Source organism: Cydia strobilella, chromosome 19 (assembly GCF_947568885.1).
Source record: "Cydia strobilella chromosome 19, ilCydStro3.1, whole genome shotgun sequence".
NCBI classification, from domain to species: domain Eukaryota; kingdom Metazoa; phylum Arthropoda; class Insecta; order Lepidoptera; family Tortricidae; genus Cydia; species Cydia strobilella.
In genome coordinates, this window is record NC_086059.1 from 3,257,902 (window position 1) to 3,318,849 (window position 60,948).

Sequence of the window (60,948 nt, forward strand, 5' to 3'; positions counted from 1 at the left end):
TCCAGCAACATTCCAGAGAGCGATGGATAACATCCTCAAAGGAATTCAGGGAACCCATTGTCTGATTTATCTAGACGACATAATCATATTTTCTGCGACATTCCCAGAACACTTGATTAGATTAAAGAAAGTTTTCGAAACACTTAGAAAAGCAAACTTAAAAGTACAGCTAGACAAGTCAGAATTCCTTAGAAAGGAAGTTCTTTATTTAGGTCATAACATAACGAAAGAAGGACTTAAGCCTAATGAAGACAAAATAACCGCCGTTCTAAACTATCCTCTCCCTAAATCAACTAAAGAAATAAAAAGTTTTCTTGGATTAGTAGGATATTATAGAAAGTTTATCCCAGATTTTGCTAAAATAACCAAACCTATGACACAAATGCTAAAAAAGGGACAAAAAGTCGAGGCGACTGAAGAGTTCATAAACGCTTTTGAAACGTGTAAAACACTCTTAACAAACGCCCCAATTTTACAATATCCAGATTTCAATAAAGCATTTATTCTTACTACAGATGCATCAAATTATGCCTTAGGCGCAGTTCTTTCACAAGGAACCATAGGCAGTGATAAGCCAATAGCTTACGCTAGCCGAACATTAAATTCAGCTGAACAAAGATATAGTACTATTGAAAAAGAGCTATTAGCAGTTCTTTGGGGAGTTAGACATTTCCGACCATATCTTTATGGAAAGAAATTCCAAATTTATACAGACCATAGACCTCTAGCATGGTTATATTCTCTGAAAGAACCAAATAGTAAATTAACTAGATGGAGATTAAGACTCCAGGAATACGATTTTGAAATAATATACAAACAAGGGAAACAAAACACGAATGCTGATGCCTTATCCAGAATACAATTAAATGTTTTAAATGTTAATGACAACCCGAATTCTGACTATCAGAATATTCCCACGACTTCAGCCCCAGACTCTACATTAGATAATTCAAGTCATATCAGTATACCAGATAATATTTCTGAAACAACTATGACAGCATCTGAGGACGAAAGTGAGCCTGAATATGAAGAAATATTGAATAATTCAGAAAAAGACTATATTATTCCAGTACTTCACGAAGCAGTTGATATTAAACCAAATCAAATCTTAATGACTCATTGGTATCGAGATGAAATAAAAATTATTAGTAAACCAAAAGTTTTAGACGTGTTTCTACCATTAGAGCCTAAAACCATCGAAACTTTTATTAAAACACATTTAGATCCAAATAGAAAGTATTTTGTATATTTTAATTCTCCACAAATAAGGAAATCTTTTAATGAAACAGTTGCAAAATTATTCATTAAAAATTCCGTACCATTTATTGAATGTACAAAAAGATTAACTATTTTACAAGATGAGACCGAACAAAAGGATATAATACTTAAGTACCATGAAGGTAAAACCTGTCATCGGGGTATAAATGAAACCTATAACAAACTGAAAAGACAGTATTATTTTCCTAAGATGAAGGAAATAATTGCTGGTGTTATTAATAGCTGTGACGTCTGTAAAAGAATGAAATACGATAGAAAACCCTTAAAGCCTTTAATACAACTTACTCAAACTCAACAAAAACCCTTTGAGGAATTGTTCATAGATCTTTTCAAAATTGATGGAAATCTCTATTTAACACTTATTGATGCTTTTAGTAAAATGGGTCAAGCCATTCTCATCTCTAACAGATCCACTCCAGAAGTTATTAAATCACTAATTAAATACTTTTCACATTACGGTCTACCGCAAAAGATAAGTTGTGACCCAGGATCTGAATTTAATAATGCCTTAGTAAAAGAATTATTAAATTTGTATAAAATTAATTTGCATATTGGAACACCAAATAATCCACAGTCAATGGGATTAATTGAGAGATTCCACAGTACGATAATAGAAACTTACCGATTAGCGAAATATGAACATAAAAATACGGATGCAACAGATGTTATGACATACGCAATTATGGCATATAATAACAGCTTACACTCAATGACTGGTTTTACACCATTTGAAGTTGTTTTCGGACACACAGATTCTCGTAGTGTGTTTGACATTAACTTTAATTATAATTATATGCAACAACTTATAAAAGATCATTACAAAAGAACGAAAATCTTATATCAAATAATTACAGAAAAGATGCTTGAATCAAAAGAATTAACTAGGAAAAGGTTAGAACCAATAGCCTCCAGCACACAAAACGTGTCTAAGGGAGATGAAGTTTATACGAAAATGGTTAATAAACGATTAGCAAAAGATAAACCTAAGTATGAAAAAGCGTTAATAACCGGAACTCCGGTACATAATATAGCTCCTATAGAAATAAGAGGACGGGAAACCACCGTACCGATTAGGAACATTAAAAGACCTAATAAAATAAGCAAAGTTTTAAGACTTATAATGAACAAACAGCAGGACGAAGACCCTTAAATCATTAACCAATATAAATAGTTCCCTACACCCATATTTGGCATTCGCAAGAGAATACTATTCAATGTGATATTTTTAAAATGACCTGACATTGAGTCATAAAAATAATTAATGCTAGCAAGTATCAAATCAAGAAATGATACTATGTCATAAAAATGACTACTGAAGTTGCGCAACGAAACGAATCGAATCGAATAAAGTAACATAAATTTATATGACAAATTATGTTAACTAATACAAGTATAATGTCAATTAACATTTTTAATATACAATAAATGTTTATATAAAATTTCTTCATGTATGAATGATATACAGTGAAGTAATTGACATTACAAAAAGAATTCATCTGCATTCTCGCGGCTAAACGCGGCAGTTGATCTTCAAATTAATTATTCGATGACGAGAATTTAAGTCCAAGGACGGTTATATAATCACAAAAGTGATAAAAAAGAGTCGTATCGCATTCTCGTGACATAGCACGGCATACGTTACTCTAAAAGACATAAAAATGTCAAGACAACGCGCAATATTATAATAAGGGCCCAATCATATAATTTACGTAACATAATTTAGTAATATGATAAGTTTAATAAATTTAATCATGTTTAATCAATTAGAAATAATAATTTTCGTGTATAAACTTAGAATAGCATACTTATGTTATCCTTTCCCTTCCCCTTATCCCACAAGAGTGAGACAAGAAGAAATAAGATATGAATAAAAAACACAAAGAAAGAAGAAAAAGATCGCAACGCTTGGTAACTGGTTGTACTAACTAATGTCTAAAGACAGTCACATTGGTATGTGCACGAGTTACGTAGTGTAAGAGTCTAATCAACGCACTTCAGGAAGACGTTTTGTAGTGAAAGTGTAGTGAAATGAAAAACCATAAGCAAAGTGAAATTTCAAAGTGTCACGCCGGGAATAGGGCAATAAAAGACTTTTAAAGGATAATTTAAGATTTAATTGTAATTATTGTATAATTATAAAACTAATGTGTGTAACCATTGTACTAACATAGTTATATTCTATAAAAACTAATTTTTATAAAAAATATTTTTCATTATATAAAAAAGTATTTTTTTATCTTAAGGAGGGAGGAGTTAAGGAACCACCACGCATATAGTAACGAACCCTAAAATCTGCAATGCCAACATTGTATTAACAAATATTATTTAAATGCGTTCTACATAACTTGACTAATCCTCGGTCAAGAACAATTCTATTCATTTTGTCACGTTCAGGTAATAAAATCAATATTTTACGACTTCAAGTGAACTTGAGAGTGTTACTAATACGCGTGGCATTTCCTTACGACACATTGTAAAAATCATATAAAAGGAGTGCTGCGACGCTCCAACATCATTCCGGGTCAGCTCTTCTCACAGTACAGTACTAATCTTGAGACTTGTAATACAGTCAATATAATCTTTGAAATTAAACTACGCCGTTTTAATCATCAACTCCGAAGAGACATCTCCCTCGATCCAGCTCAGCGTGTCCATTCTAATCGAAAGGACGTCACGACGACTTTTCTAGGTACCTCTGTATATTTAGTTATTTAAATATATGTGTTTTTTTTTTTTCAAGTAATGTAAGGTACCTATATATCCATGTTGTTTTGTAATTAAATAAATGGTTATAAGAATTATTTACGTATTTTATTAATCATAATGCATCAGTTACATAAATATTAAGTGATGTCAGATTAGGACTGTCAATCTTCTCTTCTTTAAATGTTACAGATATGGATGGTATAGAAAGGATGCCAATCTCTTATGGCAGAATTGTTGCAAAAGTGACCGCTTTCAGCTTTAAATAATAGTTCCAAATCTCTCCGGTGGCGCTAGTTAGGCTCTGGGACATGAGTATAACATGAACTATATAAGGCAACAAATAACCCGACCAAATTACGTAGGTTGTTTTTGGTAGTATTTCGGTGTATGGTGGCGCCGCCTATATAATTACTGTTTTTTGATGGACACTTTTCATACATAGAGATTTGGCTCCTTTATATAGTCTCCATGGTTACAGAGTTAAAACAAGTTTTTTTTAATTACCTAAAACACTAAGGGGGTGAAAATGGGGTTGAAATTAACGACTTTTGCGTGGACAAAGTCGCAGGTGCAGGCTAGTCTCATATATGTAGTATACAAACAGCATATATTATGTCTTACATTTAAGTGTAGTTTTTTTTTACTTAAAATAAATAAATAAAAAAATAAAAATAAAAAAGCCTTTTATTTCGAGTCCAAGTTAATTACATTAAATAAGTCAGTTTCGTTACAGTAAAGCATTTATAAATATAATTTTATGTATTTTTAGTATGTCAATTTAAATAAGTCAATTTTTCACATATAACTTATTTTCACATATTTTTTATATAAGTAATTTGATATTATACTCTTATAACAAAAATTTAGTTTGCGGACAAGAACCCCTCATCGGGTGAAGGCCTCCTCCAAGGACTTCCATCTATCCCTATTTGCAGCTACATGTCTCCAGTTTGTCCCGACTGTTTTATTTATGTCATCAGTCGAGCGGCTATTTGGTTTCCCGGAGCGTCGTTTGCCTGCAGGTCCTTTCCAGGTGGTAGCTAGCAAGGTCCAGCGCGAGTCAGACAGTCTGGCAACATGTCCTGCCCATCTCCATTTCCATTTTTACTTATGGGTCTGCAATTAAAATCACAATTTCAAAACATTTATACCTAAACCGCTAACGAGTAATATTACACAAATATTCCACATTTCTTTATTTCAATAGTTTTCTTATTATTCCCTTTTTCAGGCCCAGTATCATGCGACAGTGCTATCTTATTTACTCCGATACAAATAGACAGAGTGCGCGTTTTAGATACCTATTGACAGCCTCTTAACATCCTGAAGACTTTCAAAATTTGCCAGCATAAATTGAACTCTGTCAAATTGCCAAAAAGTCTAAAGTTCAATGGGGCTATGTACTATGTGTAGGTCGTCAGGAGGTTAAGGCACAGATTATATAATAGTTGGTTAAGTTAAGGCCTTTACTCACCTTGCAACAAATCCATGTGATTTTGGATGCATTGCCGGCTAAGTAGGGTCAACGATTTCAATTGATCGGTCAAGAGCCGCAATGTATCAAAATTAAGCCGATAGTACCTACATTAGGAAATCTAATATATAATATGATATAAATACTTTAAAATTCTAGCACTTAAGATACTTAATTACCTCACAATTTCATAAAAAAATGAGTTTGTCTACATCATTTGAGCATCTCTTTTACGTCTCAAGAGCTTTTTTTCCGCGAAAAATATTTTTATTTTTTATGTTAGAAAGCGTAAGTAACATATTATCTGTCGATTATTATCTTTCTTATGTTTTTGGATCTGAGTTACGTAAGGAAGGATGAAATAATACTCGAAATAAGTAGGTACACATGTTTTATGTAGGTATAGGTACATAAGTAATGTAATTTTAAAAGGTACTTCATAATTATTCGGTTAGGACTTAAAATAAAATTTATAAATTTATCTTTTTGTCAAAGGAAACAAACAGCATATACAGCTTAAAAAATTAAGTTAATACAACAACCAGAACAGTCCACTTATAGGTAGGTAACACAATTATTGCTCTGAGAGAAACGACATGCACGTATGTAAATTAAAAAGGCAATTACAAACTAAAACGAAGATTATACAATTAATGACAAAATTTATGAACAAGTTAATGACAACATTCAAGAAAGAGAAAGAAGAAGCATTTTAGACAGATTTACTACATTAAAAGTTAGTGCTCATTGTTTAGTAATAGTTTTTATTTTATTATTATTATTTGTTTGCTTGTTTGTTGCTTTCATTGCATATACAAATTTACGGGGATTTACATTTTTTATTTTATATAGAAGTACTACATGCTCTTACTAAATACTCTTATTGTTTGCATATATTTTAAGACTAAACGGTATAGAAAACAAATAAGTGGTGGTAGGAGAGGTTGGACATTTAAACGACAATAGGGAATATTACGCAAAACTCTGCGTAGAGGACGTCACTAGCACAGTCACAGGGCCTGCCGCGAAACACGCAAATCGAAAGTTCGGTTTCTGCCTCTCTATCACTCTTGCATATTCGATCGATAGAAAGGCAGATAATGAAATTTCGATTCTCGCGTTTCGCGTTAGGCCACCTGTAAACAAACCGCCTTGATGCATCAATGACATAGTGAAACCTTGTCAAAAAACTGTTGAAGGCATAGTATTTATAAGTTACTCTGTGATTTAGTATGTGCACTAGTGCTGCACTCTGGCGGCAGAACATTGCAGTAATATTCCCTATTTGTTTACAAAATATTGGAAGTCAACAAGATTATTCAAAATCTTATATAAGAACGTGATATCCTTTTTTTCTCTACGCATCTGAAGACCTATCTTATACTTGAAATGTATAGGCTGATATTTCCGCGAGAAAGTAATTATGGAACATTTATCAATATTCAGGAATCGTTTATTATTTTCGCAATATATATTTAGTCTTTTAGTCTTTTTTTTAGTCTGTTTAAATCTTCCTGTAACTTGAGACAATCGTCTTCAGATTTAATAACTAAAAAATGTAGTATCATCCACATATAGTAATATATTTGAATGTCAAAAACAGTTGATAACATCATTAATATAAATGTTAAATAATAAAGATCCCAAATGGGACCCCTGTGGGACGCCCGACTTAATGGGGATGAAACTGGATATAAAGCCTTTAACAGTTACACCCTGAGTCCTATCTCTCAAATAAGATGTGAGGCATCTGAGTATTCGCCATGAATGCCGAAGTGTTCCAACTTTTTAAGCAATATGCAATGAGAGATTTTGTCAAATGCCTTAGAATAATCAGTACTACAGTCGACTTGATAATCCATGGCAGTCAAAATGTAATCCAGAAATTCACACAAATTTGTTTCAGTGGATCGTTTGTTAATAAAACCATGCTGTTGAGTCATCAATAAAGATCTCACCGTTGGGTATAGAGTATCATAAATGTGTCGTTTTCAATCAAAAGGTACCACATTGTCGCTTGCCATAAGGACACGTTATTCGTATAAGGAAACAATCCAATTTAATTTCGTCCTTATGGTAAGCGACAATGTGGTACCTTTTGCATGAAAACGTCACAAATAATCTTTTCAAATAATTTGGGTATAACTGATAGTTTTGATAACCCACGATAATTTATTCTCGTTTATCACCCTTTTTAAAAATAGGAACTACACTTGATTTTTTCCAGATCTTGGGTAACACTCCTGATTTCAAGGAACTATTAAACAATAGAGTTATCGGTAACGCTAAAGAACTACTGCTACGCTTGAGAAATACTGGGTGAATACTGTCGGGCCCACTACACTACGTTTAACGTTTTCTGATGGAAAAATAAAATAATACATCAAATACTTCAAGCTGTTTGAAATTGTATTATGATCACCAGGTACGTTGCGACGCCACCGAGAATCTGAAAAATAAGGAAAAGGCTTATAACGGACGGCAACCTTTTTGACTTGGGACTTATAGGTAGTTGGCAGTTATAATTAATGAGACTCACAAAGAAAAAACAGAACTTTGCTTCGAAAGCCCTTTTTTCTGATTATGATGATTAAGGTATATTAGGGGAAGTTTGAAAGTAGCACCAGTAACGGAGAAGATAAGAAGTAGTAGGTTAGCGTGGTATGGGCATGTGATGAGGAGGGATGAATGCCATATAGGCAAAAGAATGTTAGGGATGAATGTTGATGGACGGAGAGCGTATGGTAGACCCAAAAAGCGATGGATGGATTGTGTAAAAGAGGATATGAGAAAGAAAGGAGTGAGTGCTGAGGTGACGAAAGATAGAGGAGAATGGAAGAGAAAAACATGTTGTGCCGACCCCACATAATGTGGGATAAGGGTAGGAAGAAGAAGATGATGATTAAGGTAGACTGAGAGAAATATACCGCTGCTGTGAACTTTCGATCCAAGGTGTAGACTTCGAGGGTGGAGAACTGGGTGTTGCTCATAATCAGCTGATCTGCGAACTGGTCCAGCTCCTTGGAAAGCTGCTTGCTTTTCGGGGCCGGGTGCACAATCAGCTGGCTCAGTAATAGCGCAGTGGTTTCCCTCTAATTAGGACAGAAATAAGTTTTTGGCTAAAATTTCGTTTTTTGTACGAGCTTTTATCGCTGAATATGCTTTTCTTTCAACAGGCAACTGAGGCAACTAAAATACTCATTGAGAAAATTCTAACAACCCCAAATACAATTAGGTTGCATTTTTTTATCACAGAGTTCCTATGGCCACCTCCTCTCCATCATCAGATCAGCTCGATGGTACCATAACATTACATTGTCTCTCGACTTTCATATGTATGCAAATTTTCAGCTTTAGGAGCCATGTAAGGGCCGATTCTACGTTTAAAATACCAACTTGTTTTGTTATTGTTATGATTCGAACTTAACACGGCTCGTAATGCCGTAAAGCTCCACCGATCATATCATATCAATATCAAAACCATAATATATTTAAAAACCTGCATTCTAATTTAATAATCTGGTGTTCCACGGGTACGTAACTTATGGCGGTCGTCGCTTACGTCTCGTAGCACCGCATAGTGTTAAATAAAATAAATAAAAAAGTTTTATTTCTCGGAGTAATTATACAAACAAAATTAATTAAAAATAGCAAAATATTTAAATTATATTTCAAGCATCACAATAATATTTAAATGTCCAATTATAAAAATTAATAATTAAAATTATTAATTATTAATAGATAGATAGATAGCGCCAACCGCTATTAGGTACCTTTGCCCGTGGCACGATACATATGTTATATGGTTTTGAACTGGTTTTGATACGACCTTGCCTTGGTGATTAGCGCGCGGCGCGTCTCACCACTTAATTTTGCATGGGCCAATCAACGTGAGTAATCTTCAAAGTCGTATTAATCGTATCGTATCAAAACCGTAACAAATTGTTAAATTTGAATCGGGCTCCTGGTCTTAACCTGGACAGAAGGGAATCACCTGCGTATGCGTCCAGTGGCAGGGCTCTATGGTTAGTACCAACACCACTAAGTGAATGAGCATCCAGTTTATTGACAACGTCATTCCTTGAACCTCTAAATGGATAAAAAAAAATAACATTCTTAAAATAAAACTATTTAAACGGATTACAGCGTATAATATAATATCTGTTGTTTAAAAAAGTAAAAGTTGTTTTATAAAAACAAAATAACCTGTTGCATTCGTTTATTGTGTTATTATTTCCTATTTTAGGTTAGGTCAACAGGAGCACTACCTATATGTATATGTTGACTTTACATACATGAGTTTTATGTTTCCCGCCACCCAAAAGTTGTCTAGAAGAGATCGCTTTTTAACGATAAGACCATCTGTTGTAACCTTGTTATATCAGAACGGGCAATGTGAAAAACGCTCTTAGGTAAAGTCTGGTGAGTAGTAGACACAAATGTAGCGTAATGGAAGTCTAGTCTGGCTCTGAGGGCGTCCGCTTGCTGGCGCGGGTGCACAGAGCGGGCGCACGTGCGGGGTTGCCATTATACGTAGGTAAAATCCGACGCACGCGTCCGCGTCACTTAGCGTTGCTCATACTATTTTTCATAAACCCGCTTGCCCGCTCCGCCCCAGCTAGCGGACGCCATAAAAAGAGGACAAAAGTCCTTACGGTTTAGATAGAGCATGTAGTACGGAGTGATCACGAGCCTCAAGAACGAGGACATGAGAATGGCCATCAGAAACAAGCCGTTGGTGTCGCTCATCTGTCTCATAATGTCGCTCATGCGCTCGTACGAGAGAGCGAGACGCTGAACCAATGAATCTGCTTTCATCACACTCCCATCGCCAGGCAGTGTTGATAATTCCGATCCTGAAAAATTGGTTTAATAACCTAAATAACCTCTTGTGAGCCGCGTATGAGTAAAGAAAAGACGCTTGGCACACAATGAGTTATTATAACGATTAAGAAGCCATACCAAACAATGAAACTGTCGCAATCACAACCTGTACCACGCGACCAAAACGTCGTAAGCGCCGTAAAATTTAATGGCGCATCCCATCGCCATCCCGCCGCGCCATAAGCCATCTGACACCACTACCCTCTCTACACGCTGGCCCATCGTGTAGAGGAGCCATAATACTCGGCCTAAAGACTGTTAAGCAGCGTAGCTAGTATAAGCCGCCGAAGAAAGCCATTCGATTACCGTGTCGTAGTCTGATCAGATGTTGATTCAGAACAGTGGCGCCCTCGTGCACCGCTAGCACCGTGCCCGCCCACTTCACCACCGCTAGCATGCCCTGCAAATCCGTGATGTAACGTACTCCGAAACATAGGTTTATCGTCCCTGAAAAATGACTCCTATTAACTTAAGATGAAAGTGGACGGTCGCGCGTTCGCTTTTTCATACAAAAGTATTCCTCATTATCCTCCCTGGGTAAATATTATGACATAATTTGATGTATATATACGAGTATCAATCAACCACATACACAACTACGAAATAAATGCTTCCCTAACAGTTTTATACGTCATTATGAACTCAGCAACGTCATTTGACGCCATAATTACGTCATTATTAAGTCATTATGACGTCGCGACGTCACATTGTTACAGGGATTGTGGCTTGTCTGATTTCTGATCCAGTATAACGTATATGCTAGAAATTCAATATTATACTGACACATTACGTCTCCTGTCGAAGTTACTTGCATATAATACATAACGAAGTCCAGCAACATAATGGCCGCCATCCACAGGAGCATGATGACCATCGCAATATTTTTGATTCGTTCCATCATAGCGGATGGAGCAGTCACCTTGAGATCGAAATAGATCTGAAAACATTACTTATTAAGTTTTACATACAAACAACAGCTGTATGACTAGTAACGTTACATTTAGTACCATGCCGGTACATTACATTTGAAATATTATAACATGAGTTCGCACGCAATGTTGCCTCAACCGTTAATATTATACAACCCCACAACCTTCCATTGGTAAGTTAAAACAAGTTTGGTGGATATAACTAGTATCGCTACATTTAGTACCATATGTACTTACATTACATTTGAAATATTATAACATGAGTTCGCACGCAATGTTGCCTCAACCGTTAATATTATACAACCCCACAACCTTCCATTGGTAAGTTTAATAAATAAAAATAATAATAAAATTCTTTATTTCGGACAAATGCATCCATAGAGTGTTAGTACTACAAGCAGAATCTTAATCTAGTGTTAGTATTTAATACAATAGGTACCTACTTATATTATGAATTGAACAACACTTTTAATTTGCTCGGTCCAGTGCTTGAGGATCGGACAATCAAACCTATCGGCAATTTCTCTTAGAATGCTGTTGGGACTACATCTCACACGACTTAGTAATGAGACTATATTTTTACGTAATATAGTCTCAAAACTATCCGTGCGAGCTGCCACAAACATGCCCGATGCAGAGCACCTGCTGGGCAGTCCCATCAGCATTCTAAAAGAATTGTTGTACTGTACGCGCAAGGCGTTGTATGCTCGTTTCGTGTACCGGACCCACAGGCTGCTCGTGTACAAGGATTGACAGTATGATTTAAACAGTGTGATTTTTACATCATGTGAGCAACGAGCAAACCTGCGGGTAATCATATTACTCCGAACCGCCAACGCCCTGCGCTCCCTTTCTAAGTCTAGATCATCCCTTAGGTCGCTCGTGAGAACGTGTCCCAGGTATTTAACCTTGTCCACAACTTGCAATGGGCTAGAGTTCAACAAAATAGGTGGTACATAGTATGGCTTGATTTTACCCGCCTTAAATATCATCACCTCACTCTTTTTGGTGTTGTACTCTAGTCCATGGGTCAAGGCGTAGGCTTCGCAGTGGGCAAGCAGCTGCTCCAGTGCACTGACAGACGGGCTCAGTAGCACCATGTCATCGGCATAACTTAGGCTGTTGACACAAGTGCCACCAACATAGCACCCAGCATGCATGCCACTCAGCCCGACTATCAGCTCGTTGATGTATAGGTTGAAGAGCTTCGGTGAGGTGATACCGCCCTGTCTTACCCCACATTCAAGCCTATACTCACTGGATAAACTGCTCGCCCACCTGACCTGGTTTATCTGATTGCTGTACCAGTGCCTAAACAGTCCCACACACTCCCTCGGTATACCTGTCTCACTTAGTTTTTGCCAAAGCAGATCATAATTGACTCGATCAAATGCCTTGGACAAATCGAGGAAACAGGCGTATACGGGGGTTTTCCTATCTGTATAATACCTGACCGTGTGCTTAAGACATAGAACTGCACTATCCGTGGACAGCCCCGCCCTAAAACCGAATTGGCCGTCATGTATATTTAGGTAGTTGTCTAGCATATTGTCAAGCACACGGTCAAGTATCTTAGCTGTAGTGGTGGCGAGCGAGATAGGCCGATAGTTGCCCTTATCAGATAGGTCACCCGTTTTATTTTTAACCACTGGTACAACAATTGTCCTCATGAGCTCCGCTGGAAGGTACGAGTGACCAATACATAAATTTAGGAACAACGAAAGTACTCGAGGTAGGTGCACTCCTGCTTATTTAAAGTGCTCTATGCTAAGGCCATCGTGGCCAGGCGACTCACCCCTTTGCATATTACTGATAACCATTTTAATTTGTTTGGAGGTGAAATAGGTAGAACGCCTGCCCCCGATGGCCCTCTCATTTGCTTTTAGCTGGGAGACAGATTTTACATCTAGCAGCGATTTGACATTGAAATGCTCTCTAAATATGTTAGCAATCTCCCCACAGTCCGACTTACCCTCCACACTGACCGGCAAGCCCGGCCTCACATTCATTTTCTTAGTCCCATTCCAAAATTCTTTGAACTTTTTATTTTGGTGGGAGGTAGCTAGCTTGTCCATTAGGATCTGCTCCTGCCTGCTCTGACACCACTTAAGTTTAGACTTGAACACTTTCTTGGTATGATTCATCAGATCATAAACCCTACCCCGACGTGGTTTACCAGCTAACTCCCACAACTTGAATTGAAGCCGGGCCTCCTTGTGAGCTACTGCAACATATTTGTTCCATCCTGCTAGACAGCGACCCCTGGCTCGCTTACCACATTTAGCTGTCACCTTCGCAGCGTTAGATAAGGTGTTAATGACCTTGATGTACAAGTCATCGATAACTTTACAGTGATTACGGTTATCACACATGCCTCCACAACAGTCCCTAAGCGAGTCAGGAAAGTCAATGCCCTTCAATTCACTATTACAGATCCTGCTATATTCATCAATTTGATCTATTTGCCTTTCACCCCATATTACACCACTATTTACATAATTACCACAAATATTAATTACAGGTTCCAATATATTAATATTACATTCAATAAGCATAGGGAAATGATCGGACCAGAACACATCGTACATAACCGTAACGTTGCGTATAGTATTCCATGCACATTTCGTTACGATGCAATGGTCCAACCATCTCCTACACCCATGTATATCACTAACATATGTATACGTATCAGAGCTCACTCCCAATTTATCGATGTCCGCACATATCCATTGTTGCTCAGAGCAGAACTCCATCATCTCACTATAGAAAGGCTCATTAACATGAGCGTTAAAGTCCCCTAGTATAAACACCGCTTGCACGTCATTATTATCTGCAATAGTCGAGGAAAGCGCACCTAAACACTCTGTGTACAACGGCATATTATCATAGGAGTCTGTCGGCATGTAGATACATCCCACCAAAAAAGATACGTCACCTGTTAAGACTTTCACGAATGTTATTCTGTCACTATCACACTCAACTATAGTTACCGCATTGAACGCACTTTTCCTCCAAAGGATACCCACTCCACCGTGAGGGCGTCCTTTCAATAGTCCACCAGACACGTCAACCGCCGATTTACCCGTCCAGCCGAAGTCCTTATCAATCGTACTAAGGAAAGGCAGGTCAAAGGGAAGAAGCCATGTTTCTTGCAACGCCACGATATCCGCACTATTACACAAAGCCCTTATTCCATCTATAGACCTTTTTGCCGACCTACAATTAAAAGTTATTAATTTGCACGTATCAATCATTTTTCGATGTTATGAAGTTCGCTCGATTTAAATTCCGTATCCTCCATTTTCCCTCTAAACATAACAAAGCGTCTAAAAGTTATACCACTGGGCCACAAGTTGTCATTTAGGTATTCACCCAATTTTGATTTACTAACATAAATTTTATAGGAGTAATAGCCCTTATCACGCTTCATGGCAATTCTTTGTAGCGTTACTCGATCTTGAATTTTTTCAAATATATACTCAGATATATCTTTTTCCGTTACCGCTTGGTCTACATTCGAAATAAACATTGGCACCTTAACATCTGCCGCTTTAAACTTCGTATTCAACGATGTTTTAGCACTCCCAGTTTTACCTATAAACTGGTTTCGATGTCGTCTATACTGAACAAGTTTCCATTCCTCATCCATTTCTTTATCCTTCCATTCACCGTTTTTCGGTATACATTGGGCATAAGACAGTTTATTGTTCGTTTGTTTCGTAACAATTGATTTATGTAGCAAATTATTCTTATCTAAGGTTGACTCATCCGACTGCATAGTTTGCTTTATATTCTCCTCTCCGCCCGCATAGGTAACCGGTTCTGCTATCGTCGTTCGCTCCTGCGGCGCATGCGTCGACTCGCTGCTATGCAGGAGCGAGACAGGTAGACACGGCTCAGGTACCTGAGCAGGTGCGCGCATCGGGTCAACGGTCGCGGGCGGTTTAACGACCTCGCTCTTAGCATTCGCAGATAACGTCAAACTATTCGTATTTAAAGTTGAACTTTTAACGGTAGAATCATAAATAGTCATACCGATTGGTCCACTATCTAACAAAAACGCACCTCTTCTACGGTTAACATTTAAATACGATTCATGATGACTCGTACAGGATTCCATATGTTCCTTATCTTTACAACTCTGGGCATCTTTTCTTAGCAAATCAAGCTGATTTTGTGTCACATACGTATCCTTTATTTCCCGTATCTAACCCTGCAAGTTCACGATGTCTTTCAGCAGCCGTGTGACATCTATATTTTCAAAGTTGACCGGAGGTAGCTTGTGTAATTCCTTAGCTACAAATATGGGCAGTTCGTCTGTTTTTGTATTTTTGATGCACCGAATAATATCTTCAATGTCCCGCTCCAGCTTGTCTTTCCTTCTTGTTATATACTTTTCATTTCCTTTTAAACAGTCATACAATAATTTTTTTGCCAGCTCCACATCCTCAGCCGAAAACCCCGTAGCACATATTCTTACTAAACTGATATCATCCATAACATTAATCTTATTTTGCACGAATGCTAGCACCTCGTTGATAACAATATTGCACGATGCACATTTCACGATATTAGACAGCGACATATTCGCAGCGCAAGGTTACCCTCGCACACGCGCACACCTCTCAGCGCTTGCGCGACGACTGTAAAACAAGTTTGGTGGATATAACTAGTATCGCTACATTTAGTACCATGTAGTTACATTACATTTGAAATATTATAACATGAGTTCGCACGCAATGTTGCCTCAACCGTTAATATTATACAACCCCACAACCTTCCGTTGGTAAGTTAAAACAAGTTTGGTGGATATAACTAGTATCGCTACATTTAGTACCATGTACTTACATTACATTTGAAATATTATAACATGAGTTCGCACGCAATGTTGCCTCAACCGTTAATATTATATAATAATAATAATAATAAGCCGATCCTCGTGTGTCCGACATGCGGTTGCCGGATGCTACTGCCATGACTGATTTCTGGCGTAGCATCTGGTCAGTGCCTGTTGAACACACGGAGGGCCGTTGGATAGACGTTGTCGAACGTGAGTGCGAGAACATCGAACCTATGGGTGCTATTACCATCAGCCCCGACGATGTAAGTTGTGCCATCCGTACGGCCCAGAACTGGAAAAGTCCTGGACCGGACGGATTGCACAACTTCTGGCTAAAATGGTTTCGATGCTCGCACGAACGGTTGGCAGCGCAGTTCCAACAAGCCCTAGAGCTCGGTTCCCTCCCACCTTCCCTAACAACTGGTGTGACCTTCCTGCTCTACAAGTCCGGTAGTACCACGGAAGCGAAGAACTACAGACCCATCACGTGCTTGCCTACACTCTACAAGCTCCTTACATCCATTTTGAGAGCAAAAATCAACGCGCACATTGTCGCTAACAACATTTTGGCGTCCGCTCAAAATGGATGTAGGGTTGGGTCCCGTGGTACTAAAGAGCTCCTCCTCATAGACATGACCATATGCCAGCAAGTTCGGCGGAACAGGGGGGGCCTCTCGGCCGCCTGGATTGACTATAAGAAGGCCTATGATTCGGTGCCTCACTCATGGCTGAGAAGGGTATTGGAGCTGTATAAACTTGATGCAGCTTTAATATCCTTCCTAAGTGCGTGTATGAGGCAGTGGATCACAGTCCTTCGTCAACCAGGAGGTGGAGATGACCGCCCTGGCCCGCAGGACTTTATAAGGATCGAGCGAGGAATATTTCAGGGTGACAGTCTGAGTCCCCTGTGGTTCTGCCTAGCTCTGAATCCCCTCAGCACCCTGCTGAAGGATTCAGGGTTAGGTTGCCAGCTTCGGAGAGAGGGTGAAGTCATTTCTCACCTTCTGTACATGGATGACCTCAAGCTATTTGCGCCAAATAACCAAGACTTGATGGTGCTATTGAAAACCACAGAAGTTTTCAGTACCGCCATCAGAATGGAGTTTGGTGTCGATAAGTGTGCGGTTATGCATGTACAGCTGGGGGAGGTTGTAAATTCAACAAATTTACAACTTTCTGAGACAATGTCTTTCAGATCTATCTCTGAATCAGAAACCTATAAATACCTTGGTATGTCACAGTCGTTGGGTATTGAGGGCGAGGGTATTAGACGGTCGGTGAAGGAGCGCTTTTTCAGTCGGCTCACAAAAGTCCTTAACAGTCTTTTGTCAGGAGGCAATAAAGTGCGCGCCTTCAACGCCTGGGTAATGCCCATACTCATATACTCCTTTGGCATACTAAGGTGGACTCAGACCGAGCTGGACGCCCTGGATCGGAGGGTCCGTCTACTACTCACCACACACCGTATGCTACACCCACGCTCGTCAGTTATGAGATTGTACATCTCACGGAAGTGTGGAGGTCGAGGCTTCCTTAACGCCAAAGATCTCCACAACCGCGAGGTGTGCAATCTCAGGAATTATTTCCTTAACAACGAGTGTGGGATGCATCGTGATGTGGTGGCAGTGGACAGGCACTTCACGCCGCTCTCCTTGGCAAACGAGAACTGGCACAAACCTGTGGTACAAAGTGCTGCGGGCCGCAAGGCGGTATGGGAGAGTAAGGTGCTACACGGGCGGTTCTACAAGGCCCTCACGGGACCCGATGTAGACCTGCTCGCGTCGGTGAACTGGTTACGATTCGGGGACCTCTTCGGAGAAACCGAGGGTTTTGCCTGTGCAATTGCGGACGAAGTTATGATGACGAACAACTATCGGAAATATATCCTGAAGGACGGTACGGTCGACATTTGTCGGGCATGCCGCCGTCCCGGAGAGTCACTCAGGCATATCATTTCCGGTTGTTCTCATCTTGCTAACGGCGAGTACTTGCACAGACATAATCTCGTAGCCAGGATTATTCACCAGCAGCTTGCTCTTCTATACGGCCTTGTGGACTGCGAAGTACCGTACTACAAGTATTTACCTGTGCCAGTTCTCGAGAATGGTCGTGCCACGCTCTATTGGGATCGATCTATCATCACTGACAGGACTATTGTAGCCAATAAGCCTGACATTGTGATAATAGATCGATCGCAGCGCCGGGCCGTGCTCGTCGACATCACCATCCCCCATGATGAGAATCTCGTGAAAGCCGAGAAGGACAAGTCCAGTAAGTACCTAGACTTGGCTCACGAGATAACCGCCATGTGGGATGTTGATTCGACGATCATTGTCCCGATAGTCGTTTCAGCGAACGGTCTCATAGCGAAGAGTCTCGACCAACACCTTGAGAGACTCTCGCTAGGTGGTTGGATCAAGGGTCAGATGCAGAAGGCGGTTATCTTGGACACGGCGCGGATAGTCCGCCGGTTCCTCTCTCTGCGGCCCTGACCACCGGCAGCTTGGGCCTTGCCCCGCTGCCGGCGGTACCCTAGGTTAGGTTTTTTATAATGTGTTTATATATTTTTTGTAATGTTTTATAAGTGTTTTTGTATTTTACTTTTATATCCATATTATAAAAACCTAGCCTAAGATGAAAGATAAATAAAGAGAATAATAATAATAATATAGCCTTTTATTCAGATCCACTTAACCTAGTAACATTAGACTGATTTTAACAAAAGATAAACATAAAAACTTATTCTAGTATTTGCTGCTTGCTTATTTTTTGTAGATCTGTTTGCCAATCGGCAAAGGCCTCCTCCAACCTTTTCCATTCCGATCTTTCCCGAGCGACTCTGTTCCACGTCGCTCCTGCCACCTGTCTAATATCATCATCCCATCTTTTTCGTGGTCTACCACTCTTCCTTTTGCTGTTCCTGGGGTACCATCCTGTCACTTTCTTACTCCATTTATCATGACCTCTAATCATGTGCCCTGCCCATTTCCATTTGAGTCTCCTCATTTTCCGTGTTACATCTATGGTTTTTGTTTTATTTCTGATGACATGGTTTCTCAGTCTGTCTGATTTCTTGACATTTATCATACTCCTTTCCATAGCGTATTGACAGGATGCGAGTTTTCTGGTCATTTTCTGATTTAAATTCCATGATTGGCAGCCATATATAAGGACGGGTAGTACACACGTGTTAAATAGTTGACTTTTTATGTTTATGTGCAGTTTTTTGTCTTTCATAGCTTCTTTTAAGCTCCAGTATCTTTTCCAGCCGTTCGTAACTCTTCTCTCTACTTCTTTGCGCATAGGTTCTTCTAGTGTTATGAGCTGTCCCAGATATATATATTCATCAGTGTACTTGATTTCGGTGTTTTCTAACTGTATCGTGACTTTGTTTCCATTTGTCATCATTTTAGTCTTTTCGGGATTTAGCTTTAAACCCACTTTTCCGCTTTCCAACGTAAGATCTTTTATCATTCGATTTATGTCGTCAGGTGATTCGGCGAATATCACAATGTCGTCAGCAAATCTTAAATGCGTCAGCGATACACCGTCCACATTAATCCCGAGATTTTCCCAATTTAATCGTCTGAAAATTGATTCTAGTACCGCCGAGAATAGTTTTGGAGATAGGGGGTCTCCTTGTCTGACGCCTTTTCCTATTTTGAATGGATCGCCTTTCTTTTCTAATTAGATTCTAGCTGTACTATTCCTATATACGTTCCTGATTAGTCGAATGTATTTATGTTCAATCCCTTGATCTCCTAATGCTTCCCAGATGTTCTTATGTAGTAGAGAATCGAATGCTTTGCTGTAGTCAATGAATGCAATATAGTATGTGAGCTGGTATTCGTGGTACTTCTCTAGAATTTGACGTACTACATGGATGTGGTCAATAACCGAGTAGTCTTTCCGAAATCCAGCCTGCTCGATGGGTTGATGTTCATCTAGTGTTCTTTCAATCCGTTTTAAAATGATCTTCTCTTTAATATTATACAACCCCCCAACCTTCCATTGGTAAGTTAAAACAAGTTTGGTGGATATAACTAGTATCGCTACATTTAGTACCATGTACTTACATTACATTTGAAATATTATAACATGAGTTCACACGCAATGTTGCCTCAACCGTTAATATTATACAACCCCACAACCTTCCATTGGTAAGTTAAAACAAGTTTGGTGGATATAACTAGTATCGCTACATTTAGTCCCATGTACTTACATTACATTTGAAATATTATAACATGAGTACGCACGCAATGTTGCCTCAACCGTTAATATTATACAACCCCACAACCTTCCATTGGTAAGTTAAAACAAGTTTGGTGGATATAACTAGTATCGCTACATTTAGTACCATGTACTTACATTACATTTGAAATATTATAACATGAGTTCGCACGCAATGTTGCCTCAACCGTTAATATTATACAACCCCACAACCTTCCATTGGTAAGTTAAAACAAGTTTGGTGGATATAACTAGTATCGCTACATTTAGTACCATGTACTTCTCGTACATTACATTTGAAATATTATAACATGAGTTCGCACGCAATGTTGCCTCAACCGTTAATATTATACAACCCCACAACCTTCCATTGGTAAGTTAAAACAAGTTTGGTGGATATAACTAGTATCGCTACATTTAGTACCATGTACTTACATTACATTTGAAATATTATAACATGAGTTTACACGCAATGTTACATTAGTAAGTTATCGTACGTTGAAAGTGGCTAAGTAACGTTACGTTTAGTACCATGCAGGTACAATACATTTGAAATATTATAGTGCAAGTTACACAAAAGTTTCTCACGTAATATCTCTTCAAAGTACAGATAGTAACCTGACAGAATCGTTCAAAATGTACATTCTATAAATATACCGTATGAACATTGCACAAAACATTCATACGTAATGTTTCTACAAAGTACATACAGTAACTTGACAGAACCTTTCAAAATGTTCATTCTAGCAACGTGTAATATGAAACTTGTACAAAACTTTCACACGTAATGTCTATACAAGGTGCCAATATTACCTTTACAGAACCTTTAAAAATATTTATTCCAGCAATACAATAATTGAAACTTGCACAAAACTTTCTTACGTAATGTCTCTACAAAGTACCAAAGTTACAATAATACAATTCTGCAAACGTTGTACTTGGAACTTGTGGGAAACTTACATTGGTAAGTATCAACATCTTACATATGAGCTAAATGGGCAAATTACAAATGACATGTAAAGCGTGGCCGTTAGAGCTTTGCCATAACCTCTCCGGTAGCTTGCCACAACATTGCAAGCTTGAATTTGTAACTTACAACCTCCCAAATGTTAATTTCGGACATGTTGTAGAAATTTTCGTTTGCTCAGTGGGAGCCGTACGAATAAAATAATCTTCAATGTATTTTCAATGTGTCTATATATACATTATGTATGGCACACGCGATGGAGTCCGTCCGGAGCCGTCTGCGTTCGCGAGGAGGCGATCGGCTTGCGGCTGTACAAATCCCAGGTAGCATTTATACGTCATTATGACGTCAACGCAGTCATTTTGACGTAATAATGCCGTAATTATGACGTCGCTGACGTCACTGCTACCTGGGATGAAATGCGCTTGCTTATGGATGGAAATGCTTATGGATTCCTGACCTTTTCCACCTGATCCAGAACGCGCTTCAGGGTCTCCATCTGCGCCTGACCTCTATAGACGGCCAGGCTGGCTATGACCAGAGTCAGCACTGAGTTGGACACCCACACAGTCGACTGCACCACAGTATTACCGGCGTGTATACGACGCTCGCCAGGGACTTGGTATAATTCTAGAATCATACTCGTCAGTGACATGATATCTGAAATAAAATTCATAGACGTATTTTAAGTCCCCGGCAAGCTCGGCCAAATTTGCACCTTCACATACAAACGTAGTTCCGCTCTCATTTAAAAACTACGCTTTGCACATACAATGACAATATCTAGGTCTGAAATTAGTTTATATAGCTCCAGCTTATAAAACAAACGAAATAGATCAAAAACAAGTTTTGGATGAAAAACTTAAATTCGCAGTATTTTTTTTACTATGGTATCTGAAGCTACATAAACTAATTACAGACATTACCTTATCCAGGGGCGTATATACTCGTAGCTAGAGGATATGGCGCCCGGGGCAGTCACCAAATTTGCGCCCCCTGACGACTGACAAAAGTTTCCCTGCTGCTGCCTTTTGCCCATTTTGGCGCCCCCTCTTGGATGGATTTGCCCCCCAGCCCCCCCCCCCCCCCCCCCTAGCTACGCCACTGACCTTATCCTATTGTAAGTACAAAGTTTCAGAGCAATCTAGCTAGTCGTTTTAAAATGAGAGCTTAACTACGTTTGTATGGAGAACCGAGCTTGCCGGAGACCCTTAATTGAGATCTGTTTTTCTGGACCTACATCTACAGTGGCGCCAACTTGTGAGCACAAAAACGGTAGCCCTCATTGAACAATACTCACTAAAAGCTGTCATAGCAACGACCTGTATAGCTGCTAGCGTTTTTGACACATAAAAGCGCCATCCAGCGCGCGCGCGTCTTGCGCTGAGCGGCGCCACTCCTGTGTAGCGACACAGGTGGAGAATCAGCGCCAACGTGCCCTCTGCGTACATACCGTCGCTTTCTGTATCCACTGTAGAGGAAACAGTTGATTAAAAAGTGCAAGATGCTCTCAAAATATCGCTACGTGCTTTCCCTAAGTCGTCATTTAGGTACCGGATTCGATCATACATCGGTATGGCTCGGTTAGTTAGGTCAATTTATCCTTTTTAGGGTTCCGTACCCAAAGGGTAAAAACGGAACCCTATTACTAAGACTCCACTAACCGTCTGTCTGTCCATCTATCTGTCCGTCTGTCTGTCTGTCACCAGGCTATATCTCATGAACCGTCTATTTGTTTATTTATTTGTTTATTTGTTTATTAGGATCACCAACAGAAGATACAATTTACATACTAGTATTAACTTACAAAAAGGGCACATTTTTTATTGATCCCCCACTTACAGGCAATCACAGCATGCATTATTATATTAATTTAAACATTAAGTCAACAGTAACACCTAGAAAAAGACTTAGTATACATTACAAAAATCTAGAATAAGTATATAATACTAATTAACAAGACACCTAATAGTTAATATTAACAATAACTAAGGTAAGTTAGCCGAGCTAGCTGAGGTTGTCAACAGACAATAATTTGTTTTTAAATAAGACCGTGATAGCTAAACAGTTGAAATTTTCACAGATGATGTATTTATGTTGTCGCTATAACAACAAATACTAAAATAAGAATAAAATCAATATTTAAGTGGGGCTCCCATACAACAAACGTGATTTTTTTGCCGTTTTTTGCGTAATGGTACGGAACCTTTCGTGCGCGAGTCCGACTCGCACTTGGCCGGTTTTTTGTTATAATTGATTATTTAATCCTATCTAACGACTATAACGCCCCTCCAAATCAGGGATTTAATTGTAGCAAGAGAGATTGTTGAAGGTAATTAAACGAATTAATTATCCTCAACAGTTGTAATTCACTGTGGCGCCGACCTTGTGGGTGTGGGACATAAGTATTGCTTATTTGACAGTTGGTTAGCTGCTAAATAGTATGAAGATTTTGCCCCACGATAGTTCATATTTTCTCCGTGTCGTGGGCTGACGCCGCTTGTATTTCCTCCTTCAAGGACTTTGTACTTTGCCAATAATGAAAATTACAGTTTTTCAGTAACCTACGAGTTACCTTTACCTACTAAGATCAGTCGCAGAGATATGTAGACAGCCATAACAAAATTTCTAGAGTCCGTTGTTAACTACTGAAGCATTAAACATTTAAAAAAGAAGTTTCTCAAATCTTACCGTAATTATTTTGTCGAGAATATTTATTATTAGGTTTCTGTAGTATTGACGCAGTCAAACGTGTTCCCATGATGAAAATCGATCCTTGGAACTACGCTTATTTGAATTACGAGTAAAATAATTTGAACAACTATTTGCCTTACAACTTTTTCTTTAAATAGCTATCCACCGAGTCTTTTCTAATGAACCCAAACTACTAAGACTCCACTGTCCGTCTGTCATCTGTCCGTCTGTCTGTCTGCCCGTCTGTCCATCACCAGGCTGTATTTGCTACCTGGGATCTGATGAACCGTGATAGCTAAACAGTTGAAAATTACACAGATGATGTATTTCTGTTGCCGCTACAACAACAAATACTAAAAAGTACCCTCGGTGGGCGATTCCGACTCCACTTGTCCGGTTTTTAGCTATGTAAATAGTTGGTAGTAGGTATACGTCTTGAATTTAAATGCGAAATAGACCACTTGCAAAACTTACAATCGATGAAGCAGACTGCCTAGGTACGGATTTAAATTAAACCCAACAACCTGCTATACTAGCTATAGGTAATTTAAGTTACTTAACTAGAGACTGATGACCCAAAAGTCAAACTCATTGTTAAGCTTAGCGGGGCTTGGGCTATATTTAAGAATACCGCTGTATTTTATTAAATAAATAAAATAAGATTTCTTCAGAATTAGCGGAGTAGAGCGATATTCAGATATAAATATCTGTCATCGTTTTGATATTAATATGACATGATTGCTTATTTTTGAGCACTATAATTACTGACTGAGTCGCATAATGCAAGTGATTTCAAGATCATAATAACAATACCAATATCAAATCCAGACACGACTCAAAAATTGTTTAATTTAAATGTCAACCGAACTGTTTTACTTTCGTTTAGGTAGTACCTACTTGTTAATTATTATTACCGAAAAAAACAAAACATCAATAATGTGATGGGGGCATACATACATACATAATAATGAGTTCTTTTCAAGTACCTACGTGAAACCTAGATAAATGATACGATGGTTAACCAAAGTAGGTATATTGTTGGACGCAGTGGCGGATTTGCAGTCCTGGCCGTTACTACTAACTAGCCGCCCCTTTCTCAGCACTCATCTTGCTTGCTGCCGCTCCTAACGTCTCAATTGCCGCCCGAGGCCCGGGCCCATACTTGGCCTTAGGGCAAATCCGCCACTTTAAAGGTTGGACGCATTTTAAAGAGAGCTACCGGAACTGGTTGAACACCCGGTGCATTATTATGGCTCACCTTTAAATTTTATGGTCGATGAAAGAAGCCTCCTGGCGCGTGGCAACAAGCACGCCACTTCGGTCCAGTAGCCTTAGCACAGGAGCGCCGCTACAGTATTTCGCCCACGAGATAGACTGCCTACCCGTCCTGGGTGCCTAGACAAGGTGACAATTGTTTACGCTCCGCAGCGAACAAACGTTTTGAGATGGATAAGGGGGCTCCCTAAATTCCAAGTGCCATAACAAGTGCCTAGGGGCCATAGGACTCTAAATCCGGGCCATAGGTCTCTAAATAGGTCTCATACTAAACTTTAACAAATGCGGTGCTCTTCTTATCTCGCAGAACTTTCAGTTTGCGCCCGGTCTGAAAGTTCAAGTCTCTTACTCCCATTTTTCTCTTACAAATTCCCACTCTCTTTAATTACATTATGCTTCAATTACTTTACATTATAGCGTTAATCTTCTATACGTCTTTTATATACCTAGGTAATGACAATTCCGGAAATAAACGAAATTCCTAAAGTCCGTTTACCGCGGGTCTACTGACAACTAGACATAATGACTTTTTAAACGCATTGTACTTTGCCTATGTCATGTAAATCATGTTACGAATGTCTTCATTTGGAATAGTGTTCATTTAACTTTCATAACACAAAAAAAAACATTATAGGCCAACTCGAGGTCTTTTAACTCAAGCTGTAACGCCCGTCTGTCATTAGGGGTCATCCATTAATTATGTGACACATTTTATTCCTATATAACCTGTTTGTTGTTCAAAATAAAATTGTCAAATATATGACGTCACATCCGAGGGGAGCAGGTTGCCTAGTCACAAAGTCACAAGGAAGGGTAAAAAAAAATGAAATAAGTGTGACGTAATTTTGGGTGAGCCCTTTTTGAGGCGTGAAATTGTGTGACATTAAATGACGTCACGTTACAATTGCCATCTCTTTCTGCAGATGATTATCTGCGTCATTAGTACACTATAAAGATAACCAATTAGGATGCATTTAGGTTTAGGATTTCTTATCTTAGTTTGCAAATGCCGACCGACACCAAGACAATGAACGGCAATAAACTTTACCTGAGCTAACCTTTTTTTCAACACCCACATTTTTAAGTTCCATGCTGGTTATCACTTTTTCACTTCACTGCAAGACGTTTTAACGATTTTTGCCCTTAAGTTGCCCTTGGTTCACCTCGAATGTACCTAGTACCTACCGTTATTATAAATAAATAAATGTATATTTCTGTCCCTCTTAACAGAAAGTGCGAAAGCATAGAAGGTAAAAAAACTTAAAGCTTCTTAACGTTGCTGTGTGCTTGGTCTTTACGAAGTAATATATATGTCTATGGTTAGAAATCAAACTCACATACACATGTAATAATGTGTTCACATGGTCAAAAGGCACGAGCACGATACAGTTATGTGAATCGAATAGCAAAGTTAGATCATAGATTAGCTCCACAATATTAGAGCAGATATTGCACTTTCATCACCATCGAAGATACGATTTTATTCGTGCCGTGCGTTGTGTAAGTCAATATACTCACAAATCCAAACCAGATTTACATTGTAGATACAGGTGTAACTAGGAACAGGCGGTCTTATCGCTGTAGGCCGAGCACATGATTGACGCGACAGTATCTCGCCGCGAGATAGACTATCCGACTTAGTGGATAGTCTACAACGGCGTGACGAACCTGCATGACGCCAATATGCCCGCGACGCTGAAATAAACCCTTAGGTAAAATATGCCTCTTTCGATAAGTAACGGAGAGGCAAGTTTTAAGAGTTCCCTGCCTTCTTTTCATCATTTTCCATCTTCACCAATTAGATGATGGCAGTCCTCAGCTGTGCGTTTCTCCTTCCCGTCTCGCACAGCTAAACTGTGGAATGAACTGTCGCCTGCGGTATTTCCGTACCGATACGACCGGCAACACAGATACAATACAAGTCATACAAGCCTTCTGATGTCACTCATCTGCTCGTATGTCTCCTGTTATAAAAAAAAGTTGGGGTTTGTTCAGTAGCAAGCTTATTATACTACTCTTTGAGCAAGCTCCAGCTCTTCCCTAGCATGAGTAGCAAGCATTGATGAAACATTCGAGAATAAGGCGATACACACACCGCGGCAGCCAATGACATAAGTATATATATATCTGTTTTGCTTACACTTTGGACTTTTTGTAAATATTTTTAAGTCTTGTGCTGCTGATGTTACCAAAATTTGCATGCCAAATGGCTGAATATTGTTACTCACTATTTATAAGGACATCTTTGTAGATACATATTCTTGCAAATAAATTATTCTTATTCTTAACTACTTACTGTTCAATAAAGATAAAGTATGTATTTTTATAGAGTACCTAGCGTATCCATTACTGTTTTATGTAATCTGTATCTGGCTGCACTGCTGGCAAAGTTTTAATATATATAATGTTCATCCCCAGCGAGCACAATCAACTGTAGCTTATGCTATGCTCTGCTCGCTTCACACGGAAATACTTAACTAAAATAGTGCACAGTTGTTTAGATTTTTTAGTTGGCTTTTGAACGGGTAACGAGAATTTCATTACGGAATCCTACGTAGACGAAGTTGCGAATAGAAGTTAGTTAGGTTATAATGCTTACGTATATCTATATATATATACGTATAAAGTTATAACCTAGTTGGTCAAACCAAATCATGAATCTAGTATAACTGGATCGGTCATGAGGGGTGGGGGGAAATGACCGAACGGGATAGTCTTATGTATCTTTCAGTAGCAGAAGCAGAGAAAGCGCTGTTATTGTTTGTCCTTGTCACAGTCTCACATTTTTTATTATTTCCCACCGTAAATTTGTATGGTTTATGGTGGGCTACAAATCTACTCGACCAATCATATTGTCGCAATGCGTATGTTTTGTCCCTCACGGGCGCACGCGTATAGCTAATCTATGTAATGCTAGGTCTATGAACCAAATTGTCAGTAAATGAGAACAAAAAAAAACTATACTCATCCTTCTCTTTTGGGTGCTAGTACTAGTGTAAGACAAAGATAGTATGATTCTCTCTGTCTGTTTGAAATGAGACAGTCCTTTGACAAACAATCAATTAATACTGTTTCAAAGCTCGCTCCAGACTACGCGGCTTCGCACCGCGATTCGCGCACGAGTGTGGAGGATGCTTCACGATGGCAACACTGTCAGCTGTCTGAGCTGTCACATGCCTGTCACTGTGTCACTGTCAATTTTCATAACATAACCTCTAGACTAGCGCTCACCGACCAAAGCGCGAATGTTTACTATTTTAATAAAAAGTTTAGTATTATAAATTACCTGAACACCCAGTACCATTCCAATACACCTTACTATGTCTGCCGAAGAACGTTATGCCGATAATTCTATCATAAATTTCCTCAAAACAAACGTTCCCAAATCGGACCAAGCCAACATTGAAGCAGAGCTGAAAAAGGATTTTCTTTTAGCTAAAAAGAAGAGTAAAAAGCCCCAAAAGAAAGTTAAAACTAAGAAGATTCGTACTTTAACGAGACGTGAGAAAAAATGTTTAGGTTTCTACGATATACCAAGACGCAGTGTTAAATACGAAGATGTGCTTCCTATGCACAATATGTGGAGTGACTATGTGAGTCAAATGCTAGAACTGGGCAAGCCATTGCCGGACTGTACAAGTAAAAGTTGGGAGCAGTTTACACAAACCCTGTACCGGTCAGATTTCCATGGCAGCTTACTTCACGTAGTCCGCTCTAGATGCCCGAACTACGTCGGCAAGAGCGGCATATGTATTATGGACACGAGGAACACGTTTAAAATAGTGTCGAAAGATAATGTGGTGACTACAGTGCCTAAATTTTGTTCAGTGTTTGAAATGCACATAAGGAATGTGGCAGTGACTTTGTTTGGGAAGCATTTGTGTGTGCGGCCAGCAGAAAGGTCATCTAAGAAAGTAAAGACTCAATTACATCCTGATCTAATATAGGCTCTTAACGTTATGATGCTCAGTGTCATAAATGCTATAGACTTAAGCAACAAGTATTTTGATGTTTCGAAAAGGTTACATTAACAAAGAAGATTGTGAAAATAAGTATGCAAGTCCCATTTTTTTATTAAAGGATAAGCTGTTAACCATGTTTTTCTAATTTATAAAAAAATGATTGTTAGACCAAGATACGTCTGCAACAATTTTGATAGCACACGCAGTGCAAGTGTATTCAAACATCTATGAAATTATGACGTATAAATAACACTTGCACTGCATATGCTATCAAAATCGTTGCAGACTTATCTTGGTCTAACTCTAGTGACGAAACTTGCTGCCGCAAAGTATAACTGCACATGTAACTATTTTTGTATGGTGTCAAATCAACCCATGCCGTAGTGAACATGTTTAATATAAGGAATAAAATTGCAAGTACAATGTAAAAAAATAAAAAATAAAATTTATATTTTATTTATTTTATTACATGCATTGGGCTCCTAAAAGCAAACCAACTTACAAACAGTATATCACTGATATTAGCTTATAAATTAATGTTATGTCCCATTTATGTGTATACATAATTTATGTAAAAAAAATTTTTTTATGATACAGGAGGCAAACGAGCAGACAAATCGCCTAATGGTAAGCGATTACCGTCGCCCATAGACACCTGCAACACCAGAGGGGCTGTGAGACGTTGCCAGTGCTGCACGGTATGATGGGGTATATATGTAACTACATTCAAGCAGATTAACCTTCTCGATGCCATGTCAAACACAAACTCGAACGCCACGCCACCGAAATGTCAAAACTGAATTTGAACTTTATGCGAATGCACGTAGGTCTATGTTACTCTGTGTCTGTGACAGATTAATCAGTCTTTGGCGTTAGACCTACGCTGCCGATATATCCGTCATTGGCGTCCAAAGGTTAATAAGAAGTTACAGTAACAATACAAATGTCATGTTACAAGTTTTTATACCTACATAATACCTGATGGTGTGTTCCTATACTTAGGTATGTAATTTCTACATGATCAGTTAACATAATAAACTGACCAGTTGGCCACCATATATAGACAAGGCCAGCTGCATGGGCTATTTCGAGGTACAATGCTGGTTATTTTGTTTCCCAACTGACCATGTAAACTTTACTGGCCTTTTAAAATTCCTAATTATTAATACTAACATTATTTGGCTCTTAGGGTACTGTTAAGCATTACAATACAATACAAAACTTAATCCTGTGCCTTTGTAAATTTCTTAGGCCCAGGTTTCTGTCCTGGATGTTTCTTCCAATGCGGCTTTGGCCCCGGGCCTCTCGTCTCCGGGTCCTGCGAAGCCTCCCGGCCCCTGGAAACAGAGGACTCCCTACTACTCGGAGCCTGACCAACATTCTGTTTATTATCATTATTCAACCTCTTGATAACAAAGCGGAAGGAAAATATCTTGTCCTTTATGAAATGGGTTAGCATGTCAAGAGGCATGATAGCACAGTTGGCGTGTCGGAACACCTCATCGGCTTTCATGCTGTCGTTGAAGCAGTGCTCGGTGAAGACAACTTTGCGTTGCTGATCGCGTTGGCTGATTACGTGTATTTCGTAGAGGTGTTGTTGGGCGACTTTCTTTTGTCCGATATGCTGGATCGCCCAGTAGGCCATGCGCTGGATAGTGTCCACCTTTAATAAAGAAAATGTATGTCAAAAGATAGTCACTAATAAGGCGAAATAAGGGCATGTTATACTGGGTCCTGCTTCAGTCTGGCATTTGAATCAGCTTCGATCTTGCTCTTACGGCACAGTCAGATTTTTGACTTATACAAGGGGTTTCCTTAAGTTATTTTGTCATGGAGCAAAAGGACTATACTTTAAAGACATACAGACAAGTATTCTTGTTAATTATGTATTGCGCATTTCCAAAGTCCGTCACGTTTAAAGTGGTTAGATATAATTCGTATATAACGACAGATATTATGTAGGTACAATTTTATATTTTTTTTTGTCTGACCATAGTACCCCCCCTCCCAGGGCAACCCCATCTAGAATAGAATAGAATAGAAAACGTTTATTGTAAAAATCTACATACAGCACCATACAAATTTAAAAAGAAGAAGATCTTATACACTAACACGTAAAATTACAAGTAGCTTATACTAACATGCAATAATTACAATATTGATGCTGCTATAGAGGCTACAAATGGACACCACTCAGCATATGCTCTAACATATAGGTATATGCTACAGCGCTGGTCTTCCGTGGAGCCCAGGGCAAGAAGATAGCTCAGAACAGTAAATGCAGTAACTAACAATTAGGACAAATTAGAAACAATATACAAGGAAAAATTTGAAAGTGGATGTGGAAGTGAGTGGTTTGGGAATATGTAAAAATATATATAAAGAGGTGTAAGTCAAGCATGTATTTAGTTTAATATATAGTGGAGCATATATGCCTTAAGGCATTAGATCTGCCATTGTACCATCATGTATTGAGCAAAAAATATTAAATAAACATATATATATAATCGAATAAATAAATAATGATTAAATTTATAAAATACAATAACTAATAAATATTTGTGAGTTAGTACTTGGTAGTTAGTTGTAAATAGGTTTTTAGAGAAGGCATCGATCGACGATTTAAACTAACAGAAAAATATCCGTTATATTCAATATCACTCACGCAAATAAGTAAGACACCTATGGAATAATCTAGCTAAGACGCATGGAACGCGAGGAACACGGCAGTTGCAAGCTGAAAAGATATCGTTTAAATTTAAGTTTAAAAGTGAATAATGTTTTAGAGTTACGTATTGGAGGGGGTATGTTGTTCCAGCATTTCGTAGCAGAGTAGCGAAAACTGCCACGAAACGCTGCTGAACTGCCGTGTCTCGGACAGATTAGTCGAATAGCATCTCTCATAGGGCGGGTGGAGTACGACAACTTGTTAAAAAGGTATTGGGGCTGTTGAAAATTTACTACACCGAAAAGTAAGGTCGCAAAATGCAACGATCGACGTGCTTCCATTTTCAACATCTTACCAGTGTTAAGATAAGGGGTGACATGAGTACGTGGAGGTATGGGGAAACAGAAACGGGCACAGGCATTCTGGATGCGTTGAAGGAGTGCCTTTGAACGAGCCAGTAAGCAACCGTTGATCACAGTATCGACATAGTTGAGTTTAGATAATATACCTTAGACTATTGTCAAACAACAAAACAACCGTTTATATGGCCGATTGCCAATCTCAGTAGAATTCAGCCAACCTTGAGGGTGATGATGAAGAGAAAGTTTTGCTGCGCGGCGAGAAACACGTGCCGCGCGCACTCCTTCAAGTCTAGCTGGTCCACCTGCAACCTCCAACCCGCCTCGCGGTCCACTTCGGCCACGCAGTGGGCCGGGTGCTTCTCTTTGAAATGCTCCATCATCCTCCTTAGATCACCTGTTTATGATATAATTTTGCTTAACTTATGTTGGTATGTGAAATAAGTCTAAATTTAAAATACCGATTATAATTATAACAGCGTCATCTGAGTGAGTCGCCTTTACATAAAACCGTTACTAGATCGGTCGATCCGTTTGGGAAATATTTGGTAAAATTCGCTTCTTTAGTACCTAATACCGTCTCCGTTTCATCAGAAGTTATAGATATCAGTTAATTTTCATACACATAAAAAGTAAAATGCAAAGCACGAATGGACGAACAGGGGGGGAGGCTTTTACCCAGCAGTGGGACACAAGTGGCTCACAATAATAATAATAATAAGCCCCCAGGGCAGCTTGTGGCGAGGTGCCGTTGGGGAGTAACGACCCCACGGACCCGAGTGCTCCAGAGAGTTGATCAGGGTCTCCATCTCCGGCGTGTCTTCGTCGGTCGGAGTGGACCCCTAGGGGACCTGCAGGACTCTCGGCTCTGGATTGCCTTAATTGGCCGTCCAGAGAGGAGTCGTTAGAGCTATATGCTCCATGGAAGTGAAAGATGCATAAGACGCGAGTTGGCACAGTGGCTGTTAAAGCGGCGCACACCTCTCGACACCCCTGAGCCGCTCACACCGTGTTGCTCCTATCCGTCTTTACGACGGCAGTTTCAGGGGCCCATCTAGTCAGCGGCGAGTCACCGCCTGCCTCGATAACGTGTAATAGTACACAGACTACAGAGGCCGGGAAGGAAGGGGTTGCCGTGCCGGCCGAATAGAATAGTTATGAGGCCGACAACCCGTTTTCACGCCGATGTATGTATAGTGCTTTTCTCAAACGATTAATATAGGGTCCTGGATTTTCCCCAGGCTACCATCCCCCCACACAGTCCAACCGCTCTAATGGCCCTAGTGCCATAGAGCCCAAGTCAGGTTAAAAAAAAATGGTTTTTTTTATTGGCGTATTGGCAGAATGTCATAAACGAACCAAAAAGCAAATATTGCTTATAGTTTTTTTTTAATGGCTGAATGCCATGATGCTGTGCCACAATTATATGTGAAATAGAGATTTAAAAAAAGCCACTTCCCGGCCTAGGCCTGCAACTTTGTATGAAATTTCATTACAGACCTCTCGTCTAGCCGCGCCTGAAACGTGATACTTCCCAGCCTAATATAAAGAACTTAATATCAATATTACATAGCATGTTTGAGAAAAACATTATTATTACAGGTGTTCACCTCTTTACAATAGCCCAATCTTTTGACTAGCCAAACTTCAACACCATAACCGGCCCTCTTCTCCTGCACTTTATTTACAATACGCCAGCTGGGACCAATTCACGGGTATCTATTTGAATACCCGTAAATAGGTTCTAGCTGGTGTCTTTTTTTTTCTAAAAGTTTGTCTAAAAGGGCTAAAATTTGTCTGCGCTGTTGGCTTCGGCCCCACGCATGCCTCCCAAAGGTCCGGGATCCCATGGTGCCGAGATATGGCAAGGACAAAAAATATGTGCCAACTACAAGCCCCACAACAATGATGAGTGACATACATATTTAGTAGCCTCTACTTTGCTCTAATTAAACTTAAATAATGTATATTATGCGGTGCAGCGTATGATACCATTCCAGGAGCACCTGCCAAAGACCGCGTGCGGGCACTCTCGCGGACGGTACAGGCACTCCTTGAGATGGTCGGCCATCGCCGCGCCGGGCAGCGAAAATACGCAGCCCGCACTCTGGTTGGGGCATGGCGACTTGGCCTGCAATAAAAAATACATACAATCAAACTAGTGGCTCTGTGAGCTGTAAACCTCGCGACTCCTAATCTAATTTCTACCTCCATTTTTGCCCAAGATAAAGTGAAGTCAATAAAACATTAAGATTGTTTTTGCACAAATAAACTTTGGTGGCAGAATATTAAAATGTACGGGCTTTAAAACGACTAGCTAGATTGCTCTGAAACTTTGTACTTACAATAGGTTAGGTATATCTATGTCTGTAATTAGTTTATGTAGCTTCAGATACCATAGTTAAAAAAATACAGCAAATTAAAGTTTTTCATACAAAACTTGTTTTTGCTCTATTTCGTTTGGTTTATAAACTAGAGTGGAGCTATATAAACAAATTACAGACCTAGATATACCTCATGTCATTGTATGTGCAAAGTTTCATTACAAAATTTCTCATCCTATACTTTTACAAAAACTAGAGTCAGTCGGAGTGCATGGCGATCTCCTGCGCTGGGTTACCTCGTATCTGCGGGACCGAACTCAGGCTGTAGCTGTTAAGGGTTTCTGTTCTAGTTTTGTCCCTGTCAGCTCCGGCGTCCCTCAAGGATCTCATTTGGGGCCCCTGTTCTTTAATGTTTTTATTAACGACGTTACTTCCCATCTAAAATCTTCAACCTGCCTTTTATACGCCGACGATAAAAAGATACTGAAACTTGTTAAGAGCATAAGTGATTGTCAAGCTTTACAGGAAGACTTAACCCGATTGCATATATATTGTCAATTAAATCATTTGCACTTAAATATAAATAAGTGTAACATAATAACGTTCAGTAGAAAAAAACAATTTATTAACTACGACTACCTTATAAACAACGTGTCATTATGTAGAGTTTCTACCATTAAAGATTTAGGTATTTATTTGGATAGCAAATTATTATTCAGCGACCACACCGACAACTTAATAAATAGAGCCTTTAGGTTACTTGGGTTCATCTTGAGAACTTGTAAAGAATTCAAAGAAGCTATCACCTTGCTGACACTCTTCAACTCGCTAGTTAGACCAATTCTGGAATATGGATCAACAGTATGGAACCCTAGCTATAAATGTTATATTCATAGTATTGAAAGAATTCAAAAGAAGCTCATCAAACATTTAAAATATAAAAACCTTGTGTCAACTCAACCGCTTAACCTGAATAAACTGGTGTCTCTTGAAAGCCGGCGCACATTAAAAGATCAAATATTTTTGTATAAAGTATTAAGAAATTTAATTGACTCCCCTTATTTGTTAAGTAGACTTAGCTTTAAAACTCCCCGCTTGAACACACGGCGTAGCGATAAATTATTTTGTATTCCCTTTACTAAAAAGAAATACAAATCAAACTCCTTTCTGATAAGAGCTTGCAGATTTAATAATGATATTTTCTCAAAAATTGATATATTTAATGACTCCTTGTCTAAATTTAAACGTCAAGTACTTTTGGTTTTAAATAAACAAACGAATTAAAGACACTGTAACTTTACACTTAATTGCAAATGTAATGTATAAAAATAGTTTTATCTTCATTAATTTAGCCCCTGTCCTAATTCGACCCTCGTTGTTAATCTTTAAGTTTAGTTATCCTGTATTTTGTTTTTCTTTAATGAGCTATTAAGTGGTGGCAACTGTCCTGGTTTATGAATTATGTATAAGACACTAGTTATAAGAAACATGTACCGTTTGTGCCCAAATAAACATTAAAACATTAAAACATCCAACACATAGTTTTAAAATGAGAGCGGAACTACATTTGTGTGGGAAGGTGCTATTCGGTGGAGAAAAATATTTCCGGTGTATTTTCGACAGAACCACTATTATTGTTATTGGTTACCTTGTTAATGAGTTCCTCAAGGGAGCGGTTCCTCATCTGGGTCATGGGTTGTCGGCAGATGGGGCATGATGGAGAGGAGAGAGCTAGTGTGCAGGAGTTACACAGACTGTGCCCCGACTGGCACAGGAAAACCGGTATGGTCATGGTCTCCAAGCATATTGGGCATTCTGGGATCTCCACTGCTACTGATCTGGAGAAAATAAATTGCCAATGAAAGGGCTTAAAAGGTCTCTTGAGAATAAAATGGAGTTGTGGAAAAAAGAGTGGACTGGAAAAAAATGCTTTTAGTTCTAACAAAATATCATATAACAAAGAATTTGAGCTCAAACAAGAGTGATTCATCAATAAGAGCTAATGGCTAAAAATAAATATACAATTAACTAAACTGGAATTTAATGATCACTTACTTTTTTCCTTTGGAAGCCATTTAAGAATCTGTAATATGTACAAAGCGTAATTAGTGTCTTATCTTAACAAAGAAATTAGTATATGAAATAATAAATAATGTATCACAAATAGAACTGCCTCTCGTCCAGGATTTGTCCCCGGTTGGACCCCGTCCAGGGAGCGTCCAGCACATTCAAGCATAAACACTTATTGTGTCAGGGGAAAAACATGTTAAATACTAGACCGTAACTAACCAATAATTAAATGCTTAGCGTGAGAAAGTAGAAGCTGCCATTTAGGTAGTCAAAAACAAAGTACATACCTACCAAAACATCCTAATCAAACTATTTACAATCACTAATCAGTCCACAAGCGGCTTACACGAGTACTACGACGTAATCGAAATGCTTTTTAGAAGTAAATCATAACGCCTTAACTTTATTAAAGTTGGCCAACTAAATTGTAACTTCTAAACATACCTAGCCGACTTGGCTGCTACACCAGATTGCTTTTATAAACCACTTATTTCACAAAGGAATGTTATGAACAATCAACAAACTTTACAGTGCTGAATCGCTGGATCAAGTGACTTATAATCGTTTCGTTATCGCTTAGCTCACCGCTATTGATTATGTAGGTACTTATAGTTAGTTGCACTAGGTACTTGTTAGGTACTTGTTTCATTTTCAACTGACGTATAAAATTACAGTTACAACTTTAGGAATGCAGTAAAAGTGACCTATCACTGCATTTAAGGGTGATTGTTATAGATTCAAGAGACGTAAGAAAAACTGATGAGGGTATTCCCAGAAAATGTTAGGTTGGTAGCATTGTGTGGAAACCATAGACAAACTAGAGTATCAAGTCAAACTATTTAAGGCACAAGTTTTGACGGCATTATAGTTGGCTGTAGAAATGATTGTATACTCTGGCACAGCCACTTTGTCAGTACAAAAAGGCGGCAAATTAAAAAAAAAAAAAAGAGTTGATCACCCATAGAAATTTTGAATTTCCCGCCTGTTTTACTGACAAGTTGGGTGTGCTCCAGTGTTTAAAAGTAACCGTGATTCGTCGTGGTTTTGGTTTGCCTAGTGTGGTTGCGTCACTTTCAGATGTCATATAACGGACAGAACTAGGTTTCAGATGTCATATAAAGGAGAGTTGACACGAAAAAAGCGTTAGGAAGGAATTACATAATAAAATTGGAAAAATGTAGACCGTAGTCATTTTTGGGCACATTTCATAGAGATACAATTTACCAGATTAATTATTCGAAATGAAGGATAATAATTAATATATGCTAATTGTAGGGAGTTTCATTTTTTTTAAATAAAACCAATTATGTGACAAACTATTAATTTGCTTAGAAATGGTTAATAAAAATGTAAATACAAATTCAAGTTGTGTTGCATTATAATTAATATTACGATTGAAGCATACTACGGCTACGCAGTCGGCAATGACTTCAATGAGACTTCCCTAGGGTTTGCAATCCGGATGTCCGGATATCCGAATTATCCGGATATCCGCCGAATATAGAATCCAGATCCAACGTCTCATAGGATCTGGATAATTCGGATATTTTGGATCTCACGGATCAGTTAAATATTGGTCATGGAACTCATGGACCTATAGCACAAACAATTTTCGAATAAAATTAATGAATGATTTCGTACATTTTGTCATATTTTTTTATATTGTACATTTATTTTATTTAAATTCAAATACTTCAAGCTACGTACATCACGCGATAACGTCATATAATAAATACAAATATTGCTTAAACGAAACAGTAGTACTAGTAACACTTAAAACTCGCTACCTGAATACCATCTGACTGGAATAAGGGTAAGTATTAGTATGTTTTAAAGTAATAGGGTATTACACTGTATTTAAAATAAATTATTTCACACCATGCATGAAATAAAGCACCAGATAATTATTAGAGAAACATAGATAGCAGTTGTTTTTAAACACAATTTCTATTTAATCAATTGGATTGAAGTATAAAAAGTAGGTTAGTTGACCGTGACGTCACGATGTAATTTTTCATATAAATTCCAAGCAATTCGTTTTGACAGTTCTAAAAAAGAAACTGATTTGACTAGGTAGTAGAATACCCTATTGTTATAAGGTTTTCGCCCAGTCGCCCGTAGGCCGTCTACCTGGAACGTCATTAGTGCTTGTGCGTGTCGTGTTGTTATCATTTTTGTGTTATCGTGTCGGTTTCCCATCTTCTTTTCAAATAAATAACACTTGCTTGATGTGCTACATAATAGTATTGTAATTTTTTTCTATAAAGACTGATTTAAATTATTTAATTGTTAATTTGCGAATAAATGTTTAATTTTTGTCGTCTAGTTTGTTGTTTAGTTTGTGTTTGTGTTGTTTATTAATTATATAACAATTCAAGTCTTGGAGACCCTTTACATCTCTGGATAATTTGATGATCGTTTTTATTATTATATACTTTTTATCTCTGACACCTAGAGACTTTTACATCTCTAAACAATTTTAGTACTTCTGTTATTTGTATAGTTTTTATTAGTTTTTTTTCTTGTGTAATTTAACATTTATATTTATGTAATTGTTTTTGTAATTTTGGATTAATTTTATTGTTTGTAAAAATTGACATGTAAAAGTGCCCCTGTGGCCTATTTGCTGAATAAATGTTTGATGTTTGTCATACTTTTCTACCCCGATTTCAGTACGTTAATTTCAAATAAATCCTACTATCCATGAAAATAGCCTTTTTATACCGAATCCTTGTAGAACGTAACTTTTTTTATACAGATCCGTATTATCCGGATATCCGGATCCGTCAAATTTTAATATCCGAAATATCCGGATCTGAAAAGTTGACGGATATTGCAAACCTTAGGCTTCCCACAACTGTGACCTTGGTAGGTTTCGACCAATCAAATAGTTTTCAGCCCCTACCATGGTCACGGTAGCCTAAAGTAACCTTGGACCGTCGGACGCTTGGTTGCCTGCCGTGTAGTAGGCGCTTAACTTCGTACAAAAATGCTTTTCTAAGGCACTCGTTTCATAGGAAAAGAATAACAATAGCGTGCACAATCTTTTAAAGATTAACTTAGCATTACATAACAATAAATGTTTCAGTAAATGTAAACAATAATCATCTTACGTATTTGATAGGTAAAAAATCAAATACAGGGAGACCCCTATCTAGTTTGATATTTTGATCTCGTCTCTTTATACATGTAAATGCCAACATCAAATCTTGGGGCACGGCAGTGCCCCCGCCAGGCAGCAAGAACAACAAAAAAACGCGGGGCAATACCTACCTTTTCTCTAGGGTACTTCCCGATGTCCTAGAAAGCTGACATTTGGCATGGAGCCTAGGATTTACATACATAGATCAGAAAACTTAAGAAATCTGTAACTTTCACCCTCAACTTTCTGTTGATGTGGAGGGGAAAATTAACCAAAAACATTTCATGTAAAATTAGCGGCATAGACTCACTAGCTTTTACCGTAAAAAAAGTTATCAGATCTCAGCAAAAGCCAAGCCAATAAGCCCTGACCTTACTAACCCTACACCTTGGATATGGATATAGGTACTTATTCTGTGCTGTCAGTTAATTCATGCACTACATAATAGTCAGCACCATAAATATCTACACAAATTAGTCAAATCACACAATGGAACAAAGGTCAAAAATCTTTTATTATGTTGATTGTTGAGGTTGACCTTACATATTAGGTGCATTAAAGTAAGGCACAACCTGTCAGCAATCTCATGCGATAAACTGTCAAGTGAGAATTATTATCACTTTCTTTCTTTTTCATCGCACTTGCTCGAAAAAGATCTTATTTCATGCAGCTGTACTGACTGGTAAAGGCCTATATTGTTCCCGCGGGAGTTATGGATATATTTCAATCGTGGCTGAATGCCGAAGGTCTGTGCCTTCGATGCCTAACCTGTCAAGAAATGACAATATGGCGGACGAATGTTTGAAATGTCAACGTATTTAAGAATTATTTCCCTTAAAATTTAGTTTTTGACGTGATAACGTCTTATAAATCGATAAACACCGGTAGCATGCACGAAAAAGTGTCACGTTGTGGACAGATCTCCATGGTAACGTTACGTATTATTATATTTCTTATGAAGTTATGACGTTAGTCGGCGGTACCTTCTTAATAACTAACTTGAAAATAACCTTATTGTCCGTCACATAATGCGTCAGCATTTTCAACGGCATGACCGCACATCTCCCCTCCCTAATAACATCCAGAGGCTCCACCACATCATTGACGCAGTGTTCCACCATCACAGAGCGCCGCCTAACGTCCTGCTTACTAGTTAGATAAATCTCATATGTGTATAGACGCGCGTTTTTCTTACTGCCAATATGCTGCACAACCCAGGAGGCAGTGGTAGTAGTCATGTCTATTTTCATGGTGATGATGAAGTGCATATGGCCAGTGGCAGCTAGGTAGACCTTGACCAGGTCTTGGTTGAGGGGGAGCTCGAGTTCCGTGTCGACGCCGGAGACAATCTCGCAGCTAGATGGGTGGCTCTGTTTGAAGTGGTCCATCATGCTTTTGAGTTTACCTGGATATGAACATTTTAAATTTTAATAACATATACAATGAGATCAGCGCTGGAAATCGCCAGCAACATGCTGAGATGGGGCCATTTCGTGACACATTATTTTCACTATGTTCTTTTCATGTCTATGGTCTGTGTGTTTACGAATAAAAACTATTCTATTCAATGTAATTACCTTGATTGACCGTATTTAATGATAATTATCAGTTTGCAAATAATTTACACAACGTGTTCTTGGCGTTCGTAAATACTCAATTAATATAAAAACACAAAACACAAGGTGTTTTAATTTCTATAGTTAATGAAATACAGATAATATAGTTTAATAAATATAAAAAACCGGCCAAGTGTGAGTCGGACTCGCGCACCGACGGTTCCGTACTTTTTAGTATTTGTTGTTGTTGTTGTTATAGCGGCAACAGAAATACATCATCTGTGAAAATTTCTACTGTCTAGCTATCACGGTTCATGAGATACAGCCTGGTGACAGACAGATGGACAGACGGACAGCGGAGTCTTAGTAATAGGGTCCCGTTTTTACCCTTTGGGTACGGAACCCTAAAAATGATGTGTTACCGTGGGAATCCTTGAACAATTAAAAAAAAAACTTTTTTAAGAATCGAAGTAATTTGTGTGCGACTGTCTTAAATGTAGATGGTCTCCAGACTGGCGTTCTCGTCCAGGCTGCATGTATTAGTGAGACTGATCTAGTTTAAAACCTGGGTGCACTTACCTATCCAAAAACAGTTGCTGAAAGCGGCGCCAAGCGGGCAGAGCATGTCCCTAAAGATACATTCATTGGCGTGCTCATCTAGCTCGCGTGCTTTAGCTTGGCTGAATGTGAACCCGCAGCCCGCATCTTTGTGAGGACAGAGCAGTTTGGACGACGGTGCCGCTGGTGTTGGCACTGGGGCTGGCGTATTCACCTGTGCGATTCAGTCTGTGACTATTGGTTGGTATCGGTATGAAAAAATGTCAATTTACTTTCATTTGTTGCAGAATCTAACGTTGTAACCATAGATTAGTATATGTTATTACTGTAATAGATAAGAAACTCTCGGACATTTCACGTTCACGTCTCTACTAGTGCTGCCCCTAGCGGTCCTGCTCTCAACTAATGAGACTGTATATGCAGTAAACACGCACACATGTACACACACACACACACACACACACGTACTTATGGGTTCTTTACCTACATGTAACAACTTTAATATTGGAAACTGATTTATGTAGTAATCTTTGTCGTACCAATTTCCATTTGCTTAGAAAACTACATAAATCAGTTTTTCAGAATAAATAAATGAAAACTTATGTTGAATCAAGTACAATATATTATTTATAAGTACCTACTTATTTACATACGTTCCATTCCAAGTAACTAAGACACATGCAAATACAGCGACGCTTTAAGCGCACTTCCGTGAAAATAACTTAACAATATATATGTATGTATATGTCTGTATGTAACAATTTATTTCCTGACTATGTTTTAAACAATAATTAGAGGCAACCTAATTCATTTCTTCTTCTTGATCCCAAAATAACTTGGAAAGCTTCAATAGTTTGATCCAACTTTTTTTGATTTAATTTAGATCCATTTTTGTCGCATATTTCATAGTTTTGAGAACATTCAAGCTTTTTATCCACAATTTGTGGTGCGGTGATCTGGGTGTTACAGCGCATTAGATTAGGTAGATTTTCCTTTTTTAGGTTCACTGAAATTGCCATTGACAACATCGAAAAACTTATCGAAGAAAAGCACGATACCTGCCGTGTCGCAACTTTATTCTGAAAGCTTTTTAATACCTGAAAATATATTAACAGTTAAGATGTTATCAAAAGTATAAAAAGGTTATTTTACAGCGAAACAGGACAAGTGTTGAGCATGCATTTTAAGGGTGTGCTATTGTCACATTTAATGTTAGGTAACAAGAAATCAGTGAATCGGGATATTATTCATGTAAAATGTCGACAAAGGTAACGTATTGTGGTTGGATTTTATCAGTAGATGTATGTCTTTCTAATTTTGGCAGGTTGTAGTTGATTTATCAGATTAAGACCTAGGCACGGAAAATAGTATCTTAATTATGATAATCAGAGCAACGTGTATGACGGGCCTTACGGGCACTAAGAATGGTGCTAGTTCAACGGCTGTTATTTGAAATGTTACAATGTTCCATGTTCCATCGCCAACATTTCATAAATATGCTTTACCCGAAGCCTCTATCAAAGCTTTTGATAAAGATGAAATAATAAATAAATGTTCAGGAGGTATATATATATATTATAAACTCGAAAATTTACTTACCTTGCCCTTATACCGATGTACATACAAGAAGGTACACAGATTCGGCGCGGCCCGGCCGGCATTGCTTTTCATCTTGCCTGCGTTGGTTTGGTTGAATGAGTAAGAGCACAACTCAACACAACTTACAAGGTTGGTTGTGATATAAAGAAACGCTGTTTGTTAATATCTTAACATAAATCTGACCAAAAATATGTTTAAACGGAATTTATATTAAAAAACAACTTAGAAATAATTTCAAAATTTCCCGTCAAACCAAACGTCATTTGGTTTTTTTATTCGTCTAAATACGTCAGTCTGTCATTGTACGGTGTTTGCACTACATATTAAAAAAACTACTTTTACGTTTCAAATTTATTTTGTTTCCTAGTTCATTTGCAACGTAAGGTTAGTAACACTATCAAAACATTTTTTATTAAAATATATTCTTCTAGATTTAATTAAATACGATTAAGTTACCTGCTTAAATATTTGTTTTGGTATATTTTGTTTTCTACTATCTACACACAAGAATGATATCTAGCCACACTCAGCCCTCCTTATGCTAAAGGCGGTATCTCAAAAACGAATGAACTGGAAATGGAACGTTATGATTCAAATTTAAGGTACTTATTTGCATGCAATCTTCAATTGAGATACCGCTTTTTAGCTCAGCAGGGCACCACGGCTGAGGAATATATGTCCAGCATAACCCAGAGATGGCATTATTATCAGCATTACATTACTCCTCTTCAGAGATACTATACCATGGTTGTAACGTCGCTTGCCTTAAGAGGCCGGTGTCGATTTTAGTCGCAAAAATGTAAAATTGATAGATTTAGTCGGTGAAATTGTACACCTTTTGTTACCTAATTGAAATAACAAGTACTGGTTTCTATTAGCGCATCTTCTTATCTTACCTTATTTTCTGTGATTTGGCGAAATTCTACTACTGTTAGTAGCGAATCAAGCCAATATACAGTGCATGTACACCTGTATAGGTAGAATCTTGGTGAAACAAACTCAAAATATTGTACCCAACACCTACATATGTAACCCAATATTCATATGCAAATAAATCATTCATTCAAATCATTCATTCATTCATTCATACCTTTTATCAGATTTTATCAGAGACTCACTAAATTAGTAATGTTTGCTTTTCTGATGGACGTTTAGGTAAACGCGCGTAAAGCACTGATTTTGTCGCTCTTATTTGTAAATTTCGTAAAGTTTGGACGGCTAAACATGGTAATTTTGTATTACACATATCCTGTACTTGACGTTTATCAGACTACATTTTTATTATTATGACTTTGAAGTATTGTAAATGGAAGTTAGACGAAATTAATTTTCTCCAGAAATTACTTCAAAACAAGTGACAATTTCTCTGAAAATCGACTTAATTTCAACGTAATTTTGATACTTAAACAATCTACAACATTTGTTGAAACTATTCTTATACATCAATTTGTATAATATACCACCATAAATTTTTGATGAATTTTTAAAAACTGTCCCTTCTTTTCATATATTACCGGTGACGCACGCTTGCGACCTCATTATTAAAAGGCAAGATGAGAAGACGTGCTAATAGAAACCAATACTTGTTATTTAGATATTACGTAACAAAACGTGTATAATTTCAACGACTAAATCTATCAATTTAAAATTTTTGCTTCAAAATCGACTACGGCCTCTTAAGGCTCATACTGACACAAAAAAGTCTTTTAAATTGCATAATTTTTAATCAAGCAGAAACGTCTGCGAACAATGCTATTAAGCTTAGAAATAAATTAAAAGTGGAAACTGGTGTGGTGGAGTGGTCGTGGGTTCAAGTCCGACCCAAGACAGTGAATTTTTCCACTTTTAATATATTTTTTGTTCCCGAAAATTGTTTAGGACGATTAATTGGTTGTGATTTATTTTTGAACAAAACTGTTTCTTACGTCATTTTGGCCTGTCAAAATTGTGGGCGATCGATATCGAATGCTTCACGCGGTTAGAACAATACGAGGATCCGCACGCAGCGCGCAGCTCCGGTGTGTATGAGTTAGACAGCTCTAAGGACGAATTTAGCGACCGCCTTACCAATGTGCGAGGTGCAAAATTGCATAAACTTTATGAATGAATTCATAATATGGGCATACAATTTTTCGGCTGGTGTACTTGCGGGAACAGAAAGGGACATAATTAACAAAACCTGAGAACCCTTCATGCAAACGCCTAACCTTTGAAATGATATCTTCGAAAGCCCAGTTCCTCATATCCGTCATGGGCGAGCGGCAAATAGGGCATTGCGTGAGGCCGCGACTTGTGCAGCGGCTGCAGAGGCTGTGCCCGCGTTGGCACTGCAGGATAGGTGGTGTCATCGTCTCCAGGCATACTGGGCACTCCATCGCCCGCTCCGACATCCTGGAACCGACCATCTAACTCAAGCTAACTTTAAGTATTTTCGATGTCCCGTCTATGTCATTTTGTTGAGGAGAGAAATATTAATTTGGAACAGAAGCCCTGCCCTGATCTGCCTCTATCGCTCAAACATTCAAAAGCGATAGAGGCAGAAAACGAAATTTTGGTTTTCGTTTTTCGCGATTTCGGCTCTCAGGTCTCATAAACCGTTTTATTTTTAAAACCGTTTTCAGTAATTCACCCGGGAAGGCTGGGAATGAAAAGGTTTTCGGTTCCGCCTGCCATTTAATGCCAAATTCGTTCGACAAACTGAACAACAACAAACTGAAGACAGTTTTTGTGGAACTAAATTAACATGACATTGTCATACATTTAGGTACCCTGCTTTACGGTGACGTCAAAACGTGCCGATGCCGTGTGAGTGCGTTAAAGTATAATAGCATAACAATAATAATCGAGCATTGTCTGTGTAATTATTTAAAAACCTTCGAATATTTTACTAATCATTTTTAATTAACAGAGCAGATAAGATCCCTTAATGGCAAAGATAATAGATGAGTCCTTCATTATCAAAACGGTGAACCCTACTATACTTACCGCAATACCAACTGGCGACTGAGGCATTCTCTTTCACTCTTGGTTGGTCATAACAGGGGCACAGAATAAGTAATAGTATGACAGGGGTAAAGGATATAGCATTCTAAGTAAGTTTACACGAATTGATCTAAGCATGCATGGGTTTGTGGTTTGTACTCGGTATTCATGAGTGAATAATTGAATATCACGTATTGTGATGCGTAGATACGTTGACCAGTAGCCTCAAATGAGTTATGAGATCTCTTATCGTCATTTGTATGTATATCTACCTAAACGTGACTGCCTGGGCATACCGAGAAGCGATAACAGTCATTGTTTATGTTGGGTCTCGCTTACCCTGAAGGAATTGAGACTGACAAATTTGTAGGTAATTCATGTTATGTCATATTAAAATCATTCCTCCGGAATTTATACAAAATAGTGATGAATATGCCGATTATGTCGTTAAACGTAACGAAATCAGCATTACTTTTGGACACACTGTATTTGTATACCTTATTTCATTTCGTTTATTGAGGAAGAACAGGCGAAAGTATACCGTAATACCAAAGTAACATACACCCAAGGTTCGACGTTCTATAATGGGCACTTTGGCAGCACTGTAGTTTAAACAATATTCAAATACAAAGCATAACACCCGATGACTCATAACTCGTTGCTATATTTGGTACAAATAGAAAGCTTACACTGTTATGTAATCCTTACGCAAGTTACGCAGCGTCTTACAGTCATTTGGGGCATTTTCTATGAAAAGGGACCTTATTGTCGATGGCGCTTACGCCGCACAGCGTCGCGCAGCATTGTATTTATATCGGAGCATCGTTTATAATGGCGTAAGCGCTATCGACAATAAGGTCCCTTTTTATAGAAAATACCACATTTAATGTTATCATAAGGTGCGCGCGCGAGCTCCAAAGAATCAAAATGAACCCGATTCTCACTGTACCAGAATCATCAGAGTTCAGAGGGCCTACCGCAAACATCGAAGTTCGCAAAATGTATTGCATGATATTGAGAACGCCGCTGGTCGCGACTAATGTCGTCAGTCACCCCAAACTTTAGCATGTATCTTCTTCTTCCTCGCGTTATCCCAGCATTTTGCCACGGCTTATGGAAGCCTGGGGTCCGCTTGACAACTAATCCCATGAATTGACGTAGGCACTAGTTTTTACGAAAGCGACTGCCATCTGATCTTCCAACCCAGAGGGGAAACTAGGTCTTATTGGGATTAGTCCGGTTTCCTCACGATGTTTTTCCTTCACCAAGAAGCAACTGGTAAATAACTAAATATCAAATGATATTTCGTTCATAAGTTCCGAAAAACTCATTGGTACGAGCCGGGGTTTGGACCAGCGACCTCCGGATTGACAGTCGTACGCTCTATCCGCTAGGCCACCAGCGCTTTGGTTTTGGCCTCTGGGTGCTAGCATGTATGTAAATAGTTAAATACATTATCTCTGCAGAACGTCTACTGAGTCATACGAACCTAGCCACTGCCATACAATACAATCGAAGTTAAACTCTCATTTTAAATCGATTGAAATGACATGAAACTTGGCGTGGACATTCAAATAACATAATATCTGTCTGGTACTAGTTTTCGTTGCTAAATAAAATAAGTGAAACATTCAGAAAACAAATTGGTTCTAGCAAAGCAAAAGCTTTAATTTATTGTTAATTAATATGCATACTTTGCATTTATTGATAAACATAGAAAATTGATTCTTCCATATAACAAAAAATCTAAAACACTTACAAAGTACATATAAAAATAATTTTAAATAAAATTTAATTGTTACTGTTACGGGCCCACCTTGTATAATATGTTATGTACAGCTGTACATACCATATCAAATGTCAGTGTCTTCCATATCTATACCCTGTATACCTATCATAGATGATAACAATACATATACATACAAGAACATACGTATTTGTGTTAGTTACTAAAACTTTAGAAACGAGCTTCAAACTTTAATTCGTATTTTGGCCTAATTATTTACTTACGTGATAATTGCTCTTGTTGCCATTATTTATACACTGCAACTCGATAACAAATTATGAAGAAAATGCAAGGAATTTTGGACATGCAAGGACAATTCCTTTTTGTTCGAACTCCTTTATGCACAAACACTCCTTTATGAAACAATAACTGACCACTGGTTTTAAATTAGCACTATGTGTAGTATAATTATGAACGAACAATTAGTAATAAGTAAATTCTAAATTCTACTTTTTCAATAGAACAACAAAGTCAACACAAACTTGTAATAGGAACCCCGGCCGGGATGACTTGTCGAGGTCAACCATAGACACAAGACAGTGTTTTACATTAAATAAACGGTTTAAGCGTTTCTTTAAAACACTCAATATGTGACACAGGACGAGCGACAAGCGTTTCGACAACACAACTGTCAAACGTCTAACAAATAAAAGTTATACGATTTTTTTGCTAATTGGAAAATATCTTTCTGTTGTAAACTATTATTGTTTTACTTATTATTTTGTACCATGTCTAACTCAAAGGACCGCGAAGAGCCTGTCGTCCTCGCTCACCAGTGCTACATGAACAAGGATTACTCATCCGCTCTCCAGCACCTAAACGAACTAGAATCTCTCGCTGGCGCCAATAATAAGAGGATTCAGCACAACAAAGCCGTCGTAGAGTTCATGGCCAGTGATATGAGGAACGTAGAGAAGTTTAAGAAAGCCATCACGCAAATTACGGGGGTTATTTTTCCCGAAGTTGACACTAAAGAGTCATCTGCTTTCGCGCTGTACAACTACGCGGTCATTTTGTACCATTCGCGCTACTACTACCAATGCGCCGTAGTATTAGAGAGGTTACTCAACTCGAAAAACGTTAAAGACACTAAACTCCACCAGCAAATTGTACTCCTTATGATGGAAGCCACACTTTGCCGAAGAACATTCAACAAGACTTTAGATGTAGCTAACAATCATGCTGAACTAATGAAGTCAGACAGTGACATAAACAATATGTTTGAAAGGCTAGTTAGCAGGGCAAAACTTCTCCTTGGCCAGAAAATAAAGTTAACATTAACTGCTGATTCAATCGAGAATATTTTTGTAATTGCTCAGCAGCATTACATCAATGGAGATATGAAGGAAGCTGCAAATACTTTAGGAGAATACAAGACACTTAAGTATAATTATGATTTGAAGACTCAGGGTGAAGACATTTGGGCAGCTATTAACAACAATCTTGGAGTTATTTATATGTCAGTGAAAAAGCCGTTTTTGTCATCAAAGTATTTCCAGCATGCAGTAAAAGAACACTTTAGAGCCATGGAGAGTGAGGACAGTGAGCGTCTCATAGCCTGCAAGGACAGACCACTGTATGTATACAACTTGGGGCTGGCATTGCTGGCAGCAAACAACTCTGAAGGAGCCTTTGAATGTCTGGTGGAGACGGCCCGCCACTACCCCAACAACCCTCGGATATGGCTACACTTAGCCGAATGCTGCATCAAAAAATGCTGCAGTGATGAAGCACAACAATTCACAGTCAAAAAGCTAGGCAGTGGCCCACATACTAGAATACACTTCACAAAAGAAATTAAAGAGAAATATTCAACCAGTGGAGAGTCATTTGCTATACCAACATTATCTTTAGAATTTGCAGCCCTATGTTTGAGAAATGCTATTACTTTACTGCCAGACCAGGAACCTACCATAGATGCGACGCTGCCAGTGGTGCAGGCTCCTCCAGGACCACCCATCAATTGGAAGCAGTGCTGTGACGTAAAGAACTCTGTGCTAGTTTTACAGAGTTATGTATTGCTGCACATGCAGGATCCACTCTCAGCCTTGATGAGTGCTACAGAGCTCTTGAACCAACCCGACGTCTCCAACAGCCATAAAGCGTGGGCCCACATCTACGCCGCTGAAGCTCTGATAAACTTAGACAGAATAACAGATGCCGTGGAGCACCTGAACCCACAAATGATCCATGAGCTGGTCTCAGTCCTCCCGTACCAGATGAGAGACATGATAGCTGTGTCCGTGTGGGCCAAGGCTGCAGTTTGCCACATTTTAAGAGGAGATCTGGTCACTGCTAGAAAGATTTTACTGCAAATAAACTCTCCCAGAGTTTTACCTCTTCAGATGTATTTGGAAATATGTACTGGTAATATAGAAAACTGTCACACAACTTTGAGAAAGTTAAGAAGTTTATCACAATGATTTACTCCAATATATTATATTTACTATAAAACATATTTGCATTTTTATTAAGAGCTACTTCCTAAAAGCTACTAGTATGCTGCATGTCTCACCCCTGCCACTGCAATGGCTTTGACATACGATCTCCGGATTGAAAGTCGCACGCCCTTACCTTACCGCTAGGCCACCAGCGCTTATCTGTAGTCTGTTATAGCATTGTATGACTGCGTTATTTTTCTTTGCAATATAAAGGAAAGAGAGATTCATCTAGTAACAAAATAGAAGCTACAAAGTGATACTACAAATTCTTCAAATCCCATAAACTCCTTGCACACGGTGCTTGTAACCCAAGCGATCTTGAGCAAATCTTGAGGAGCGGGTGACATGCACGAAAAGCATGCCCAAGCTACATGTACCAGTTACTCGTGTGCGCTTGTATATATATCGTGTATGTAACTGGAGTACACGACTGAAGCGAGCGATTTAGTCATGTAATCACGTTGGTTACTTGGCTCCAATATGCCCATAGGCAATGGGCATATTTTCAAGCGACTAAATATGCGTGTTTGCGGTTCTTTATACTCTTCTTCGCACAACATACAATTATGCAATATAATTTTGGGCAATATGCAATATTGCCATATGCAATATTGGCAATATGCAATATAAAACGAGTTATATGCACCACGTGCAAGCGTATTAGTGCAACCACAGTGGTAACACTGGTAACACCGGTCCGGGCCGGGTTGTGCTGTGCTGTCAAAAATGACAAGTTGTGAATCTGCGCGAAAACAAATCGATGTCGAAAAGTCGCAGAATCCGACCTCGTCGGTTGGTTTTGCGAAAAATGTACGAAAAACTAACATAAACGGGACGAAGTCATGGCCTTGTACATACAACAAGGTCCTGTGTATGGCAAATCATCATGTGACGTCATGTTTATTATAACTATTAACAAAACTTAGTCTAAACGGGCAGTCATGTCTCGTCGCTCGCTGTTTTTAATCGCAGCTACTTTGGTGCTGCTACACTTTACTATAATCGTGTTTATGCTGAGCCCGCTGCACGGTTCGCGGCGAACGTTCTACACGAGCGGTTATCATCGCTACTCGATGCGTGGGGGACCCAGTGTGGCATGGTGCAAAGATCTACACTTTAAACCCCCTGGGCCTGTTGTGGCCCTGATATCTCACCCCGGTAGTGGTAATACATGGCTGCGCTACTTATTACAGCAGGTTACAGGTAAACTTTATTTAACTTAGTGCCAGTTGCACCATCCGCACTTGACAGACTGATCAACGTCACCTAGCGCGCCGCGGCGGTTTACTACGAAACTCCATACAATAAAATTTAGCGAACTCTTTAACGATGACAAACAGTTTGGTGTAACCGACCCCAGATGGACACACAGATGGTACAGATGTAGTGCATAATTATTTTCCATCATATTTTCACAACGTACAAACATGTTATGCTATTTCAGTCAGTTTTGGTATAAGAAGTACTGAGGTTGGCTGAAGTAGCATGACAAATACAAAAACCGAGCCCAGATGGACACACAGATGGTACAGATGTAGTGCATAATTATTTTCCATCATATTTTCACAATGTACAAACATGTTATGCTATTTCAGTCAGTTTTGGTATAAGAAGTACTGAGGTTGGCTGAAGTAGCATGACAAATACAAATGTTTTCGAGAAAATACAATGGAATACAATTATACACTATATCTGTATAGTAAATAATTATTCATTTAATTTATCAGTCTCACCCCTGCCACAGTCCTGCCACACTACTTTTATAATCAACATATTCGTCTTTACACATTGCAACATATTTATATTATTAAACACATTTATTTCTGTTCAGATATAAACTGATACATAAAAAATGTATCGACTATGTATATCCTGTTTATATCACATAATTTTAAAGGCAGGATATATACTTTTAAATCTTTTAAGTTTAGTTTCTCATGTTTAAGGTACTTTCATAAGTATGCGAAATGGCATCAATGAAATCATGTTATTTGGATTCAAAGAAATTTTGGAACATCTAGAATTATAAATTTAAATTATCCACTATTTCTATTTTTTTATTTTTCATTAGGTTACGGATGTACACAAGTTCTGATAGAAAAGTGATGTTATTAGAGCAGTAAGAAAAAAGTTCTATGATTTTCCTCTGAATTGTGAACTAACAACTTTTTCTAAAAACACCGGTTACACAGGAAATCCTAGCTCTTTTTTGCTTATATATAATACTAGCGACCCGCCCCGTCTTCGCACGGGTAGTTCAACTAATTTACACAAAACCTTTACAAATTATACATATAAACCTCTATTTAAAAATCCCGCATCAAAATCCGTTGCGTAGTTTTAAAGATCTAAGTATTTATAGGAACAGACATACAGACAGCAGAAAGCGACTTTGTTTTATACTATGTAGTGATTTCTACCTCTCATATTACACTTATACTGCAATTGCGATTACATTTTATCTACAGGTATCATGACTGGGTCCATATACATGGACTACGGCCTGCGGACACACGGGTTCCCGGCAGAGAATGTCACAGATGGCACTGTTCTAGTTGTGAAGACTCATGAAGCACCCCCGATGGACCCCGACAAGTTCCAGGCCGCTGTGCTTTTGATTAGGCACCCAAAAGATGCTATTTTGGTAAGGATTCATTATTATTTATTACGAGCCTATTGTGTCCCACTGCTGGGCAAAGGCCTCTCCCTCTTCTTCCACTCCTCCCGGTTTTGAGGTACATCTGGCCAGTCTCCCAAAAAGGAGTCCAAGCACAGAATAACTATGGTCCAAGTTATCCCGCCATCGCCGACAAGGTCTGCCGGATCCCCGGGTTGACTCACGGGGCACCCACTCTGTGGTTATCTTGGCCCAAAGCAAAGTATTGACCTAACAATGTGTCATTCCAAAGATAAAGGAGCGCATGCTCCATGAAATATAAATATTATTCACACTGACGCGGACCCGCACGCCACTCCGGTGTGCAAACGGGATATCGCTATATGTACATAGCGTTATCTCGCACTCACCAAAGCAGCGCGCGGATCCGCTTCAGTGCGACTTTTTATTTTGATTTAAGTATTTCGAATATTCTGATGACACATATTTACTACTATTCCGATCTAGGCCTTAAAAGCAGTAACATAATAATTAGTAGGTATTGGTTTTCAACACATATTTAATAATGTTTTGTTTTGTAACGAAACACCCAAGTATTTATTTTGTAATGTTTAATGTTTTACTTTTGTGTTTGATAATAATTTGTTGACATATTTTGGTAAGTACATTCCTCTTGCTACATTTTATTGATTTTCTTGGCTCTATAGGTACATCGAAAAGGTTAGTAGTTAAATAATGATGATGATGACGATTGATAAAAACTACCTACATACCAAATTTTGATAAAAACTACCTACACACCAAACGCAGCCGTCGGGCTCGGTAGTATACGGAAGCTATTTTAAAGCACCAATATGACTAATAGGAGTGCTCCACATAATTCATATCGCGGCCGTTTAGAGTCACCTAAAAAACCACCGTTTTACTGTTCAATTTCGCTAAATCACCTGCCTCCATACCATAACCACCACTTCTACACTTTTTAACCGTTAGTCAAAGAACCCTTTGTAACCAACACCCTTGGAAGAATATAATCAGTTTACTTAAAATCGAAGTTTTATTTGAGTCGTCGAGACCTGCACGGAGGCGACAGAATTCTTAACGCGAAGGAACTATAAAGTGTAGGACAACAAAACATAATATTTATTAACTCAACTTAAAAATTAAAAAACTTATAAATAAAGATTTTGGCCTAAGTCGAATTCGCTCGGTAGGGTGCCCAGAAGGCTGGCCGCATTGCCCCGCTGGATAGCAATGCTAATCAGCTGGGCAAAATATTGGCCAGCCCTCTGGCCAATAATGATTTATAATTGTTACATAAAAAACACATACACACACACATATACATATACACATATATACATTGTTACATAATTGTGTGTTGTTAAAAGTGATTTTTAATAAAAAGACACGTCAAGATCGCTTACCTTCTTTCTAATGCTAAAAAAAAAAAAACGAAATATAGTAATGATAATGCATCTCAAATAAGGAAAAAAGACCCGTTTTGCCGCTCTTTTCAGCCTGCTACTCCGTTCCATGGCCCCCTTGGCCCTAGGCTAAATACGCCCCCTGAAGAACCTAAAATGTCTGTCCTATTCACAGGCGGAGTACAACAGGCTGCACAAAGGCCACATCGGAACGGCGCCAAAATCAGCATTCAAAAAGAAATCGCACGAACATAGAACGACAGGTATATGCTTATAGTTGGTCAAACCAAATTGTCAGTAATTAAGAACAAAAAACTATAGGTACTCATCCTTTTTTTGGGTGCTAGTACTAGTGTAAGACAAAGATAGTATGATTCTCTTTGTTTGTATGTTTGATATGAGACAGTCCTTTGACAAACTATATACGTTTTTGCACCCCAGCACAGAATAAATAATAGTACCTACTAGTACTACGTACAGAAGGTTCACTGTATAACAAAACCCCTGTTTAAGTATACCGAACGTGCCTAAACGTAGCTGATTGGATCGAGCTCTATCCGAAAGCGTGCTCAGTACTATTTTTAAGCAACTTATTCACACAATGACGCATGACGCGTGTACAGACGTGCCATGCACACATAGAAACGAAAGTGATTTTTGAAGTACAGCGTATCCACCCTGTGCCTTGGTGAGTGGGGGATAACTCCTCCTTTCGTGCAAACTTGGCTCCGTCCGTTATAAAAACAACTTTATTTTCTCAGACTGGGCGAAGTTCGTGTCTTACCAGCTCACAGCGTGGGAGTCGCTACACGACCTGTGGCTCACTCGCTTCCCGGGCCGGATACTGGTAGTGTTATACGAGACCCTGGTGCGCGACACCGGACCCTCCCTACAGCGGATACTGGACTTCCTCAACCATACTGTGACTAAGGTGAGATGTTGTTAGTTATGTAGGGGCTGAGTCTACGGTCGGTCAGGTACGAGACCTGAACCGTCCAAACTTCCTAAACCATAAGTTGTTAATAGTACGTTACTTCTGGAAAGAAATATATGGAAAACTTGGCATTAATGGAAGACTTTTTTCAATTTTCTCAAAATTTGCATCTATAGTGACAGATTGCACATAAACTATAAGTGATAGCACCATAATGTGTACAAGAGATTAATAGTATATTTATTAAGAATCACATCATTCCTACACACTTTTTCTGTATCTTGAACGGTTTTCTAAAAAATTGAGAAAAACCGCGGTTCGGGCCCTTTGCAGGGGTGTGGGGGTGTGGGGGGCGACGCAGAAGGGGGAGGGGTGGGGAGGTTTTGATGAAAAATAACTTCTGTCTGTAAAGTACATATACCAATTGAAAAAGTCTTAATTTAATTTATTATGCCATCCATTAATTATGCCATAATTTTAGCTAATTTCCCTGAATTATAAGGTAAGATGTTGACTTGGGTGGTGACTGACTCTATAAGACAAATATAAATTGTGTTAAAACCCTTTAAAAGAGTTTTGTATCACGGGGCTACTAAAATATAACTCTTTTTACTAGGATGACATAAGCTGCGCGCTAGCCAACCGCGAGGGCATCTACCGGCGGCGAAAGAAACTACAAGACTTCGACCCGTTCACGGCAGACATGTACCAGGCGCTGGACCGGGCGCATGGACGGGTGCGCGACTTGGTCGCAAACTATAGTCGTAAGCATAACCTCACACATACGAGACTTGAAAACGTCGCTCCGTTGAAGTAAGAGTATTCGACCTGTACCAGGCGCTCGACCGGGCGCATGAACGGGTGTGCGACTAGTCGCAAACTATAATCGTAAGCATAACCTCACGGAAACGAGACTTGAAAACGTCGCTCCGTTGAAGTAAGAGGATTCGACCTGTACCAGGCGCTCGACCGGGCGCATGAACGGGTGTGCGACTAGTCGCAAACTATAGTTGTAAGCATAACCTCACGGAAACGAGACTTGAAAACGTCGCTCCGTTGAAGTAAGAGTATTCGACCTGTACCAGGCGCTCGACCGGGCGCATGAACGGGTGTGCGACTAGTCGCAAACTATAGTCGTAAGCATAACCTCACGGAAACGAGACTTGAAAACGTCGCTCCGTTAAAGTAAGAGTATTCGATTCGACCTGTACCAGGCGCTCGACCGGGCGCATGAACGGGTGCGCGACTAGTCGCAATCTATAGTCGTAAGCATAACCTCACGGAAACGAGACTTGAAAACGTCGCTCCGTTGAAGTAAGAGTATTCGACCTGTACCAGGCGCTCGACCGGGCGCATGAACGGGTGTGCGACTAGTCGCAAACTATAATTGTAAGCATAACCTCACGGAAACGAGACTTGAAAACGTCGCTCCGTTGAAGTAAGAGTATTCGACCTGCACCAGGCGCTCGACCGGGCGCATGAACGGGTGTGCGACTAGTCGCAAACTATAGTCGTAAGCATAACCTCACGGAAACGAGACTTGAAAACGTCGCTCCGTTGAAGTAAGAGTATTCGACCTGTACCAGGCGCTCGACCGGGCGCATGAACGGGTGTGCGACTAGTCGCAAACTATAGTCGTAAGCATAACCTCACGGAAACAAGACTTGAAAACGTCGCTCCGTTGATATTAGACTAGATGTATCGAGTCGACATGTATAGTATTTCGTTTTTCGTATTGGCATAAAGAAAATGCCATTGAATGTTAACCGCAAAACACATATGTGACGTTGTCAACCAAAAGGTATCACATTGTCGCTTGTCGATAAGGTTGATTTAGAATTGAAGCTATATGGAAATAGCGCCTTATTGACAACCGACAACAAGTACCCTTTTGGTTGAAAATGGCACATATGTAAAATGTTGTTACAACTATCTTGAAGGTGCAATAGATTATAGACTTTTTTCTATTCGTCAAGTAGAAATAGGCACGAAGTTAGCCAGCTTTGCTGATGGCACTATTACAACCGTTTTATTACAAATGTCGCCATGATTGTGAATCTGTAGATCTCGGCGGGCTTCTATTGTAAATAAAATTAAATGTTACAACTGGACTCACAGCGAGTTCATGCTAGTATTAGGCCAAATGTGACGTCCCATAGGAAAACGGACCTTAGGACGAATAGGGCTTATAATAATAATAAATACTATAGGGAAGGCTTGTTATGTGGGTAGTTACTCAGACATTGATATATATATATAATATACAAATACTTAAATACATACAAATATCCATGACTCAGTAGCAAATATCTGTGCACATCACACAAATAAATGCCCTTACCGGGATTCGAACCCAGGACCATCGGCTTCATACGCTGGGTCACTACCCACTAGACCAGACCGGCCGTCAAAATATTATGAAGTATCACGTTTTACTAATGATGTAAGCGCCAATAGTCGTAGGGCCGGTACAGACGGACTGCAACCCAACTGCAATTTGTATGGAAACTGCACGCCCACCAACGGAGCGGCAGCTGACGTTCACGAGTGTTCATCATACATAGCCGTTAACCACTATACGAGTTTTCGCCCGGGAGGCGATTGGTCATGGAAATCTGTTCCTGGCCCGCGGTCTATTAATGTCCCGTCCCCACAAATAAGTCGTTATAATAATATTAATAATATTATATTTAATTAGGTAAATGTGATAAGCAAAAGTGAACATTATTTATTTACGGGTAATACCAGTATTAAAACTAACATGAAAGATTTCGCTTAATATTCTGCTTTTGTTACTTAAGTACTACTTAAGATTTTACTAGTCATTTTAGTCAGAACACAATCATACTCGTAAAGCGCAAACTTTAGCACAAAAAAAAACGCTTAATGTCTACAAAATATTGTAGTCGCTTATTTATCAGCTAAAATACTTGAATTAATTTTGAATAAAACAGAAACGTCTGCGAACGATGCTATTAAGCTTAGAAACAAATTAAAAGTGGAAAAAAAGTCCCACCCATAGAAATATGGCCCCACCCAAGACAGTGAATTTTTTCATTTACGTAAGTAAGTAAATATTCTTTAATGCACCAATAATTATACTATACCACCAATGCACCAATAGTAAAACTACAAAGAAATTGAATTAGAAAAAATATTATTTATTTTAATATATATTTATATTCCTCCTCCAGAGGAGGATGCCTTCAAGGTTCTGGACTGGAAAGGACGAGGTATCAATGTAAATGGCGAGTACATCACTCACCTTCGGTTTGCCGATGATATCGTAGTCATGGCTGAGACCATGGAGGACCTCAGTGCGATGCTCGCTGATCTCAGCAGAGTATCTGAACGAGTTGGTCTGAAAATGAACATGGACGAGACGAAGATCATGTCTAACGTCCATGTTGTGCCAAATCTCGTATTAATCGGAGGCTCTGCGCTCGAAGTTGTTGACGATTATGTATACCTAGGACAAACAGTCCAGTTAGGTAGGTCCAACTTCGAGAAAGAGGTCACTCGTCGAATCCGACTCGGTTGGGCAGCGTTCGGGAAGCTCCACAGTATCTTTTCGTCCAAATTGCCGCAGTGTCTTAAGTCAAAAGTCTTTGACCAGTGTGTGTTGCCAGTGATGACATACGGATCTGAGACGTGGGCGCTAACAATGGGCCTCATAAGAAGGCTCAAGGTCACGCAAAGGGCAATGGAGAGAGCTATGCTCGGGGTTTCTCTGCGTGATAGAGTCAGAAATGATGATATCCGCAGTAGAACTAGGGTCACCGACATAGCTCGCAGAATTGCAATCCTTAAGTGGCAGTGGGCGGGGCACATTGCTCGCAGAACTGATGGCCGGTGGGGCTGGAAGGTTCTGGAGTGGCGTCCGCGTACCGGAAGACGAACTGCCGGTAGGCCTCCAACAAGATGGAGCGACGACCTAGTGAAGGTCGCGGGAATTCGGTGGTTGCGAGCGGCACAGGATCGGTCGGAGTGGCGAGCCTTGGGGGAGGCCTATGTCCAGCAGTGGACGTCTATCGGCTGACATGATGATGATGATGATGATGATGATGATATTTATATTTGAAATACTTGAGGTAGATGACAAGATGACATACTGTACGGCACCATACGTTTTGTGGTTTTGCTTAGCTCAGATGCTCGTTTTTTTTGTTGTAAGTTCACGTCATGAGTTGTTAGGGATTTGTGAAATTTTAGGTTTTTCCTACTCAGAATCACGAGCCCTATCGAATCTACATTTTTTTTTAATAACCTGTAGTGTCCCACTGCTGGGCAAAGGCCTCTCCCTTTGATTTCCATGACTCCCGTTGTTGAGCTGTTTCCGGCCAGTTATTAGTGAAGGTGTCTAAGTCGTCCCGCCATCTCCGCCTGGGCCTGCCACGTCCGCGCTTCTTTTGCGGCATCCACTTGGTGGCTATACTAGCCCACCTATCCGGATGCATGCGGCAGACGTGACCTGCCCAGTCCCACTTCAGCCTAGCGGTCTTCTCCCCTACGTCAGCTATGCCTGTTCTGGAGCGCAGTGTAGTGTTTCGGATGCGATCCATCCTTGTGACACCTAGAATGCTGCGCTCCATTGCTCTCTGGCAAACCTTCAATTTGGACTTCTGACTGACTTTCAAATCTACTAGGTGAAAAAAAGTCCTAATTTTTACCTATAACTTTTTTACTTCCAAAACGCTCCTGCCATACAAAAGCTTAAAGAAAAGTAGCGTTATTGGAACAAAAAAAATGGGACACTTTTTTGACCTAGTAAACTCGAAAGGGCTCATGATTCTGAGTAGGAAAAACCTAAAATTTGACGGATCCCTAACAACTCATGAACTTACAACGAAAAAAAAACTCCCAGCTGTATTATTTGCGGCTACAATATTTTGCTATACATATATTTTACACGTTTTACATGAAATTGTAATTAGTTGACGGAACTACCATATTCTTACTATACCGTTTTGTCGCCTAAATAGTGTTTAGTTTTTAAGTATAAAATGCATATATATGTTAGTCTGTAAGGTATTTGTAATATGGGCCTTGTTGCTTGATTTAAATAAATAAATATACCTCTAGCGTCGAATAAGAGTTGACAGTTCATTTTTAAATGGAGTAGCTGTCACATAAAATGTATGTAGACATTTTTTGAAAGTAGCACATTAATATATTAATGTTTTTGGCAAAAATTTCATTTTTGGTACAAGCTTTTATCGCTGACTGTCCTTTTCTTTCCACGAACA

The 60,948-nt window shown here is 39.0% G+C and overlaps 5 protein-coding genes across 7 annotated transcripts; 3 read left to right on the forward strand and 2 right to left on the reverse strand.

Moving 5' to 3' along the window:
* The first annotated feature begins 28,475 nt into the window (after positions 1–28,475).
* LOC134750057 (ribonuclease P protein subunit p29-like) lies at positions 28,476–29,719 on the forward strand. The gene has a single exon (XM_063685146.1). It carries the CDS (start codon positions 28,598–28,600, stop codon positions 29,222–29,224), a length of 627 nt encoding a protein of 208 aa, XP_063541216.1. The 5' UTR covers positions 28,476–28,597; the 3' UTR covers positions 29,225–29,719.
* On the reverse strand, positions 29,692–37,269 carry LOC134750048 (E3 ubiquitin-protein ligase SIAH1-like). 3 transcript variants are annotated; one of them, XM_063685134.1, is made up of 6 exons: positions 37,246–37,269; positions 36,646–36,673; positions 36,239–36,428; positions 34,259–34,397; positions 32,488–32,663; positions 29,692–30,902 (listed from the first exon to the last, which is right to left on the reverse strand). In XM_063685134.1, the coding sequence occupies exons 2-6, from the start codon at positions 36,663–36,665 to the stop codon at positions 30,462–30,464; spliced, it is 966 nt and encodes a 321-aa protein (XP_063541204.1). In that variant the 5' UTR covers positions 36,666–36,673; positions 37,246–37,269; the 3' UTR covers positions 29,692–30,461. The 3 variants fall into 3 exon arrangements, with proteins under 3 accessions (XP_063541204.1, XP_063541202.1, XP_063541203.1); XM_063685132.1 differs by lacking the exon at positions 37,246–37,269 and adding an exon at positions 37,105–37,234; XM_063685133.1 differs by lacking the exon at positions 37,246–37,269 and adding an exon at positions 36,948–36,971.
* Positions 37,270–39,928: 2,659 nt separating this feature from the next.
* On the reverse strand, positions 39,929–48,770 carry LOC134750051 (E3 ubiquitin-protein ligase sina-like). The gene is made up of 4 exons (XM_063685139.1): positions 48,508–48,770; positions 45,723–45,906; positions 41,938–42,130; positions 39,929–41,207 (listed from the first exon to the last, which is right to left on the reverse strand). The coding sequence occupies exons 1-4, from the start codon at positions 48,528–48,530 to the stop codon at positions 40,756–40,758; spliced, it is 852 nt and encodes a 283-aa protein (XP_063541209.1). The 5' UTR covers positions 48,531–48,770; the 3' UTR covers positions 39,929–40,755.
* A 150-nt stretch (positions 48,771–48,920) lies between these two features.
* On the forward strand, positions 48,921–50,739 carry LOC134750208 (CCR4-NOT transcription complex subunit 10). Its single transcript, XM_063685339.1, has one exon. It carries the CDS (start codon positions 49,012–49,014, stop codon positions 50,704–50,706), a length of 1,695 nt encoding a protein of 564 aa, XP_063541409.1. The 5' UTR covers positions 48,921–49,011; the 3' UTR covers positions 50,707–50,739.
* Positions 50,740–51,445: 706 nt separating this feature from the next.
* On the forward strand, positions 51,446–56,581 carry LOC134749889 (WSCD family member AGAP003962). The gene is made up of 5 exons (XM_063684892.1): positions 51,446–51,927; positions 53,193–53,368; positions 54,944–55,031; positions 55,530–55,699; positions 56,319–56,581. Exons 1-5 carry the CDS (start codon positions 51,666–51,668, stop codon positions 56,517–56,519), a joined length of 897 nt encoding a protein of 298 aa, XP_063540962.1. The 5' UTR covers positions 51,446–51,665; the 3' UTR covers positions 56,520–56,581.
* The last annotated feature ends 4,367 nt before the right edge of the window (positions 56,582–60,948 follow it).

Excerpts from the sequence above, each read along its gene's own strand:
- LOC134750057 (XM_063685146.1), top strand. The coding sequence starts at position 28,598 with ATGTCTGCCGAAGAACGTTATGCCGATAATTCTATCATAAATTTCCTC.
- LOC134749889 (XM_063684892.1), top strand. The coding sequence starts at position 51,666 with ATGTCTCGTCGCTCGCTGTTTTTAATCGCAGCTACTTTGGTGCTGCTA. Across the intron at positions 53,369-54,943 it reads ACCCAAAAGATGCTATTTTG|GCGGAGTACAACAGGCTGCA; the intron begins GTAAGGATTCAT and ends TCCTATTCACAG. Across the intron at positions 55,700-56,318 it reads TCAACCATACTGTGACTAAG|GATGACATAAGCTGCGCGCT; the intron begins GTGAGATGTTGT and ends TCTTTTTACTAG.
- LOC134750048 (XM_063685134.1), bottom strand. The coding sequence starts at position 36,665 with ATGGCTTCCAAAGGAAAAAA. Across the intron at positions 36,429-36,645 it reads ATGGCTTCCAAAGGAAAAAA|ATCAGTAGCAGTGGAGATCC; the intron begins GTAAGTGATCAT and ends TATTTTCTCCAG. Across the intron at positions 32,664-34,258 it reads TGGCAGGTGCTCCTGGAATG|GTGATCTAAGGAGGATGATG; the intron begins GTATCATACGCT and ends TATCATAAACAG.
- LOC134750208 (XM_063685339.1), top strand. The coding sequence starts at position 49,012 with ATGTCTAACTCAAAGGACCGCGAAGAGCCTGTCGTCCTCGCTCACCAG.
- LOC134750051 (XM_063685139.1), bottom strand. The coding sequence starts at position 48,530 with ATGGCAACAAGAGCAATTATCAC. Across the intron at positions 42,131-45,722 it reads TCGAAGATATCATTTCAAAG|GTGAATACGCCAGCCCCAGT; the intron begins GTTAGGCGTTTG and ends TGAATCGCACAG. Across the intron at positions 41,208-41,937 it reads CAGCAACTGTTTTTGGATAG|GTAAACTCAAAAGCATGATG; the intron begins GTAAGTGCACCC and ends GTTCATATCCAG.